Here is a 72,089-nt window from a genome sequence, read left to right on the forward strand (position 1 = left end):
TAAACAGTAAGTTACAGCTCTAAATGAAACATTCACAGTTTAAGTAAAGGAAAGATGCAAGGGCAGACACTGGCATGGTATTTACAAATGATTTCATTTTGCCTTTATCCTCCATCCTTTGCTACAATATCCTTTGTTATATGTCTATTTGTGCAATGAGAACATGGAGAAATTGGACAACTTACCCATGCAGCCAGGTAGACTGAGAAAGGCAGGTGTCATTAAGGCTTGTGTCTCTTTCATATCCACCCCTAGTTTGGGATGGCTCCGATAGCTCCAGAACTAGTGGAAAGTTTTCAGCTCCAGGGATGCCAGTTGTGTTCAGTCTCTGGCCTCATTTCTTAGGCAGAAAGAAAACCTGAAGAGGAGAAGAATAGAAACAGGAGCAAGGGTCTGGGCAATAATGTAGATTTTTCAGTACAAATTTAAATCAGTTGGACAAGAAATGTTTGATGGACACAAACGTGCGATAAATACAGAAGATTTGAGCTGACCTTGAAAAGGTTTCACAGGTGAAGGCAGCCTCTGGCTCTAATCCTTTCTTCTAACCCTCCCTGGTTTCCTGTCAAAACTGCCTTGTGCACCCTAATCTATTAGTGTTATGTATGTGGAAGTATGAATGAACTTCTATTTTCAAATGACAGTTTCGGTCATGACCCATTGAACTTTCTTCTCATTTCCAACACTGTCTCCGTTTGACTTTTGCAGATCAGTCCCGTGGTTTTTATGTCACTAAGCAGGGAAAGAGGTGGGTAATCTGTTTTTGATCACTGAATTGAAAGGAAATGCTACCAACATCCTACTCCTGTGGTACAGTGACATTTGACTGCAGTTTTGTGCAGAAGATGGGATTCAGCGTCATGTGGGAATCCTTTTTCTAAACATCAGCTCCTCACACATTTCCATGAGAGAGAGAAAGGAAGAGACACTTGCCATTCAGGAGGGAAAAAAGATGAAATCTAATGAATTCCTTCTCCTCTCGAGGTTTAGAGAACAGTTCAATATTCCTGATTAAGGACAAGAGAAAGAGAGCCATGTGTGATGCCATAGCTGTTCGCGCTGCCTTTCTAACACAGAAGTGTTCAACATGCTGGAGGATAATCAAGAGAATAACAACACTACCAGCAGGCAGGAGTTTTGGACTTGTCATCTTACTTGGCTCCATGCAGTTAGGTCTCAGTAAAGATGACTTGCTAAAAATCTAACTAACGTATCAAGGCTCATTGGGTTTCGCTAAGCTCCTACCTCTGTAATCACCATTTACTAAATTAGAACAGGGGGAAAATGAGCCACTTCATCTCTGTGTCATATAATGAACTTTTTTGTGTGTGTACCAGGAAGGGTGATTGCCGCTAGGTATAATTATTATAATAAAGATCAGTAAAACCTCAAGTTAAAAAGGAATTGGAATTATTGAGCCCACCAGTGCGATTCAAATGGAACTGGTCCCCCTATCTCACACAGATGAATTTAATCCACTGATCTCAACCACTGTAACAGCCCATGAAAGCCAAAGCAATGATCCTGTCCAATGTTTGCTCATCTGTCTAATGTAATTCAGATTATTGATTCTATCTGATGTGAAATCCACTGATTCCACTCAATGTAATAAAATCAATTAATCCCATCAACTCCAGTCCAATCCATGAGTACAATCTAGTACATCTGACAGTGATCAGCCAACAGACAGAGAACAAGGCAGGCATGAAGATGAATAACAAAAATCAATAGTTTTATAAATAGCATCTACAGTGCACTAGGTGTTTTGCAACCAACTGTAAAAAGCAAGGACGTGAATATTCAGCACATATACATTTTTCAGATACATCAAAATCAGGAAAGTTAGACTCACTTGTACCATATTTATGTTGGCTGGGGTGCCTATTCCCGAGTTTTTAGCTGGTTAGGATGCACTTGTGAAAAGGTCTGTGTAAAGTTGATACTATCAAAGATCTCTTGGCTTTTTAATGCGAATGAACGTTTTCCTCCTCAGCATAACAGGAAGTCTTCTGAAAGTGTTTTTATTTGAGAACAGAGCATTTCACAGCTGAAGGGAAAGCTGCTCTTTTTAACAGAGTTAAGGAGTTCTTAGGAACAGCTCTTTAGTTGGTTGGTTTTGGTTTTGTTCATGACTGTTTTCCTAATTGAGGAGACAAAGGCAATCACAGTTAAACAGGAGATCTACCACTTGTGTCTCCACTGCTTCTTGGACATACAAGACCCTTGAACACAATAAATACCATAAACAACCTGAAAAACTCATAGAGGAGAATTTTAAAGGTGGGAAGGTCAGGTAGGTGCACTTTTCTGATTGCAAAACTCACCTTGAATAAGTCCCCAGCTCCACATACTCCCTATAATGTATCTTCCTAAATAAAACAGACAGTCCACATAAGAAAAAGTAGGCACAGAAAATAACACAAAGGCCATGGTATAAAGCAGTCACAGTTCCATTTGAGAACTGTTCTCTTGTCCCCTTTGGAATGTCTTTCCTTTTCCATCTGCTTCACTCATGTTTGCTCCATCTTGCGTTGCTGGAGATAGTTGAAGTCAACATCTAAGATAACAAGAAAATGAATCTTAGCCTTGTGCAATGCAGGAGAATGGGCCGGATACGTGGTCCTTTGTTCATCTGGACACTTGCACTGAGATTGTCTGCAAGCAAGATCCGGAAGGGACACTCCTGATAGCTAGAAGATACAGTGAAGGTGCTGTGATTCACATTTTCTGTCACCTGTTTGCCAGGGCTCCATTGAGTAGTGCTGGGCTTGCTAGACCTGCTGTTGTTTTCTTTCAGATCCAGGACTCCTAAGAAATATCGTCCTTCAGTTCCTTCCTGCGTCCTTCAGTTTTCTGTTTGCCCATGTGGACAAGCAGCCTTTTTGCTCGTGTTTTTTTAATTATGTTTTATAATAAGGTCAAGGAATTATGCATTCTGGCCTTGATGGGAAGAGTGGCTCAGCCTCATTGTTGTAAATTGTTGTGAATTAGGGTGATACCAACGCTAATTGTCTTTTCCTTGCTTCGCTGACTCTTTAAATAATTGCCCTCCTCCTTGGTCAGTTTTTTCCTTGCACCTCTGAGAAATTTGCACCTTCAGTCTTATCAGTCTCCTTCCACCCAACCAATGCAAATGCATTGTGGCCACTAAATCCAATTAATCCTCCCAGCACTCCCCAGTGAATGAAATTAGTTACATTTTACACATGGGCAGTCAGGGGTGCAGGCAGCTTTCCCAGCGATGTCTGCATTATCGTTCCTCTCCTGAAAGCCTGACGTGCCTCAGGAATAGTTGGGTCTTCAGAGGTACCGAGTGCCTTCAGCTGCAGCAAAAGTCAGGGTGAGGAATGGAATTGGAGCCCTATGGGAAAAACAAGTGTTTTGGTTGTACCCAGGGCCAATCTAAGTTTGAGTCTGTTTCTGTCTAGTCTTCTGTGGGGGTTGATAGGATGCATCCACAACCCATCTTCAAACACACACACAAAAACACCAACTGGCAAGGACTAGCTCAAAAAAACACAAATATGAAAGATCCATTTATCTCTCACTCCATTTTTATAATAACATTACTCTATCATTTTCCACAGGACTGCACATCCTTTGCGAGATGAGTGGAAAATGAGGTGTTGAGCTTTCATTCAAACAATAGGCTTTGCCAGTTTCAGATCCTCAGTATTGGATGCAATAGCTATTTGCAAATGAGCTGAAGGCTTTTCTCTCCCCCTTAAAACACACAAGTTAGTCCCCATGAGCTGCAGACAACTTTCTCAGCTTTTATGCCTTGAGTATATATTCAAGTTTGATTTTGAAAAGTTCTCCCAAGCGATTAGAAGCCATTGTGGGCTAATCAAGCAAGAAATTTAAACATAAAGTTTGCTGAAATCTCTCCTTAAAGTACAGCAAAAGCATATTTCACTTTTATTGCCCTGAGGTATTTACGTCTATTTTAAATACAAAGAGCCAGATTCTCTGCTGGCACAAATCAGTGCGATGTTACCAGGTTTATGATGACTCACAACTTGAGTCTTTGGCCCTCTATTTTATGATCTGTCTTCTTTTATAACAATGTTCTCTCTATTGCACAAATCTTGCAGTGGATGAGGGCATGGTGGATGGTTTAATACATCCCATGAACTACCCAGTGAGGTTTTGAGATCCCCTGGGTATGTTATTATGTTATGATTACTTTTATGTTTGGAAAGCTAAATGAACTAAGCCCATGAACTCCAGAAAGAGGGAACTTTGGCTTTTGTAATATTTAACCTACTGGAACTCATTCTAGTTTTACTGAACTAAATATGACTTTCTAATAGATGAATGCTTACAGTGTACGTAACACCTTCCATTGTACAGCATGCAATAAAAAGGAAAAGATGCTTTTGGTACATTTGTGACAGCTTTACTTACAAGGAATGCTCTGTATCATCTAGTACAATTTCTAATTCAGCCATACACTGAACCATGCTGATAAAACGATGTCCTGGTTTCAGCTGGGATAGAGTTCATTTTCTTCCTAGTAGCTGGTCCAGTGCTTTGTTTTGGCTTTAGTTAAAGCATAACATTGATAACATACTGATGTTTTAGCTGTTGCTAAGTAGTGCTGACCCTAATCAAGGACTTCTCAGTATCCCATGCTCTGCCTCCAAGGAGGGAGCACAGCCAGGACAGCAGACCTGAACTAGCCAAAGGGGTATTCCATACCATAGAACTTCACAATCAGTATATAAACTGGGGGGAGTTAGCCCTTGTGCTAACGAAGTGGTTGTGTTCTAAGTGCAGTAATGCTCAGGGTTGTTAGGAGCACCATGGTATGCAGAGCATTGTCAGGCTTTAAAAAGGCTTTAAATTGATTTCGATTATTCACTTGTTGCATGATACCCCACTAACCTATAAAGATTTTAGGGGACTTCAGGGCATGCATAATTTATTGTAGCCAAAAACCAAAGAGAACAGTAAGAGGATAGATGACAGCTCTTTTATGGAATTACCATGGATTTGCTCAGTTGCTATTGAAACATCACATAAATTCTTGATCTTGGCTAGATGCTTGGCTTTAGGCACATGGGATACAGGAAAACAGGACTGCACATGTTAACAATCCACCAAACATTTTCTGGTATTTGAAAATTAAATCCGATAGTTCAAAAGGCCAAAAGCCATAAAACCTTCAATTTGCCAGAGGAAGACAAGCAGATGATATGGAGGGAATCAGCAGGCTCATGGGTTTCTGCCACAAAAAGAAGGAACAAGTTATTGCTTTTGTTTCAAAACGGGTAATTCTCATGTTTTAAGTTAAAGCTTCAATTAAATATTTTGCTGGCCTGACCTTTTCTTTCTATCACCCCAAATGGCCCACTGCTCACTGATCTGTTAGGAACAGCGTGCAATTTAAAGAGCAAACAAGACAAGCAAAATAGAGCAGGGAGGTCGAGGACCGTGGTCACGAGCATCACCACCTTTGGCACATATGTGAACTGCAGCGTGAGGACCACCTTCTGCTGGGGCACCAAGCAGAGTGTTGGCTGCCTTGATATCAATTTGTGTTGATGCAGGTTCCCCAAAGCAACAAGTGGTGGAGCTTGTGGACAAGTGACAGCAAGACAACTAGTGGGAGGATTACAACTGTGAACAGCAAGGGCTTTTCATTCCTTTCATCGCACCAGACAAGCTGTCCCTATTAAAAGCTAATGTTTGAAAATCATCTGTTTCTCTTAACCTCTATTTGTATTCAGGGAGCAGAGCAGTAAATGTGACTAGTGCAGTGGCTGTGAGGGATGAGCTCCTACTGGCTTGGTCAGTGTGAAGTCCATGTGCTAATCACTTACAAGCCACCCGCAACCCAATGCGTTCATTTGAATAGGACTCGTTGTCCTCTCTGTTCAACTGCTCTGCATCTCAGGCTATCTCCTTGATAATCCTTTTTAGATTAGTGTCAGAGCCCCAGATGAAATCCTTGTTCATTCTCTTGCCATGTTTACCAGGCTGACTTCCAACACTGTTTCATATGGATTAGGCAGAGCAACTTAGTGCTCATATGTTTTTCAGTGCATCTCAGTACCTCAAAATTACATTATAGATTCATTGTATAAATAGAAGACTGAACACAATTACAGTCCAAAAGCCCCAAAGCGGAGGACTAGAATCTGAAAGTAGATGTGACCAGATCTTGCTGTGTGCAAATATCTCATAATAAATTGGTCACACACTTGTTTATTTAATCTCTGTTTTCTACATTTCCCCCTTTTTTCTTGCATAGAAAGATAGCCTTTCTTCACACTTCAGCAGAAAGACAAAGGCAGGCAAGTGCACATTGCCATAATTGCCAGGTCAAATCAAGGATGTCCATGGTTCAACCCAACTAGGAAAAGCAAACTGCATAAAGGGTGTTTAAAGAGAAGAGTTTGTTGTTTTCCAAGGTCATGGCATTTTAATCGTAGCTGTTATCACCACTTCCCTCATAGAATCATAGACAAAGCTGGGTTGAAAGCGACCTACAAAGGTCATCTTGTCTAACCGCCAGCTCAAAGCAGGGCCAATTGTGCAGTCAGATCCATCCACGGGAGGATTAAACTGGCTGAAGGGCTGTATGACACTGGGAGAATCATCACTGAAGAGTCAATGAGCTTTTTATTGCTAGTAGATAAAAAAGTTTGTGAAGGAAATGAATAATATTGGGGTCTGTGTGCTTGAGGACACAGGAGGTCACGCTATTGATGGAGAACTGGGTTTTATGTAAATGCTGAACTGTGCCGACAGACTCATACTTTTAAACTACTAATTGATATTTGAAATTTCAATGATGAAGATCACTGGGTTTCCAGTTGTTGCTAGAAACACAGGCCTTTCCTGTTGATGAATATCGCTCCCTGAGTAGAGATTAGCAGAGACAGCTATCATTGGGCCTGTAGGTGAATGGATTACCCTTGATTTAATAAGAAGTAACAGGCCATTTTTTCTAAAGCTACAGGATGGAAAATGACATCTGGATTCTCGATGTAAACATTATTCATCATGTCGGATGCTTTGCTGTTCTTGCCAGTACACCATGCCCTGACGAGGCTGTTGTTTCTAGGGCAAATGAATGGTGGCTACAGCATGGATTTATTCAGACTGGTCTGTTGCATCTATGCTCTTGTGTTGCTCAATACAGCTAGTGTATCGGTCCAGCCATTTGGCCCAGTCAAGAACTGTGCATTCATTGCTTCTGGTCCTCTGGCTAGGGGTGATGGGACAGATCCTCAGCTGGTATCAGATGGCCTCAGTCCATTGATGGCAATGTAGCTGTGAGGATCTGCAGGCTGAGAGTTTTCATGTCATATACTGACTTCTTGTGAACAGTCTGGAGTGGCAGCCACTGCAAATCCCCTTCAAGACGTATTAGGATCAAAAGCAAAACAAGACGAGGAAAGAAGCTGCCAAGCTGGAGTTCAGTGTCACAGGTGTGATGAACAAGGACTGAATGACTTCTGCCAATGCATACAGAGGGTTTTCAGGTTTGTGTCACAAAATCCACCTCTGCTTTTTGGAAGGAAAAAAGGAGTTGGAAGGTACATCCATAAATCCCATCAGTGTTTGTTTACATTGAACACCCAGTGAACCTATTGTGCTGAATGTTTTGAGTTATTTCTATAGAGCCTGACAACTGGAAGGCCTCAAGATGGTAGATCACAACATATGGCACTTTCAGCACATATTTCTGACCTGCAATAATGGTAAATTAAATTGGGGTAAAGCCTCTCAATTCTATGGGAGATGAAAGTCTTTGAAGTCTGTCTAAACTTGGGTGGTCCAAGAAATCACAAAGGAGTGACAGAGCTGGTTCTGTCAAGAAGAATAAAATCATCTTTATTACAATGGAATTGTTGTTACAAATAACTTTGTTCTTACTTTCCTCACTAACGTGCAAACATAGTAAATGAAACACGGTCTTAATGCAATTGTTTCTCCTTGCAGCAAATTCAGGAAGGAAGACTAGAGATGAGGGGACAAAGGAAAGAAAAGCAGGCAAAGCTGCAAAACTAGAAGTGAATATATTTGGCAGGAATTTTGCAACAGTAATTTAGAAGATTTTGCAAAAGAAACAATTGTTTCTTACCTTTCTTCAGTTACAATTTTCCAACAGCACACAGAAAATTTATGAAAGTGGACCTATTATGAAATGAAATGCTGAAAAGGATCCTGAGAGCTGCATTCTGCAGGAATCATGGAACCCTAGAATGGTCAGGGCTGGGAGGGACCTTAAGATCATCTAGTTCCAACCCCTTTGAAAAGTCTCCTTGCACACTGGCTGCTGTGGCTAACCCAGAACCAGTTAAATCAGTCACTTCATTAAATACTGGTTTATGGTGAGTGAACTTCTATGCATGCTGGAGGTTTGTGTATTCAGACCTTAGCACTGGTGAGAACGGAGATGTTGATACGAGATCTCTATCCATGCCTCCCTCACTGTCTCAGCAGATAAGATGCGTTGAGTGACTGCTTTCCTGGATGTAATTTCCCATAAGCACTGCTTGATGAGGGTAGATCAGAAATTGCAGATGGTTCAGGAGCCTTTTGAGGTGGTGTTTGCAAAAGGTGTGCTCTGCATATTAACCACTGCAATTCCAGATAAAGGCCACACATGTTTCTGGTACACACAAACACCTCCTTCAACACCAAAATGCCACCAGACTGCAATCATTTATAACAGCACAAGCTTGCTCCTTCTCCCCTTCCAAGTGTTACTGTCAGTGTGTAGTAATGAATTCATTGATTCTACCATTTTTTTAATCAAAACAGTAGTTTCAGAGATAAATGTCTTTCATTTGCAGTTATTAAATCTGCCACATCTGTTGGAATAATTGTCCGGTGTGGATAGAAGAAGAAAATATCTATGTCCTTCCCTTTTTTGGGACTGTTAATTAGAGGCCAGGTGGTCTGATGTGAAAATGATCTGCTGAATCATTTCAGAGTCATGGACCATAATGAATTCCTTTTCTCCTACTTCTGGATGGGGAAATGCTGCATTTCCATGCAAGAAGCAAAGCCAGCCCCTTCCATCCTGGCTACTTTTGGCTTTCCTCTTTTTAATTAGCTGGGTACCAAGTTCTTCCTAGTTAAATAGAGCTGACTAATGGTGGTAAGCTATTGAATTGTACACGGTGGACAGAGTGTGCTCCACAATGATGTGGCAATGGTGAGATGCTCTGGGACTGATGCATCCTTGTCTTTTGCTACCCGCAGGAGCCTACTCCTCCCTGCATTTCCATGCTACAGCATGGAAAATCACAGGTCTCTTTCTCAGGAGAGCTGACCCGTCACTTTAATGAAGGAGTCGCCAGAGACAAGCACTTTTGCTATCCTGATTCTTTACTGCTGAGCCCTTTGGGGTTCACCTGGTAAGAAATGTCAGAGGTGTGGTGTGGTAGGAGGATCTGTTCTGCTGGCTGATTTAATATCCAGGGTCCTTTTAATGGCAGAGTCTGAAAGGTAAGATCTTAAAACACACCTAAAGTAAGATAAAGAGCTGCAATTAAGAGTATTCTCATGGGACTGGAGAAAGAAATCTGGATATTTCCTTCTGGGGAATTGGGAGCAGGAGAAAAGAGCTGCCTGGGGACCAGCAGTGCCATGTGCACAGTGACTGAGCAAACCATCTCTTCTGAGCGAGACCCAGTTCCGCATTGTTAACCTCTTGCTATTATTGAACAGTTGGAAGCTGAATGTTGCAAATGAAAATTACTTCTTTGGCTAGCCAGACCAATCCTTCATCTCTTCAAGGCTCTGATCCTTTCCTCTGGAGAGGCAGAGAGCTCTTTTTAATAAGGCTGGGGACACGACACAGCCTGGTCCCAGAGCTTAGCAAGTTGCTGTGGATACACTGAAGGCCCTGTTTCCCATAGCACGACCATCTCTACACAAGGTTCAGTTTGCAGCCACCTTTCCAGAGCATTCATTCTACTGAACTTCATACAAAGGATGGGAACAGCCAAAAGCTGAAAGAAGCTCTGATTGCCTTGTGCAGACCTCTGTAGAGGAAAGAATATATCCCAGAGAGTGAATCCCTTAACTGCTCATTGCAAGCCTTTCTCTACCTTTCAAAGCCATGAAGGTGTTTGCGTCTCCCTTCCTCACAAGTGCAGTTCACAAGCTGGAAGGCTTCTGTTCAGTTTGGACCTTGTTTAGAGCTGGACCACATCCATTACAGACCTGCATTGAGGCAGTGGTACAGCCTGTTCCTGCTGCAAATGGAAACGGCTGTGAAGACGGTTGCCAAGCCTATTACAGAAATGGAAAGTCTGTTGAAAACAGCAGTCTTTTACTAAAGAGTTGAGTGCCTGCACATGAGATGTGTCTTGAGACCAGCCCCATCAGTGAGGGACAGCAGGAGTATGAGATAGGAGTAGAAGACCATAACTAGCATCATCAGTTGCTTTATTTCTCAGTGGTTTCCCTTCATGTTTCTTCCTGTTACACCTCAGAAATCTATTACATTCACCAGCTCTAGGGAAGACCAGCCAATGGCCTGATCCTCTCCACTGATAAAGCACAGATAATGCTTCCAGGGAGCTGAATAGAAGAACAGGACACATAGAAGGACCTGGAAACAGCAGACTTGAGCTCTTTAGTCAGCTTATGCCCTTGTGTGTGTTTTCAGTCAAACCTCACCTCTGTGGTGCCATTTTTCCTTATACCTTTCATCTGTCCTATCTCATTTACTCATCAGTCCCAGACAGTCCTTTGCTGTGTGTCTGTCACTGTTTTGGCTGGATCTCAGCTGTGGACACCCTTTGGTATTCGGCCTGTCCCAAGACTGTTTCCTCTACTGCATGTGGCTTGTGTGAAATACATGGCGTGGGTTAAAAACTGCAGGCTTCTCTCCAAATCAGTGTCCATGTGAAGACAGGAAGGCGGATGTTGCCATTTGGCTTAGGGTCAGCGCATCTTTCCCAGGTCACTGCACCTCTCCAAGATAAAAGATTGCTTCTGAAAGATAATGAAGTCCCTCCTTCAGCTAAATTGAGGCCCCTGACAGCCTCATGCAGCAGCAACTACAGACCCTTGTCCCCTTCAAAATCATCTTCATTCCCCATTCCTCTTGCCTTAGCAATGAAGTCAGGATCCAGCAACATGGGATCCGAGCCCCCTGACGATGCTCAGAGCTGATACTAAGGTATGCAGGAGTTGTAACGCACATCTATACAAGAAATAAATAAATAAACACACACTGATGCTTGCGTGAGGAAAATTCCACATATTCATCCCCCTGTTTCCTTTATCACTTATTCTGTAACAGCTGTTTAATTAATTGCTTGAGTGATTTCCTAATACATCTTATTTACATACAAAATTACAGAAGAATGCTTTGCCTTTGAGTCGAGCGAGGATTTAATGTCTGCTTGCCATGCCTCATGGAAGCTGGTTACTCAACGTGAAAGAGAGGTTCTGGTTGGGTTTGGCTGTTTCTATCTTTGATTATTTTTTTTTATTCCTAAAAAAAAACCAAAAAAAAACAATTTCCTCCACAGGTTTTGTTGTTGTTTTGGCAGGCATTAGGGAAAGATGCTGGAATGATAACAGCAAGAAGGGGGGCGGAGAGGGTTCCTTTCAAAGGTAACTCAAATCCTTGAGGAAAATAGTAAGAGATCATGTACCTGAATAGGATGGCTTCTACTGAAAAATCAAACGTCATCATCAGTGGAAACAATACAACTTTATCTCCACTCTTCAGGTTTGTTTCCTGGCTGATGGAGCTTGTCCTGGAAGAAGGAGGCTGTGTAACCGGCAAGTGTCCCGCTTTGGTGGGCTTTTCACTAAAGGATGCCCCTCTTGCCTCCCGACACAGAAATCTTTTCACTGGATCACAAGAGCTTCAGACAACTGTGTCGCTGCTGCTGATAAGCTTGTATCAACTGATGTCTTTTCTTTCAGGAACCCAATTGCATTCAGTCAGCAGCTGTACCCATGGACACAGACCCATGAGCTGAAAATTCCCTCCCAGAGAAACACTGGATGAACACATCCCCTCTTAGCACTTTGGTTTGTGTTTTCTTTACAGCCCAAAGCTTAACATTCATCTCAGCTAACGTCATTGAGGGACTTGATGTGCCTACATTGAAGGACTAATTCAGCATGTTTTCATGGTTAGTGAATAAAAGAGCCAGACACCTGAGGGGGCAGAGCACCAAAGTTCCAGTTGCCCTCTGGATGTGCCACCTTCTCTCTGCTGACTAAGTGGAAGACGTAAGCGCTTACATTTCCAACTTAGATTCCAACAGATGGAGTCATTTGAAGAGCTGTGGAGGCCCTCATGCTGATGAGCACCACAACATCTCTAATGCATCTGGTTTTGGCGCTGCTCAATGCTCTGGATCATGTCTCAGGATGGGTAATGAGTTGAGTTATGGGCTGGCTGCACTGGAAGGTTTGTGAATCTAGATATCCCAAGTATAGTGCTTCAGGTAATACTTTGCATAGGATTGCTGCTGGCACCCAGCCCATGGTTCCAAGGCAACAGTTGGTCTTTTGGGTCAGGTTTCTTTTGAATCCCACCTTCCATTCCCAGCAACAATAGGAAAGGGCAGGACTCCTGGATTTGAGGCCTGGGACAGAGAGGGGATGGCTTGGTTAAGGGGCTGTGCTTGACAATCAGCCTTGGTAGTGTGATGTAAATACGTACCTAAAGCATCTTGCTTGAAACTGGTCCTTAACTACATAGGTACATCCATCAAGCATAGCCTTGCACTATTTCCTAGAGATCTGCAGTTTTGGACTAGAAGAAGAAATGCCTTCTATTTACTACCAGATCTCACAGTTGAAATCTGAATGCTGTCTACTCTAAGAGTCTTATGATAACTTTCTGGTTGCTAATGATCCAGTACTAGTATGTATAAAGCTCTTGTACATACCGTGGCTGTGAGATTCTTTTTCCCACCACTGTTAGGGCAGCTGCTATTGAATCCAGACCAAGAACTATTACACTTTTTACTAAGTGTAAAAGGGGAAAAATATTACTGTTCATTTGTGTTACTCTTTCTTTCTAACTATATTCACTTAATAAGGTATTTGCTTGCAACACAGTCTCTTATATATTCTGTGTTTTGTAAAGTATCTCCTGGGAAAAATAACCAAGGAAACACAATTTTTCAGCACCATCTCCTTTTATTAAGAATAATGAAAAGGAAACAAGAGTCATTCCAGCAGTCAAACATCCTGCTACTCCTTCTTATTGGTCTTTTTATGATAACTGGGTCTTTCAGCACATAATCTGAGCTGCCTGAATTTGTTTGTGTAATTACATTTGTCCTTTCAGTTGCTGCGCATGTATCAACATAGAGATGACATATAATGGACATGTAGTGCATCTAACATCTATATCCACACACACAGAGGATAGAGATCTGTTCAAATACTGGACAGGATAATCTCAGCAGTGAGGTATAGCCTCATCCCCAAATTTCAAAGCTTGAACAGAGAGTTTGATCATTTTACTTGCTCTGTATATCAGTTTTCCCCAGGATTCACAGTATAACAGGAGCTACTGCAGCCTGCTCTCTCTGTGGGCTGCAGCAGTGACTGCTTGGGCTATTGGAATTAATTGTACACATGCAGGAATACATCCCAAAGGCCCATTCCTGTACCTTTTTTCAATGGATTTTGTATCTCCATTATTCTAGTTATAGCACCTCCCAGGACTACTAGCATCAGGAGAAAACAGGACAGCCTATCTCTGCATTGTGTGTGATACAGTCCCAAGCTAGAGTAATGCTTTTCCCTCTATGTCTATCTCAACATGATGAAAGAATGTATTAATGCTCATGAAACATCAAATGCCCAGCGTCTGTCACTAGTAGAACCTGTTTCAAGCCGCTGGGTACCTATGTTACATTAAAGCTGTAATTTATACACTTGGCTGGTACTCAGGCTTGTTTTTAAAGCATCAGTCATTCCTGAGTAGTCATAGATGAATCAGACTTACTCTATAGGTTCTTCTGCCAGATATTGATCCTGAAGACATTAATTATCAATTACAAAAGGTTTATTTCTCGCAACATTCATGACTAAAAGATCTGCATATTTATTTTGCCTAGTGATTTATTGATGCATCATTATACATTTAATGGAAAATTGCATTATATAGATGGCAGTGGGGAGAAAAGCATCCAAAACCTCCACTTCAATTAGAAGAAAGCGTTCAAAGAGCAATAACATGATAGTTCTTTGGTATGCCTCAAATGTAATGACTGAAAACCCCTCCAGTTCACCCACGACCCCTGGACCTGTCCTGCAGTTAAAGCATAAATCACCACACTGGTTATAAACCATCCTGTGTTAGAGGTGCTCCCTACCACACACAGTTTGCATTAATGAAAAGTCTAGGAGTGACACCTCTGGGCAGTCATATGCTAAGGAATGGCTTGGAACATGCAATGTCTTCATCAGGGAGAGAGCTGGAGTCATCAAAGGGATCATATCATCAAGTGGCTTCCTCTTTTCCCTAAAAAGATTCATTCCTGATATTTCAATACGCTCTAAACCCCTTCACACTAAAGATATCTGAAAGTGAAAACTAATATGTGGGTTAAGGCGAAAAGATGATTCCTTATTCCTTCCTTTTCTGTGTATTTACCAAAGCTTGTATCATCTTTTTTGATTAAAGGTTGTCTCAATGGGTCTTAGTAACTTGAAGGCTTCTTGTAGCCAAAGGCCTGACCCTTGTCTTCTTGTTTAGTGTAATGCAGCGACAGGGGAAAGGTTAATATCCTTCATTGCCCATAACCACCACTTGCATAAAAAGCTAATGCATCATGTCTTCCTGCACAAAGCTCTCTCCACTGGACCGTATCATGTCCACTGTGCTCCTCTGCACTGACTATTAAACATGTTGCTAAGCATTGGTAGCAACAGGCCTTTGAGTGATAAAAGGAAAAAGAGGACAGAATTACTGAAATCCAAATAACTGTAATACAGAAGATGTAGCAATCCCTCAGTGTCCCTTCTTATTTGCATCATTAATTGTTGCCTGATTAAAAATCATTATGCAGCCGAAAACAAAACAGGAAACCAAAACCTGGTGTGGTAGGAGACATAGGAGTTTGTAAATTACGGTAAAGGCTTAAGCAGATTCCAATCTGCAAACCAGAATTCATTCCTCTCAATAAACAGAAACGAGGATGCCAAAACTTAGACCTTACACAGTACAAAAGGGTAAAATAAAGAGATCGATAGAGTCCTGTAAACTGAGCAAGCAAAAGGATGGAAATTCACTGCATGTTAAACAGACATGAAAGTCTGAGCCTTGAAGATGAGATATATTCTGTTGTGTCCCTGGAGAACCTACCGAAGCAATGAATTACCTGGAGAGGAAAGCATCTTGTCTAATGGAAACCTGGGTTACTGCTCTTGCTCCTGCTGCTGCCATAGACCAGCTGATGGCTTTTTCAGGCACACAGGCTGGCTTCAAACTTGGATCTTAAGATGGAAGTCCTCAGTTGCCTCACCACAATCCATTAAATGAGGAAGTACTGATCCCAGGTTGAAATTTGGGTTTATATGCTACACTTCAGCAGCATTTCCCTGCCTCTCTCCACCACATCTCAGTGCGACCAGAGGAAATCCTAGACCTTCCATGCTGTTTTTTGGGAAGGCTAAGCCCACTGCTTCCAGAATACTACTCAGCTCATGGAACCAAGACCTTCCTGCCGTGAACATTATCAAGCAGGACTCACCCACCCTGCTTGATTAGTTTTGCACTGAGCCATGCTGGCTTATACAAGAACAATCACAACAAAAACGTTTGTATAAACCTCTATGTAAATAGATTTGTGAAGCCATCAAAAGGTTAATAATCCCAGTACAAAAATTCTTAGACAAACTCTCCTGCAGTTGAGCTGTTAGCAAAGCTATTAAATTTAATTGCAGTATAATTACATAGCCATATACCTAGCTGATACCCAGCTATCAAGCACACACAGTGCAGGTTTAACCACAAGCGTACAATACATAGGGCTTTGCCTCAGGTGCTATAAGCATCCCGCAGCCAGATGTGCTTCTGCTGTCCCAGTCAGGCTTTATCTCAGTTACAAACATGCTTAGGAATAGATGTGGAGGTTCAGTCCAGGATGCGTTAGTGCAAAGAGGGTCAAGCTGCTTTGCAGAACAAGGATGAGGAGCAAGGTAAACTCTTATGCCTTTATAACAGCTGCGGGGGCACTATTTGCAGAGCATAAAGTTAATGCTCCTCTCAGTGTTTGCAGGATCAGGGCCAAAGCAAACAGCACATATCACCCTCCTGGACTGGTCAGATATGCCTATATTTTCCTAAGGGAAGCTGCTGCCTCCTGAATCACTCTCTGCTCAAAGGCAATGAGCCCAGAAACATGTCTCTGTGCATCCAGACCATGCCTCTTGAGGATGGGGTTTGCACGGCAAACACCCCTCCTGGCTTCATAGATGCAGGTTTTGTGAGGGAGATGCTTGGAAAAGGGATTAGTGGGAGAGTACCGGGCTGCCAAGTGCTGCTGGGATGTCCCTGTGAGTGTATGTGTAAATAGGTGCACCTTCTTGGGAAATCCACAACCCTGCAGAACCAGGTAGTGACTGTAAGGGCAGACCTGCAGACACCCCTGACATGGCACCACTGAGAACACTCAGTGTGTTGGTGGGTAAAAGACTGCTGCAGACCTGCATATCTAACCCACACTGAATCCAAATCAGGCCCTGAAATGGGGAGATGAAACTCCTTCTTTCCTTGTATACACTACATTCATCTGACTTTGTATTTCTTAGATCCAGATCAAAAGCAGGAATGAAATACCTCTGATGATGGGTATTTTCATGCTGTTTCCAGCCCATACAGAAATGCCAGCAGGAAGCATTGGAAAGCCTGTGGTGAAACATCTTTCCTGTACAACTCTCACCTTAACTTTGCAGATGCTGAAAACTTGAGGCATGAAACCACCAAGGCTTCTGGGTGCTCATTGCAGTGCAAGGGTCACACAGGGGAGATATCTAATGTCAGTTCCTTGCTTCCTGGCCTTTGACACTTGGCAACGGATCTCAGTTAGGTACCATTCTTAGGATGAGATGAAGAGGTTCCAACAGATCACCTAGATGACTTCATAATGCATCCGATCTCTTCACTTGTCTGAGATGCTTCTCTGGGGTCATGGCAAGTGAGGCTTGCTATATAATAGCTGGAAAGGTGAACATATATGATGTGTGGACCTTATTAAACATAACAAGAGCACTTACATGGGTGTTATATGCTATGATTTGCCAAGAGGCTATGGAGGCTCCTTTAACAAAAGGGAGAGGGCTTTCGTTAGGGGCTTAAGAGCAACTTTTGGATAGTGCCAGCACTGCAGAGCAGTGAAATCCCTGCTGGGGCTGTGGATCTCTTACAGTGGGCACAGTAGGTCAAACTCTCTGTCTCCCTCTGGGCTTTCATTTTACGGTCTTAAACAAACAATTCCATTTAAATATAGGAAATGGCTGGAAGCAGCTCCTTTGCTAGGAACTTACTGAGCTCATCAATTATTGAATAGGAATATTTATGGAAATGGTGCCAAACTCCACGTTCCTTGGGGAAGCTACCAGGAGAGCTTAGGCTTTTCCATTAAGTGGGAGCACAGGATTTGCCATATCTCCTGAGATCATCCATGCATTTTGCATTGGTTCCTGCCTTTGGTGGTGGCCAGTCTGTGATGATTCAGAGGAAAATGACCTCTACCCCCAAGCCATTTTTCACTAGACTAATCGTCAATGCATGGAAAGAAATTACTTCTGATCCCTGGGGGAATTCACTAACGCTTTGAAGCTCTGACGCCTTTCGCTTTGGCACAGGTTAAGGCTGACCGTACAGCAAACCCCATTGGCAGCTCAGAAAACCCTTTGGGTCTCTGTATTTTTGGCATTTAGATCATTTTGCCACCAGGACCCACTGCTAGCTAATGTAGTTAGTATTAAATCCATCCCCACCTGTTCAGTCCCCTCAGTTATTGCATTTGATCCTCAACGGATAGGATAAACCACTGTTAAGTATTACGAGCCAAGCTGGGAACTCAATTGCTCCTTGGCCAATCTGATACGTGTCAAACAAAATGAAAACCTAAATGAAGGGAAAAGAAAAACTCGGCCCACAGGTGTGCCCACTGTGGGCAAGGACAAAGTAATGTGCAGCTAGGAAATGAAGTAAGAGAGGGACAGGGTTTCTCCATGCTGTTTGATTGAATAAGCTCCTACTAAAATAATATTGTAGAGAGTGGTGCTTTCATTGCAAAAAGCATTCATGAGAGCACCAAAAAGTAATACCAGGGGTTTTAGGGGAAAACGAGGGGTTCCCTGCTGCAAGATAATGGTACTGGTAAAATGAGAGTTATGCTTAATAAATCATAGAATCATAGAATAGTTTGGGTTGTAAAGGACCTTAAGATCATCAAGTTCCAACCCCCCTGCCATGGGCAGGGACACCTCACACTAAACCATGGCACCCAAGGCTTCATCCAGCCTGGCCTTGAACACTGCCGGGGATGGAGCATTCACAACCTCCCTGGGCAACCCATTCCAGTGCCTCACCACCCTAACAGGAAAGAACTTCTTCCTTATATCCAATCTAAACTTCCCCTGTTTAAGTTTTAACCCGTTACCCCTTGTCCTATCACTACAGTCCCTAATGAAGAGTCCCTCCCCAGCATCCCTATAGGCCTCCTTCAGATACTGGAAGGCTGCTATGAGGTCTCCACGCAGCCTTCTCTTCTCCAGGCTGAACAGCCCCAACTTCCTCAGCCTGTCTTCATACGGGAGGTGCTCCAGTCCCCTGATCATCCTCGTGGCCTCCTCTGGACTTGTTCCAACAGTTCCATGTCCTTTTTATGTTGAGGACACCAGAACTGCACACAATGCTCCAGGTGAGGTCTCATGAGAGCAGAGTAAAGGGGCAGGATCACCTCATTTGACCTGCTGGTCACGCTCCTTTTGATGCAGCCCAGGATATGGTTGCTTTCTGGGCTGCAAGCGCACACTGCCTGCTCATGTTCATTTTCTCATCGACCAACACTCCCAAGTCCTGGGGTGAAGAAGGTTCTGTATTTTTGGCATTTAGATTGTTTTGCCACCACGAGAAGTTTCCTGCTTCCTTTGAGGGCATGTAACATGGAACTGGGGAGGGACTCTTCATTAGGGACTGTAGTGACAGGACAAGGAGTAACGGGTTAAAACTTAAACAGGGGAAGTTTAGATTGGATATAAGGAGGAAATTCTTTCCTGTTAGGGTGGTGAGGCACTGGAATGGGTTGCCCAGGGAGGTTGTGAATGCTCCATCCCTGGCAGTGCTCAAGACCAGGTTGGACGAAGCCTTGGGTGCCATGGTTTAGTGTGAGGTGTCCCTGCCCATGGCAGGGGATTGGAACTGGATGATCTTCAGGTCCTTTCCAACCCAAACTATTCTATGATTCTATGTAACCAAAAGTAGTAACTGCACAGTGAAACTTGATGTGTCCACATGCTTGCTGCTTTTCTTCTGCATGAGGCAGAGACCAGCTACTGGAAGCTCAGGTTTTCTCCGTTTTGGCCCCAGGGTTCATCTAACTTGCTGTTTCTCCTTTTCTCTTACAGGCTGACTTTGTGATCAGAAAAAGCTTCCTTTTTCCTTGCCCCACCTTTCCTTTAAACTTAATAAAACTGATAGCTAAAGCAGCTTTTCTACCCAGTGCCTGTGTGTTCAGTTTAAAAGACCCCTTCTGCAGCCTAAACCCCAATCCAAGCTGCTCAGATGAGGCATGTGAGAGTATTTAGCTTATTTGTGACTCAGTGATTGAAAATCCTTAAAACTGATCATTTGCAGCTGGTTATCCATGATATAACTAGCTGGCTACCCCAAAGTCTAGGTCTGCAAATGAATCTGATGTTTTTTTTTCCTACCCGTGCTCTGGAGGACTTTATGTTAGCTACAGATTTGCTAGGTTTTAAGCATCCTGCAAAGCCATGCCTTCAATTTGGTTGGCAATATGAGTTCTGCTCTCTGAGAGCTCTTAATGCAGCCCTGCTTTCCACAAAGGGGATCAGGAGAGTCAGGCACAGAGAACGGTGGTGTGATGTGGATATCTTATGGAGATGGTGAGTCTGCAGGGACCTGGCTTCACAAAAGCAATTAGGGTCCTACGTGTCATCAACTTCATTACTCAACATAAGCCTGTGCCTGCTGTAAATATGTGGGAGAATGTTCCATATTTATGTGTTTATGAATGGAGTTTGTGTGTGGTTGTCTTATGTTCATATGTCAGACTGTACAGAATGAAGAGGTAGGTGACTGCATGTTTTTGCATGATTGCAAAGACTGGAAACACATCTGTAGCCACATATATGCACAGCTACATGCAGCCCTAATAGGGTGACTATAAATCCTTCAAACATTTGCCTTTTGCAGGGCTGAAATGAAGATCTATTGTGCTGAATGCCTGGAGCTGGAAGTGTGTTTTTGTGCTGCATATTAATCACCAGGGAGGTGTAAAGACCTGAATGCCAATAGGCACATGTGTTGTTTGGTGTGTATTTGTATAGAAATACCACTTGTTTCTTTATGGAAACTGTACCTTAGTCTTGCAAAATAGGAAACAGGACAACTGTGGAGACAGCATGTGTAGAATGAGCCATAAAGACGGATCCTATTCAAAGCCTCCAAAAAGAGTGTTAAGTCCCCCATAGCAGGGGATGGAGGAGCTGGCACAACAGAGGTGATAGACCCGTACCACTTGAGTCTCTGTTTCTTTCCAGCACTCCTATTTTCAGGTGTTACAGCACTCAGGTATGAATCTGCCCCTGGGATCCTGGTGCTTTTTCAGTGCACGTTAAGTATGGGTTATTGCGACTCTTTCAAGTATGCAGGGGAATTTAAGACACAGGTCTTTTGGGAAGCCAGAAACATACGGTGATCATATTACTGGTGATCTTCTCGAGTGAACCTGTACCTTCTGGGCAATGTAATGTTGTTGTACAATTTTCTCTGTGTGGTACATACTGAAAAGTCAAAAATCTGTTTATCATGCAGGTGTACACTTGATGTACTGGGAATACGGATCATTCCGCGTTCGTATCTGGGTATTTCTGTGCCTTCAGCTGATCGAATAAACAAGAGCCTGTGGTACAATTCAAAGAAGAGCAATATTCCCTCTCTCAATCCAGTGCTAAGAAAACGCTGGAGAATGCAGAGCCCACAGCTCGCCCGTGTCTACAGCTGATGAGAGCAGATATCACTAAGATGACATCCCTGTCACAAACAATTCCTCTGGTCCTGCATAAATCATTGGTCGGAGGAGGGACTTTGACTAATTACTCTCAGGGTGCTGGCATGCTTTCAGCTCAGCCAGATACATGAGCCAAGCAGGATTTATCAGGTATGAACACTTTGTACTACATTACAACACCCAGTCACTTGTGATTGGATTTGGGAGTAAACTAAGGCCCAGATAATAGTCTGTGTGGATGGCAAACACACTGAACAATAAAGGGTGAGAATCACCTTCATGTTCCCAACACTGCCCTTCATCTGTCCCCTCCCTCTCCCAAGCACCTTCTCCCTCTCTATTTCTCTCCACCTCTCCTTGATGGATTAGGAGGACAATGAATAATGTGCAGCAATGAGCAGAGCAAACAAGACTTCACAATGGAGTGGTGCTGCTTTGCATTACCAAGAGACTTACTCAAACACAGTCCGGATTTACTCATCAGGTACAGGGCTCTGGAATTCCCATTGCAGAAATGCTGTTTGGAAGCATTGCTATCACCTGGACATATAATGGGGAAAATGGCTGGGAATCTGAGAAATATTCTTACAACATTCATTCATCAAGAACCGTTAAGGGCAGGATTTCCCTGTTTGATTCATGCTTTGTATTGTGCAAGCCCTGACTGAACTGCGAAGCGCCAGTGAATTGGCCTCAGATCCACAAAGTGCCACCTGAGCCACCTCTGACACCTGAATCTTGGCTATCTGAAAGATCAAGTGTTGCCCATTCTTTGTCTTTGTTTCATGTCAATCCACTTCAGGTCTGATCCTGGACCTGTTCCAGGTTCAGGAAGCTCCCAAGAGCTGTCACTTGGGTCACATCCTTAACCTGATCCTCAGACAGAGGATGCAGCACCTCCTCTGCACAAGGTCTCCCTGGGATGCAGTTGATATAATGCAAGAGGAATGTGCATCCCCTTTGTCAAACTTTAAGAAAATAGCTTAGCTGCCTTGGCAAAAGGGGGAAAACTGACTGGAAGAGTCCACATAAATATGAAGACTTGAGTGAGCCTTAAGTCTGTGGATGGGCTATTCCTTCCCTGCTGCTATGTAAGACAGATTGAAGCATCTTCAGGACAGCCAAGCTTGCCCACAGCCTCTAAAGCAAAGGTGTATTTTGGCTGATGCACAGGCTGGTGGCATTTTTATTCTTGTTTTCCTTTAACTGGCATGTCTTTTATCATTCCCAGCTCAATATTATCTGTGACTCAGTGAATGAGGAAACTGAGAGGACAAAATATATGCACCTAGATGTATGTGAGAGATGGGATTGCCAGGCAAAGGGTCTAGCAAGGAGTATTTTGCCTGCTACAGTAGACAGAGGTATAAATAGGGTGCATTTTTAGGCACCCATAAAATGCTCCCCCAGATCTTGGGATAGACACAGTCAGAGATGTCTAGAGAAGCATAATGAAGCCATTTGCTGAGCAGTATTAAAGAGAGTGTGAAAATACATTTCAGAGAGTGCTCAGTCAGTGGATCTCTGCTGAGACAATAGTCTACACGGGGGTCTTTGGTAGTTGTCTGGGGAAATCAAAGTGCTCACTGGCACCATGCACTGCTGCTTGGGCAGTACATCAGTATGTACAGCTGCCTGCTTTACCTCCAGTGGTGGGCGAAATGATCTCGCTGTGAGCTGTGGCTGCCTTTCAGCTCCGGGCACAGGTATAAATACAGATCTAAGCAGGATGTTAGTGAAATGCTTGCAGCCCTCCCTGCCAACTACGTGTGCACTGTGCCCATCTCTCCCCCCCGTGCCTGTCCTGTCAGGCAAGGAAGGTGCAGAGGGCCATTCCCAGAGAACAGGCTAAAGCTTGCACTTCTCTGCAGTCAATGGTTTTGTTTTACTGCTGAAGAGCTGGGCATCCCTTTTCAAAGCGTGGACCCTTTTCTCCATTTGCCTTCCCTTCTTTTCCCTTCCCTTATCTCTTCCCTTCATTCCACCCCCCCCTTTTTTCTTTTCCCCTTCCTATTTTCCCCTTCCCCCCTCCCACTTCCCTTTTTCCCCTTCCTTTCCTCTTCCCCTTTCCCTTTACTCTCCCTCTCCTTCCCCCAGGCATTCTGTAGGTACAGGCAGTTCAATCACAGGAGTTCAGTTGCGAGACAAGGACATGCAATAAAGAGACAATAAACAAACAGTGGTGTATGAGTGGAGCTGAAGAAAGAATAGACATGAACTCAACCCCATTATTTGCTTTCCTTTGTGCTTTTTCCATCTGGATACAGAGGAATATGTGCCAACAAAGCTGATGGGAAAGCAGACAAGGGGGTTTTCTATGAGCCACTTTTCCAGTACTCCTCAGAAAGTTTCAGGTTTGTGGTGGAGACACATTGGTGCTTTTGGAGGTAGCTGAGCCAAGGAAAGAGCATTTGGTTGGGTGCTGAGGATGCTGATGTGTGGGAAGCTACAGCCAGCACACAAGTATCCAGAAAGACATTGGTTTCCACATAGACTTGAATGTCTTTTAGCAGAAGGTGTTGTGCAGCTGCACTGGTTAATCCATGTTAATTAAATTGTTATCACCTTACTCACATTTCCTTTTGGAAAGGTTTGGGTTTGGATCTTTACATTTTGGGGTTTTTTTTTGAATAGTAAAATGCAGCTTCTGCAGAACAAGACATACCCATGTGAAAATGTTGACCTTCGTTTTTGTGATAGGGGAAGGGGAACTGCAACAGTTTGATTTGCTGTTTTGAAACCAGCGTATTTCATTTGGCTCAAACTGACTAATGTTTCTTTAATCTTCTATCTATTACACTTCTGGATCTGGTTCAACGTTAAGCTGTATATTTCCTCTGAAGGTGTCCCATGGAATTGTGGCTGAGACATCTCTACCCCCCAGCACTGACCTTGCTGGCTAAAGCAGCTTCCCAATGCAGGGTGGTCTCCCCTTGGAGGGAGGTGGGTGATGCACCTTCCTGGTGCCTCATGCCTGCAGGTGTATCCTATGCTCTTTGCAGCTTGCCAAAGCGTTGCCCCATCTCTGGTCTATGTGCTGTTCAAGACCACATTCACATTTGATTCATGGAAAAGGACTAAAGCTTAAATAAAGCTGCAAAAGCCACAAACTTAGCTTTAAAACTTAGCTTTTAACTCATGTTAAGGTTTGGCCAGTACACGTGGCTGGGTAGCTTCTCCTTATTGCAAGCTCTGTAGCAAACTGAAATGCAAACCAGGAGCACTCTATGGTTGCTAGTGGTTTCAACACCTAGGCCTACACTTGAAGAAGCATCTGACTTTCTCTTTTTAATCAATCTTAAGATTACATTGGTGGTTGAGGCTTTTCCAAAGGATAGAACCAGGCCAGCACTGGCTGCATTTGCCCTGATGTGTTTTCATCCTGTCCCCCAGAATTACCCTGGCTGCAGCCACGAAAGTGTCTCCTGGCATTTTCAAAGATGGTGAATGTCAGACCTGCATGTAAATCCAGACCTTGGTCCTCTGCAGAATGAGCTTCAAATGGCAAAATAATGTGCCATAACTACTACATTGTGCAAAGACATTGATAAGACTGTGTCAAGGACAGTGTTAATTACTGTTAGTCTCTCTGGTATCACTGCTTGCTTCTTTATACATCACAGTAACAAGATATGATGGGGATTGTACCTAAATCAGGTTCTCCCTTCCAAGTGTCCTACTGGCTGGTCTGGCCACTAGGAATCACAAGGAGTGCATGTTTTTGGTGGGGAACAGACCACCTAAGCAACAAAGTGATCCCGGGTGGGCTATAAACTTACTGTGAAAAAATGAATTGGAAGTGTGTGGCTTTGGCAAACATATTTTTTGTGGCTTAAGCCTTCAATCAACCCATCATTCACTCAACAGCTGGCAGAAGAGGAAAGAAAATCCACTCTTTTGTGATAGAGCAAAGATTTCATAACGAAGAGGATGCCAAAATCTGCTCTTTGCTATGCAGAAACAGGTAGAGTACAAATAATCCTCACGTCAGTTTGGTCACCTAGATCCCATACCCATTTAAATGAGAAGAAAGCATGAGGCTGCTGAACTCTCTGTTAGTTTTATATCCCCATTCAGATCTCCCTGCTTTGCCATTCTGTTCTCCATGCCTTTCCTCAGCAGAATGGTTAGTTGCCTCTGGAACTAATTCACTTTATGTGCTGCAATGATTGCACCTGGCATCCTCTCCCGTATCTTCACTTGGGCTTTCCTTTAATTCTTCCTTCTCTGCTTTCTTAGAAGATGTTCTCCATGGTATTAAAGGTGGATTTACTTCTGAGAAGGGAAAAACACAAAGTCATAAAAATCCTTTACAGTTCTAATTAGACTTGAGTAATGTATGTAGACAAAGACAGCCTTACCTGTACCAGTAAATGGAGGATCTGGGAGTCTGACTGCCTTTTGCCTTATTACTCAGTGGAGAACTGGTGTATCTCGTGATGATCAGGGACAAAGTAAGTAATGAGCACAGTGCTGTGGGCATAGTGAGGATGAATGGAGGATTTGGGGGTCAGCCAGTCCTCATGGCTTATTGCGCCTCAGGGCTTTTTCCTTTGACTTCAGATGAGCCACTTAAATTTCTCTGCCTCTGCTTCTTTGCATGTGACAGGCAAGGAAAATGCATATATGCTCTGTGTGGTAAATGATATGAAGTGTTTGAAATGGTGGCAAGGTTTGTTAGAAACCTTGTCGCTGGAGGACAGATGCGAGGATAAAGGATATAACAGGAATACAAGGAGGAAGAGCAGAGACAGCTCAGGTGGTCTCAGATGAAAAGATCCTTTTCTTTCCCAAAGAATTCCCATGAAAGCTCATGCAAGAACCTCTAAATTAGGAAAAGAAGCATTTGCTTTAGCTTTCAGGTCAAGGATTAAAACACAGGAAGATTAAGAATTGTATTCTGTGCCTCAGTTTCCCCTTTCTCTAATGGCAGCTACAAGCAATACTGCTTCTTCACTGTGTCCCTTTTGGTTTCCAAGGCCTGTCTTCCTTTCCTATATAGACCAAGACTAATGGCTTGATTGAATCCTGAAGCTTTGAAAAGTAAATGCACTGCCATTTAGGAAGTTGTTTTCTTCACCAATAAACAGCTTTATCTGGTAATGGAAGAAAGTAGACAAGAACATATCTGAAAGAAAGGGTGTTAATAGGTTAAAATGAATCCTCCCACCTTTCCCAAAGTGAATGCACATTTATCTGAATAGCTTGATTGCAGTTGGTTATGTAAATGAATTGTTAATATCTACACATGCTTTATTCTATTACAATGAAGTCACAAATCAAATTAGGACAAAGATTTCTCTTTAATTTCTGTGCTTTTCTTCTCCTTTTTTTTTCAATTACTGCACTTTATGTAATTTTTCATCTCTCTCTGACAGCTTATTAACAGGCTTGAAGCTCACAAATTAGCATTTCTTAAAGCCCACAATGAGAAGGAATGCAAACAATTCATCAATACATATATTTCCTTCCTACTTCAATGATCTACTGACAGATATTTAAACCTTAACCTCTGCCTCTTTCCAGTCAACCTTTGGGCAAATCCATCTCTTTTCTTTATAAAGTAAAGTGCTACCAAAGTCACAAATGGAGGGGGCAAAGTCATTACCTCAGCTGGGTTCTGTCAGCTTAAAACAGATGCAGACATTTAAATAGATGGTGGAGAGGACTGGGGAGCACAGCTTCTGAGGACACCATGGGTGTTCCTACTCCCGACCTGCCTGTCTGTATACACCAAAAGGTAAAGCAAATGATAAGAAATAAAAGCCTTTTGTTTGCAGCAGATATTACCCACGCTTTCCAAAGACCAGAGCAATCCAAGGGAGTTTAAATGGGGAGATGTTGTGTGACTTCAATGTACCCTATGGAATGGGTAACGATAATTTAGATGTAGAAGGCACGCTGAGAAATACAATTTCCATTGCAGCAAATCAGGGGGGAGAGGGAAGGAAGAAACCAGTGTGATGCTGTTTGTTCCCTAACTGCAGAAAGGCTTTCACAGGGGATGGCATCAATTGCTTGTGCAGTGATCTTGTATGCTTTTAAAATGAGAACCTGCTCTCTTTATGGAATGGGGTGTTGCAGCTGGACAAAGCATCTCTGCAGATTAGATCAGACTTCATTCTAACTCCAAGTCTTTCAATTTCTTGCTGATAAATTCTTCTTCCAACACAGCTCACTTTTTCCCTATTCTCTCGCTATCCCTATGGGCATTTTCATTTGGATTTCCATGGAATGCATTTTGGAAATCCAGCTGATTCTTTAGGCAGATTAAATCAAGCATGCAAGAGAACTTGAGAAATAACTGGAATAAGAAAACTAAAGGTTGATTATTTGTGACCATGTTGCAAAGTTTGGCTGTTATTTTACCTGCTTTGAAGTATCTCAAAAGCAAGATGCTCTGTCCTTTGTAAGGATGGTTTATAATCACTACTACTATAATCACATTTTTCTTCTCTACAACGAGAACCGCTGTGGAGAAGAGGCAAATGGGGGCATTTTGATCCAATTCAGACAGCTTAAATGCCCTCCAAGACCCAGTGTGTTGTGACGTCTATGGGCTGGCTTGTAGCCCCCAAAGTAAGCAGCCAAAGCAGTCCTTGCCATCTGAGGTATGGGACAGGGACTGAATAACCCAGTAGAGCAGGAAGGGTTTTTGGAAGGATCCCAGCTGTTGTGCTTCATTGTTAAAGCTGCTTGAGAGCTGAAAAGATTCTCCTGCAATAGAGGCTCTCGCTCATTTATCTACTCTAATTATTCTCACATTTTTTCCTTGGAAGCCCATGATAGCAGTTCCTGAGAGGCAAAGAACTAGACCAAATAGGTGAGAATCCAGCTATTCTGTTCTTGTTCATCAGTTATTTCCCTCAGTAATAGGCTGCCCTTCCTAGCTACCACACCAGAATTAGTCCTCTGTAACTCTACACGTCCTTTTCCTGACGGAGCTTAAATGATGTTTGCTCATTTCCATGGTAAATCAGCATTTTTTTGGTGCAGAGAGTATTTTACTGAGAACTGCTTGAATTACCATCTATTTGTAATTGTCTGTCAAATGTCACTCTAAGTGAGACCCACCCAGCTGTGTCTCTCCTATCAACTTGACAAGTTTCTTTGCAGGGCATAAAAGAGATCCTGTGTCTTTCAGTGTGTCTTCATGGGAGGACTGGATCTTATCAATAATGCAAAGTTAATAACAGACTAATACGTGACTGTGCCTGCAGAAAAACTCCTACTGACAAGTCCCTGCACGTGTGCATGGCCGGAAGACCAGTGGCCATGCATGAGCAGCAGAGCACTCACCTTGTCATGTTTTTTTGTTGTCTTGTTTGTATGCTGCTCGAACAAGAGCTTTGGGGATGTTTAATGGTTGGTTCCTCTCTGAAAACAACACAGGGGGAAAGGGACATCTCCCTCTTTCAGCAGTGAAGTTTTTACTTCACTTACTGCCTTTCTCCCTTGAACTTTGCACTCATGTCTACTTGGTGGGTGAAAGAAAGCAAATCTGTGCTCATGGCTACCTTTGCACAGCATTCACCTTGTATGCATGGATAAGAGTTTTTAGGATTACAGATTACAGGATCAGTTGTGTTTCTTGTGTCCAGTTTAGAGAGACAACAGAGAATGTGGGTTGTGGTGGGAGGAATCTTTGGAGAGCAGTCCCTGTTTGGCTCACCTTATTGTTTTGTACTGCTGCAAGATCCTGGAACAATTGGTACAATTAGACATGCAGAACTATTTGAGCAGCCATACACAGTCACAATGGAGCAATTAAGACAATTACTGTATGTTTTATGTAACAGGACAAATGGATCTCACTATTAAAGTCTTTGAAAGTCTCCTATAAAAGCTGTAATAATGCATTAATATATTAATCCTCTTAATCCTGTCAAACTACCCAAGTATTTCTGTGAAGGGGCTGACAGGAGATCTCAATACTAAAAGAAATAGCAGCAACCACTTGCTAGAGTTGCTTTTTTAACCATTTCCTTATGTGAGGTGTTGCAAATGACTTTGGTTTAGTGGATGAAGGGAAGGAGTAGAAAAGATTTGAAAAGCCTCTCTTCGCCTCTGACTTAGAACAGGTTACCTGGCTCATGGACACTACCATTCCTATAGGATTCAGTAAAAAATACAAGGTTCTCCTGACCCCCAAAAGTAGAAAGGAGAGGACTGTGGCCAGGAGTAAACTAGTGGGATTTGGTGGTGCAGGATCCACCTGGCCAAGGAGCAATCCCAGCTGGTGATTCCCCCTGCAGCCTGGACCTCTTATCACAGATGCAACTTGCATCAGATACTTTGGACACCTGAACTGAGACTGACCTTGGAGAGTCAAAGAAGCCAAAGAAGAAGCAAATATGCAATTAAACATAAATTGAAAGGCTGTCTTATAAAATAAAGGTGCAGGTAGCACAGTTGCAGCATCATGGAGAAAGGGGGAAGAAACAAAAGAAAACCGTTTCTATTTGCCCATGCTTAGATTGCATCCAAAAAGACTTCTGATTCTCCATTATCCAGCTGGCAAGCCATTTGCAATACCAACTTGCCTGCGTCTCCTGCTCTTAGGCAAAGCCCATATTGTCAGATTGCCATCAGGTGAGAGGATGCTGATTTGGATATACGAGTTTTGTGTGTGGCTGGTGTTTTGCTTTCTAAATCCTGCCTGATAAACTATTCCAGCTGCATCTCTCTCCCCACATGGACATCTTTAGTTCCCATCATAACTTCAAATCAGTGTTAACCCTCCACCCACCACACTGCTGACAGCCTCAATGCTTTAGTAACTCCTTAACAAGTTGTTAACCTATTGTAAGATAACAGACTCTTTTCTGCCTGGCACAGCAATGCTGAAATCTCAGCGTGAGGCCTTTTTCACAGAGCCAGCCCTCCATTTCATAGCAACCCAAAATTGCCAATCTCATTTCTACAATAATATCCATCTCAGTGCTACAAGTAGCTCATTAATAGGTCTTAATTGAGATGAGACTCAATGGCTTAGCAGCCACTTCAGAAGATAATGGGTGTGAGGTGAGTGACCCCTGTTCAGTCTTGGAGAGTATTACAGTACCTGGATTTTCAGAACAGCCTAGGGAAATTAGGCACAGAAAAGCTATTGCATTTCACTGAGGGTGGGTTACCTAGTCTGGCTTAGGAAAATAAAACTCTCAACTTTAATCTTCCTATGGTTTAGATCTTCATCTGAAAGCCCAAGCTAATTCTTCTTCTCCTAATTTAGAGGTTTATAGATCCCTTAAGGTCTGTGAATTATGTAGATGTTAGTTTAGTCGGGGCTAGTTAAGTAAGTACCGTCTGAAAGCCCAGGACATGTATAAGCAAAGACTCTGCTTTCTATAGTATTTCAAAAGTATAGGGCAAAACAAAAAGGTTTTGAACCCTCTCTATGGCAGATCCTATAGTTAACGAGTGCCCCTCTATTTTAAGAGATATCCTTGTGGTAAATGCTGCCCTATCCTCACCTGCACTGATTTATGTTGATTTGCAACAGATGAGTATCTGTCTCTCTATGCCTAGAGGTTTCAGAGACTTTCACAAAGTCTTTCACTGAGAGAATGAGAAGAGAGGGGTTATGCTCTTCTGTCTGTTAATGGTTTTTGAAGGGAAGTTTTCTCAACAAAGCACAGAAGTTTATGCTCAAGGATGGTGTGAAATGGTTTCTAGAGGAATACAAAGAAAGCTGAGGGTGCAGTGCTGTGGGGGAGCACAGAATCTGCCCATGGAAGAGGAACTTGGAAAACCTGCTGAAACCAGGCCATCACCAAAGGCAAGTGCTGCTTATGTTCTTGTAATAAATTGGGAGCTGGCTGTTTGAAGGATGAAGGCATTGGGGTTTTTAGGCTCTCTTTGAGTTAGTCATGCACAGGAGACTGCCTTACAAGGCCAGTGTTGGAAAGGGCTGGGGCAGAGAAGGGGACTTGGCAGCCTGATGTCCCCAGCAGGATGCTCTTCTCCAGCAAGAGAATAGCAACTGACAGCCACCCATCTACCCATGAATGGGTAATTAAGGTAAAAACTCATCTAGCAATACCGTTGCATTTTGGTCTCTGAATAGCAGCCTGTGTTTTAATGCAGATGATGATTCAGCCAGGACACCTTAGGGGTTGTCAAACTGGGGCTGGTGAGTCAGTGTTAACAAATCTCTCCCTGTCAGGAGTAGGTTGTAACACCCAGACCAACCTTTGGCATGCACCAAAACTAGGTTTATGCATCTTAATTGAAGTAACCCACTGTGGGAGGGCTGGTGACCTCAACTCCTCATTCTGGGAGCAGAATATGTTTACTAAAATGAAGGTTATCGATTGCAGTGATTCTTTTCAATCAGCCTATTAATGCTCGTTTTATGTAACAGGACAAATAGATCACAGTGTAAAGTCTTTGAAAATCCCCTGTGAAAGCTGTAATAATGCCTTAATGTATTAATCCCCTTAATCCTGTCAGACTCCCAAAGAATTTCTGTAAAGGCTGACAGGAAATCTCAGTACTAACAGCAAACCCAGCAGCAGACACTTTTCAATAGGTGGGTTTTAACTATTTGTCAGTCTTCTGGCTTTAAAATACTCCTCAGCTGAGGGTGAAGAGAACTGCAGTTTGTGAAGCACAGGGAAGGGTTTTAAGCCATTTTGTGGGTTGGGTTGTCCTTTAATTTACTTCATGTTAAAGCAGAACTATTGCTGGATGCTAACATGAGGGTGAGGATCAGCATTTTACACCCTCTTTTTCTGTATCTCTCTGCTTTTTGCCGTGCTTCATGTGCTTGCACTTTGCTCTTGTCATTTTTCTTTGGTCTTTGCCAAGCATTTGTATACTCCAGTGCCTTCCTGCGTGGGATAGTGATATACACCTCTGTCTCCTGCTCTCTAATTGCATTGCATGCTCCTGCAGGTTTGACATGCTTTGCAAGCAGGCTTGGGGACGCTGGTTCTTGGGGTTACGGGATAGAGATGCTCTGCCAGAATGCCCAGGAATCTCAAGTGCCTGAATGTAGAGAGTTACTTTGAAAAGACAAAAATCAGGTAGTGCCACGCTAGGAGCATAATGGCAGTGCTGATGTGGAAGATGGCACCTCCAATTTCAGGCGTGTTCTTAGCAGTCTATAATTTAGATGGAGTTGGAGTGTTTAGTCTGTAGGACTTTGTTGTTTTTCTGCCTTCACCTTTTCTTTAACTCGTAAAGAAAATGACATTCTATGTAAAATGTAATAACCAAGAATGAATCCTTTAAAGTGCAACATTATCTTTTCAGCACACATTTCCCCTGCACCTCTCCTAATTATTTGATTAAATATGTGCCTTAGTGGGTTTAGTGTTTGCTGGAGTGATCAGGATGAATTCATTTTTCTTGTAGGGAACAGGAGATAGTGCATGTGGGGATCCTGTGCAATTACATCCCTTTGTGATAGGGGAGGGAAAAACAAAATAATGACAGCTATGCAGTATCACTACAGGCCATGTATTGACTCCAAGTCAGCTTTTGATTCCATTTACAGCAGTGCAAATGGATAGTCGTTTCAGTAAATCAGCAGACTTGCTCTGAACATAAAATCAGAACCTACGTTCTCTTGTCTGCTATCTCTAGCATGGCTGGTGGCTCTGCACCTTCTGCCCGGTTAGTTTAGAATCAGATCTTTCCATTCAGGGCAAAACCAATGGAAAATGAAGTTCTCCCTTGGTATTCGCACACCCTTCTCCCTGACTGCAGCTTTCCTGATGGAGCAGTGGTGAGGGAAGAGAATCGTAGGATCATAGAATAGTTAGGGTTGTAAAGGACCTGAAGATCATCCATTTCCAACCCTGCTGCCATGGGCAGGGACACCTCACACTAAACCATGGCACCCAAGGCTCTGTCTAACCTGGCCTTGAACACTGCCAGGGTTGGAGCATTCACCACGTCTTTGGGCACCCTGTGTAAGTGCCTCACCACCCTCACAGTAAAGAACTTCTTCTTTATATCTAACCTAAACTTCTGCTGTGTAAATTTAAGCCTATTCCGCCTTATCCTGTCATTACAGTCCCTAATGAAGAGCCTCTATCCAGAGGTCTGGAGTTGCAGACAGCAGAAATGGGCATACTTTGCATTCACAGCTTAGAACACCCTGATCCTCAGTCCATGTATTCCTGTTCTCTCCTTTCATGTGCCTGTATCTTCTTTGGTCTGGACTCTGCACTTGGATACACAACTCTCGGTGCTCTTCAGCTGGGAACTCCCATGATGAGCAATGGAAGACAATGAAATTACAATGTGCTGGGGGAAACGTAGTCCACCCACTGCACATACCCCACATGGGAGAATGCAAGCACAATGAAGGCAGAGTAAAAATGCCCATGAAGTACGGTAGCATCATTTGTTAATCTCTGGTTTGGTGTACATGATGTGCAGAAGTGTACAGCTTAGTGGTTTTAATGTAAAGATCAATGTTTTCCCTGGGTAGGCAGCATAATAATTCTCTGGCAAGCTTAAACTCTGAGTCACCACCAAAACACTAAGCTGGGATCCTGGAAGGTAGCTCATGGGACAGCATCTCCAGCGGGATTGCTCTCTGGTTGCTCCAGGCATAGCCTGAGTGTGCTGTGTGGCTCCCCACTCTCCCCAGCAGATAGACCAGCTTAGCCTGACTCATGCATTTTCCACTTTATCCTGTGCATTGATAGTTTAGTCGAGCTACTTTTGCAAGAATAGCATTCAACATTTTCCTGCTTAATGCCTTGGCAACAGCATTTGCTACTTTTTTCTTCTTATTTTTTACTAGTGCAAGATGCTGTGCCAAGAAAAATCTCAAGCTCATCCAGAAAGGATTAACTAGGTATCATAGCAATATCCATCAGTTTACCCACAGAAGAATGGAAATAGTTTCCTTTTGTGCAGCACATTTTAGAGAGTATTTCACCTTAACTCTTCTGTTGAGACTGTTTGTAGACCAGAGATAAGTCTTTGCAAGGAAATCGATAAGAATTCATGCATGCACAACTCGCATCAGCCTCCACAGGACATTAGGTACTGCATTAACATAACTGAAAATTGGAAAGTTCCTTTTTCAATACAGTAAAGATAACTACTGTTAAATGCTTTTTCAGATGTGTGTGGGAGTCCCACACAAGGAGGTAGACCATAAAATGCAGTTTTGTAGGTACATTGTTTTGTACAAGCTTTGCATTGCAAGTGTTGCCAAAAGAGCATCAGAAATTCATGACACATTAGACTAGCTTCATTAGAGACAGCCAGAGCTTTAGGCTTCATCTAGAGAATTGTAAATGATCAATTTGTCATTTCTTTACCTGTTGATCAAATAAGGATGAGAAAGAAGGGAATTTGTAGGTCTGGGACTGAAAGGGAAGCGATGTCTCTTTGGTATCATAAAATGTCCCTCTAATTAGTTTGGGAGTGTCAACAGAACACAGAACTTCACAAACAGGAATTCAAGGGAGAGCAAATATCATATAAAACATAGGCACTGTAGGCCTAGGGATTACAGATTCCCCCGACTGTTTTAAATGATATGTCTGCTCTGTTACTGACGCCTCTGTTCACTGTCCTACCTAAGACTGAAATAAATTATACTTGTGGTTAAAAGGTTAAAAGATAAAATATGGGGTATTTTACTGTTTTGTGATGGGTTTAAAATCTGGGCTAGGTTTGCAATGATCTGTGACAGGTCAGTTCTGTAGCTCAGGTTTATTATGCTGAAAACCTACACTGCAAGGCATATTCCAACATAAAAGAAAAGCACCGCCACAGCTAGAATTGAAACCAAAGGGAAAAAAGCTTTCTGTCAGTAAATGTTCATGCTTTTCTATTCTGGGATGTAAAAATAAATAAACCAATCCATCAAGGTTCCCTTTAAGGTACAGAGGCAAGTGTAGCTACTGGTCCCACTTTTGTGCTCCTTGCCTCAGAGGACTGCTGAGATTTGAGCAGTGGACGTGGCAGTCCTCTGGCCGGATGCAGACCATGTTTGCCACAGCCCTTTCTGTCATACCTGCCTGTCATGCAGGTGTTTACTTCATGTTAGCCGTTAGGAGAGCTTGAGTTGATGCTCAGAGCTTGCATTCAGCTCATAGTGCTGGGAAAAAATAAGTGTATATTCTCTGGCAACGCACAGGGCTGCATGCAGACACCTTGTGATGCTTCGGTGTGTGTATGGGCAGATAACAACACTGTCCTTCTCCATCCTGTAAGCTAAATATGTGCCATACCGTGTCATGCTAGTGAAGGGTTTCCTACCTGCTAACCTCCTCCCATCCCTTGTAGTGTTACACTTGCATGTGTCTGTTAATTACTGGTGAACTTGTGGGAAGCTTGTCAGTATTTCTGTTTGGAGAAGTAGTTGATGGCTGTTGAATGTAAGCCAGTCTTAGGGGCTTGTGCTTGTTTTCATTCACCAGAGCATGTGTTTAGTTTCTTTGAAGAGGGTTTTAACCTTCTGCTTGGTAGGTATTGGCTGAGGTTTATCTATTTTATCAAATAGTGAAAACCCAGAACACTCTGGAATCTGTTGTTGACCCAACTGGCAGAACTCATTGCTCTCTGAGATCTTCTTAGTGATGGAAAATCTAAAGCAGAAAAGTTGTTCTATTGCTTGGCGTGGTCTGACTCATTTGTCATCATTCTCACCAGGGAAACCGGCAACCAAACTCTCTGTTGGGACTGAGCACCTATGAGCAGCCTCTCTAAACTGGGGTTGTTGAACAAGTGAGGGGAAACCTCTTAGTAATATTGCCTTGTTCAGCTGGTTGCCAGGCTATGACTTGTCAGAATTGGCTCATGATAGGGCCTATCTCACACTTCATGTCTGCAGTTGGAGTGATATTGCAAGTGTCTGACTGGAGATATCTGTAACTCTGAAATTTAGGTTCTTAATGGAGATATAGCAAATCCTCTATGAAAAAAAACCACCATAATCCATATCCTTTATTCCTTTAGAAAATCCTGTCTATGGATTTCCGCTGTGACACAGATTCTCAAGCCCCACAGTTACTCAACTGCAAATGACAGAAACTCTACTCATGAAATCATATGATCCTTCAATGGAAAAAAACCCTTATGTTATAAAGATGATCAGTTCTGTGGTATATTTACACTATTTTATAGAAACATGCTTGTGGGGGTATATATATCCTTCAGTAATTACATGCTCTGTAGTGCTCTGAGAAGAAAAAAAACCATGCCAAGAATAATTCCAATAAATATTAAGGCCTTGACACAGCTAGTATTGCAGTGATGTGGTTTTCTAAGAGCAGAAAAATTTCCCAGCTCTTTGGTATGTCGAAAAGGAATAATGAATGCAAATGCTGTTGATGATAGTCATTAAAATTCTGCAAATGAAAAATGACTCACCCCTTCGTTAATTCTAGCCCATTGCATAGAGAACCTGTGAATGCCTTTGTCAGTGACACTGTTAGCTTTGGAAAACGAGAAGAAGGCTCTTGAGTAGCTTCCCTGTTCCTGAGAAACTTTGTCCTTGTATGGTAGCAAGTTTTTCTGACTGCCAAAATGATGAAAGCCATTTAAGCACCTTGGATGTGAGAAATGGCTCCCAAAATAACAGCCGCAGATGACAGTGGGATTGGGATGTGTATGAAAGGGTCAGTGATGGTGCTGATCGTTATGATTAAGAAAGGAATATCACCTATGTTCGTGAGGGAATTTTGGGGCTCCATTGTGCTCGCTTCTAAATAAAATGTCTCTGAAAAGCTTGTGATATAAATAGGAAAGACTGACAAAAGATGAGAATGATTTTGGGGACAGAGAATTGAAAAACTGAAGGATTATTGTTAATCTTGAAGCTCACTGAAGCCCTGTTCACAGACCGGGACCTCATCTGTGATGGGTGGAGCAGGACAATGAATATTTGTCATATGTGGAAACCATAGGGTCATCCTGTGGAAAACCAAAAGGTCCATGGGAGGCAAGGGAAAAATGGGACATTTGGGAAACTGGATTTGCATTGTCCTTGGAACAATGTGTTTTTACTGCTCGTAGGATCTTTCTTGGTAGCTACAGTGGTATAAAGAGGCTAGAAATGGGAGGCCAAGTTGGCTGAAAACAGCGGGAGGAATAATTTGTCTTTGACAGAGCTAAAGTCCTTCATTTTCATTTAATTGGATAACGTGAGCTACAACCTTGCGATTTGCTAATTTGTTGCACTGGAATATGATTAGAAGATGTTTTGAGACCGGGTGATGAGGAATTTTAATAAGATGTTTCTGAGGTGGGGCTGTGGGGTTTTGTTAGAGTATTTGAAGCTCATTGTGACTCTAATGATGTTACAAATGTGCAAGTGAGATAAATATAAATGAATTGCTATTGAACCAGTGCAAGGAGAAACTCTTAAAGTGTTGTGGGACATACGTAAATGAATATGTAAATTAAACGGTTTGGGTTAGAAAAGGACATGTCTGAGGAGTGGTTCTTTGGAAGTTCTTTGGGTCAAGGATGCTGATCATTTGGAGCTTTTACATATGTTAATCATCTAGTTCTTCCAGGCCAAAGAGGCTATGAATGTAAAAGTGCTAACAGCCTATTACTAAGTTGTTTGCATGAGTCCTCATAATAGAAACGTTAACTGTATAGCTTTATTTCTACTTAAATAAACCTACAGCTTTCTGTAGTAACAGGAGTGTGATTGATTGGAATCGGATCTTTCTAAAGTAACCAGTGTAATTAAGAGGCCTTTCTTATCTCTGTTTAGTCTGATGGTCAACAAAAGGTTTGAAAAGGAAACAAGTTGGTTTAGAGGTGATGGATAGGAAGTAGCTAAGAGATGGTAACAGGACAGCATGAAGGGGTCAGAGTGGTGGGAAAGGAAAATGATGTTTGCAACAGCATTTGGAATTAACAGGAGTTGCCCAGACTGTAGCTTTCCAAGCCAAAAGTAAAGCATCCATCAGGATACAAGATGATGACAGGGCTCTATTGATTTAGCTAAGATTGCCCAACTGTCCCGATGTTTCCTTTTATACCAGCTGTGATGGGTCTCAAAGGAAAAATACCTCTCCCAGACTAGTTTTTGGTTTCTAACTCCTTGCTCACAATAAAGACCATGAGTAGCAACGCTCCATGACCATGGGTAACACAGATTTGCTTTTTGCATTTCTGCTTGCCAAGGGTGAATGTATCTTATCAGTGTTTATTTTTGCACCTTCCTGAAGATGATGGCTCTCAGACCTGTTGGTCTTGAGTGATGGGAAGAGAAACTCAAGTTTTTCCCAGTTGGAAATCACTGAGGCACAAAGTGATGCTGCTGATATTTCCATACAAATTCTTTTCTTCCTTTTTTTAGGGCTTTTTGAGGAGCACTGCTCCCACGAGCTTGGCTTTTGGATGTGATAACACCTAATGTAATTTCTGATGTATTTAACTGAAATCTAATTTCCATTTTTTTCTGTCCTGTAAAGAACAACTGGCTCTGGGGATCCCTGATAAAGCTGTGGAGGGACCCCCTGCTTCCATATGCAAGGAACTAATCAATTTGCTGCCAGGAGTTTACACTAATATCTGTGGTGATTGCAGCTCACGTATAATGAAGACAAATCCTGTTCTGGCTAAAGATCAATAATTCAAGAGGGGAAAGGGGGATGGAGACTGCAGGAGCACCTGCCAATGAAATGCTTTTTGGAAATAACAAGCTTTAAAACCAAGTGTAGGACAATTACTGAGAATTAGCGAACATCCTGTGGGTATGAAGAAGACCCTGTGAATACAAAATACCCTCTCACACCCTTCCCAAAACTTCTATTCCTTTTAGGAGCTCCTAGGAGAGATATTTAGAGCCTATTAGAATGGCAGGAAGTCAGCTGTTAATGAGGATGCTAATTCTGGGATGACATCATATGGACCAGTAGTGCTACCTGCATACGTTAAACATGAGGGAGCTGAGCTGGCAGCCTTGGTCTGATTTCCTCAGCTTGCAGTACCACAAAACTCTGGCATCTTTTGGGGGCTAGGAAGCACGTAGGGAGGATGGAGCATCTGGGATGCAGATGTAGAGGTTTTGCAGTTCATTTGTAATGTCAACCTTATCTCAATGAGATGGGGAAAAAAGTGTTTGCTCACTGTTAGTACAGGCAGTTGGATGAGGACTGAGAGGCAAGCAGGCCCATGAGACAGCTTGGCTGCTGGTTTGGATGTGTTGGTGGGCCTGCCATGCCAGGTAGTTGATGCATCAAACGAGACATGGGCACCTGGGGGTGACTGATGTCCTTTGCCTCCTGTGAAGCAAGGATGCTGGCTCCCACGGGCTCATCTCTGCCCAGGCATCGTACCCCTTCATTACACTTGCCGTGGGTCTTAATATTTTACCACACATATCTCATATTTGAAAATATTTATTGGACAAGGTCTCAGGCTGTTGTCACAACATCTTGAATCAAGCTTGACAAGGCATGGATAACTCTGTTTGGGCTGCTATTTCTTCTCTTTAGAGTGTGGAAGGGTTAAAAAGCTGCCTGAGACTCTCCTTTTGCTGAGACAAGAGGACTAAGGATGTATTGATTTCAGCCCACTCCCCCCTTCTTTAGTTTTGAGTGCTGTGAGCTCTGTTTTTTCTCTTGCCCTGCAAAAGTGATTATTCAACATAAATACAGACAGTTTACAGTGTTTACAAGTTAGCTGATGTAGCAAGTCTCCTTGTCATGTGCTCCTAGAATATAGGGTAGGGTCAACGTTGCCAACCTTGAGCATTCAGGAATCACAAGGGAAATGCTTCTTGAAATCACAAGACTGGTTCCAACATCAGGAGGGGTTTTTATTACTGAAGAAAGGAAAAGGTCCAGAAGTTTGTTGCCATATCAGAGCCTAGAAGGGGACACATGGTTATAATTTACATTGTGTCCTCAGTGAAAAGGAAGAAACCCTCATGTTGTCTTCCCGTGTTCTTTGTTCAGTGTGTTCCTATGTTCTTTGAATCTTAGTACATGGCTCTGGAAGCTGGCTTTTTAAGGTTAAAACCTGTCAAAATGTGAGACAACCGCACTGAGATGTCATTGCATCGACTCAGCTACATCTTGATTTTCTTTGGGTACCAAAACCAAAGGGGTAGGAAAGTTCTGCTTCCTCCTCAGAAATGTTTTAGCATGAACTAAAATATTCTGTGCAGTTAACTGAAAATACAAAGAAATATAGAGCATTCCTATTGTCTATACCCACTACTACTTCACCCTTAAAACTGAAGGTAGGAGTACAATGATGTGTGTCTTGGTGTAAGAGGGGGATGACAGGCCTGTAAGGTAGGCTCTCCAGAAACACAACCATCACCCCTGGCAGAATCAGTGCAGGAGAGAGGCAGGGAGAGAGGCTTGAAAGCTGGACATGCCAGCAAGCATCCTGCTCTTTCCCTGCTTATACAAGAGAGGAATTCACTAATGCTCCATCTCTAGGGAGTTAGTGAAAACAAAGGCTTGTCAAGGCATGATACAGCTTTGCTGGATATATTCTTTCCTGTAGCTTCACTGTTGGAGGCATTCAGGAGCCTCAACTGTGGGTCTTTTGGGCACATTGATCCCTGAGACTCTGACTGGTCCAGAAGGGATTTCATGCCTTGCTCTCTGTCAAGCAGGAAATGTAATTTCTTTTGGGTGGGTATCAGGGATGGATGGATTGTTTGGAAGAAATAGGAAAGAACTTGTGGAACTTGCTCACATCTCTGCAGACTCCTTGTAGATAATTTCTGGTGTGTTTTCCCCCTGTGTGTAAGCTGAGATAATTTTCATTAGCGATTAAACCAGGCTAACAAGTTTCATATCTTGATCTCCTCAATCTCTGCTCTTCTGCAGTGACTGCCCTCAGGGTTCATTCTCTGATGATATTTCCCAAAACCTCTTGGATAAGTGTTCAGGGTCTGACATGGCTACAGATCTCCTCTGCAGCACTGCCACCGCCAGCTGAGAAAGCACCTTCCTTAGGAAGCTGCAGGGCAAAGAAGACAAAGTCAACTCTCTCCATCATAGCACAGTCCAGCAGCAGAAAGGGCTGGTGAGGAAGGCAGTGAGTAGGAAATAACCTTCTGCTCTTCCTCCTAGCTGAGGTCAGACTGGGCATCGCGGCGAGCATCTCCTTGTCCCTGCAGTAATAGTTGGTAGCTGAAAAGAACATCGTGCTCCCAGGATTGATAATCCAGGAGCTTTAGTCAGTGCTAAATTCACTTTAATAATAATCCTCCATGAATCAGAGGGGGAATATTTCACAAACTTAAAACACCACAGAACCTGCAGGATTCTCAAATGGAAGCTCATGAAAGTGAGTGCTGCCCATTTATTTTGAGGGGGGACTATGAAAGAGAGAGTAGCAATTTAATAACATTGCAAAGCTGTAGCAGAGGGAAACATTAGAATGCTCATGAGCAAGGTCCTGTTCATTTTCCTTCTCTTCACTTTCATACTGCAATCTTTTCTACCAGTTGAAGGCAGAACAAGAGGCCAGCATCCCATCTGCCCCTGCTGAAAGTTAAGCTGATGTATGCAAAATGGGAGCTAGCTGGAAACCCAGTGGACTTGCATGGGATACAGGGACACAGGAAAGGCACATATGCTGCAGCTCCAACTATGTCATTTTAAAGCTATATGTAAAACACCATCTGTGGTGTAGAGACCTCTGCTATGAGGGAGATACACATTCAACCCAGAAAATCGTCAACTGAAGTGCTATAAAGTTCTCTATAAGTGTCTTCATCACTCATTGCTTGAGAAAAGCACCTAATATCGTGGAACACTGTAGCAAGAACTAATGTAGATGTAGTAAGCCAAAACCAACACTGGTGTCAATGGCTGCAGCTTGACTGCCTTTAGTAGTAGAAGGGGATCCAAGCTCCATGGATCTCACAGATGAAAAAGGTGAATTTAGTAGTTTCTCATTGCAACACCATTCACAAATGCAGTGAAGGGGCTGGCATCTGTTTCTATATGGTTTAATTTGGGCCATAATCTTTTTCTTAAAGACAAGTTTTACGGCAACGGGAAGTCAAAAGGGCAGAGACGTATCCTTCCCTAGCAGGGCTGTGTAATTCTGCAAGGTCATTTGGAATTAGTTCCTTAAGCTTCACCTTCACATCTTTCTCCAGGCAACAGCCGCCTGAAGGCACAAACTGTCTCCCACTCACAGGGACCAAAGACAATTACAACCTATTACTGTGGAAGTTTGGCTTGCGAGGAGGAAGGTAAATGGCTGTGCTTTCCTGAAATGCGGGATACCACTTATTGCCGCGGAGCGACCTGATGCAGTGTCAGTGAGCTTGAAAGGTGTTTAAGTACAAAATAGATACCACGCACACTGCTGCAGCTCCGCGGTCAGACCTGGTGGGCAAAGATGAAGTCAGTGCTGTTTTGTGCTCCTCAGACTCAAAAACCTTGCTAGAATTATTTCTTGATGGAGCAAGAAGGAAATGGGGGGTGGGAATCCATTCCCTGTAGCAGCGGCTGAAAACTGCCAGCTTTTATCATTAAATGCCTTGTGTGCATGATGCTGGGCATCATGTGTCTCTCCCTATGTGTCTCTCCCCTTTCCCAAGGCCCAGCATCTGGGAGCTGGCAGCGAGGTGCTGTGCTATTGCCAGCAGGAGGGCCCATGCCAAGTAAGTGGCTCATTAGCTGTTGCAGTAGTGGGGAGCTTGCTGTTTAGTTGCCTTGCTTTTGCCTGTAGATTGGGCTTGCTGTTGAGCTCGGTGCTCATAAAAGCAGTGGGATGTTCTGAGGCGTTTGCCTCTCAGCAACAGGCAGCGGCTCATCCGTCATCGCACTGGAGAGCTCTTTGGTGGTGGTGCAACCATAGCCAGGGAGGAAGAAAAGGCCAGGGAAAGTGTGCAGCTGGCAGGCTTGCACCCAGGTTAAGAGTGCAGTGGTAGAGCAGAGAGGAAAAGAAGGGGGAAGATGCTCTTTTTCCTCCCAGCTGTGTTTATTGAGTTTCATCACTGCAATTGGTAGAAATGAGGAAGACAGAGATACCAGCAGGAAATACGAATATTGAGTGTAGGTGGTTTTATAAAGGGACATATGAAATGTGTGCTGTGCAGTATGTTCTACTGCTGCAGGGATCTATAAAGACTCAACCTATAGCCATTAACAACATTCAGGGCTCTGGGAGGAGTGGGTGTGTATTAGAGCATCTAAAAATCACACAGGTATCTTTGATGTAGGAAGCTCCAGGTACAAAACTGGAAGAGCTTAGGAGGAGGTAAGATTCCCCTAAGTGCAGGACTGGGAACAGAGGATATGGGGTGAGGACAGCGCAGACAGAGCTCCTCATAGTGGAAGGGTCTGCTCAGAGCTGACTGCTCAGAGCATGTTAAGGTACTAGTTGCTCCTGCCTCAGTTCTGAGCTCATTCCTGTGTGCAGCTCTGTACCTGGGAGCTTCTTCCTCCAGCCAGGGCTGAAGCCTGTACTCAGATAAAGCAAGAGGTAAATGGAGGTGCTGCACATTAAAGACCAGCTTTCCTGGAGAAGTGCACAACTCCTTTGCCTCGTTTCCTTTCTGAAGTGCACAGATTTTGACCTTTGCTGGGCAAGTTGCTGCCACTTCATTGTTACTAAAATGCACAGAGAAAAGACCCCGAGCTTGCAGCCGTTCCCGTTGTCTCCACTGTGGGTTTCCTGTCTTCTCTCTCCTCATTTGTACCACAGCCTCCAAAGCACAGGGACTGTACTCTTTCTCATCTCTCAGTAGCACATAATGAACCATCAGAGCCAAGCCTGTAATAAAATTGTAATAACCTTCCCTAACTGTAACTAGACTCCATTAGTTCCTGCAGAAGCCACAGTGCTGTGAGGACCAAGGGCTAGCAGGGTGAACAATACTCCACAGTGCTAGCTTGCCAAGCCCAGGGAATAAACCTCAGCATGCACAAATTCACACTCTCATTTATTACAGAGCGTTAAGATAGCAGCTAGAGATGCTGCCCCTGGTCAGGGTACACAAAATGTTTACAGTTCCTCCCACCAAATTAATTTACAATGAATGTAGGATGGAAAGGGAAGAATTGTTCCTTCATTTAGCACAGGAGGAATTGAAGTCCCGGGTACTGTAAAAGAAGCTGGAGACAGAACCAGGAGTTAAACTCACTTCTTTCAAGCTTCCAGCACAGTAACTCTTTCTCTTTCCCAAGCATGTGATATGAGGGCAGTTATGAAACAAAATAGGCCATTCTTACTCTTTTCCATTGCATTTTTGTGCTGCTTGCCACCACTGTCATCAGGAAAGAAAGGCCATTTTGTGCAGTGAATATACCCCAAAGGTGGCTTAGGCTGAAATCAAAATGTTTTGGTCTTTCTGTACTGGAATGTGGAATAGCTCAAACTTCTCCTTGTTTCTTGTTAGTGGGACCAAGTGCTGCCATTGGGACTGGAAATGTAGCATGGTTACAACACGGAAACCCTCCTGACATCTATTCCACTTCAATTCAATGCAAACCACAACAGGAAAGTCTTGGTCCATCCATCTCCTGATGGGCATTCTGGCACAGGGTCTGAACCCATTCCTTGACATTGGCTTATTTTATGTTACCAAGCTTATTTTTTGTTCCCTTGTGCATTTTGCAAACCATTTATAGCTTGCATCCTTATTCTTACAGGCTTTAATCTGAAGCTAAAAGTTAGCATGAATTAATGCTGTAAATGCCAGTCTTTTACCCAGTACTAGAGGAATACTCAGAAGTCTAATTTCTCCTCAGTGTAGGGTAGGGGTCAGTTAAGTTTTGCCCAGCTTTTATTTTGATCCCTTGCATAAAGGCACTTCTCCAGGGTTTAAGAACAGTGTTTTAGTGACCATCACAGTAATATTCCACACTTTACACACACTTCAGTTTGAGCAATGGGAAGTACAACTTGTGCAGGCAGTTTAAGAGGGAGATATACATCAATCCTGGTTTGTGCTTGCTCTGTGCTTGTTGGCACCTCACTGGTCACCACTCTATATAAATGCCATGCACGGAAACGTAGCAGATTAAAGATACCTTTAATGCTTTTATAGCATGCACCTAGAAAAGTCATGAAAGATAGATAGGTAGAGTCCCTTGGCACCATCTCTAATTCATGTGTTTGTGACTTTAATCCTTTGCTTGATGGTGTTTTAATTGACAGAATGTAAATTCCTTTTTGTGGTAATCCTTCTGGCACGTGGAGATGTGGACAGATGCGCTCAGCTCGCAGTATGAGAGTGGGAATAGACAGGAGGGGCTGCTACTGCGGTTGTATTTACACAACTATTTCCTGCTCATACATTTTTGTGTATTTCACCTCTGAAACTTCACCAAAAACTCTTTTCCACCAGCTTTTAGCTGAGGAAGATGATTCCCTTCATTCCTTTCTCATCGGGGTGAGAATACCTGCCCTTAGAACTTTATACCACAGGAGGATGCTTGGTGAAGAAGGGACAGGCAATGCCCTTTACAGAGGAAGGCATTAACAGCCAGACTGCCTCCAACTCTCCCTCCAGCTCTGTCTACAGTTATATCCCCTGGTAATTTAGATTCAGATTAACTTGGTGACCCACCAGTGCTTTCAGTGTTTGCAGAGCCAGTGGGGATCTAACATGGAAGGAGCTCTCAAGAGATACGTGGAGCTTAGTGTACCAGGCTTGCTGTGCTCCCATGCCAGCCGAACCAGCAACTGGAGACATGCCTAAAAGTGGATAAGCTTTAATAAACCATTAAAATAAAACCAAGCTGGTTTTTCAAGGCTGGAGGAAGAGCAGTGCTTGGATTCTTTTTACATTTACTGTCATTCACAGTAGTTTGGTCTACCCAGCTTGTGTGAGCAGATTTCCTTCTAAAGCCAGTTTTTCCTTTCTGGATATGCCCATAATAAGAGAAATTCTGACCGTTTTAGTTGCTTCTGGTACCAAAAGATCCCCCACTGAGTACAATTAGAGTTTTGGTGCAGAGAGAAATTAATAGCATCTGGGACAGTATTTTATCTCATGATAGAGGAATTAATGGGTGTTTATTTAAATATCTAAGCATTTACCATCTTAGGGGTATGAATAATATGTCCAAGACTTTCCAAGACAGATAAACTGTGATATTTCCAACCTCCCTTGTTCTGCCTAGTCTCTATTGGTAACCCCAGTCAGACACTGCCCTTGTTCCCCATGTTGGGGAAGCCAGAACAAAGCCAGGCAAACTCCAAAAAACCTGGTTATTTCCAAGCACTGCTGTTCCTGCTACATATTATTAAATCCCTCTAAATTCCCTTGTATTTTCTCTTTCCCAGATAGTTGCAATGTCTGTGGCACTGCACCAAAAGATGGGAACAGTGGGCAGTGAGGGGATGAGGATGCTGCAGTGCTCCATTCTGGCTGCAGCCTCTGCTCCCACCTCCCAGCACTCGCATTCTCAGTGATAGAGAAGGACAACTACAACTTGCATGTCCTTTCTCTGTATTTCTGCTTGATTTACTTGCCCTAGATGTAAAACTTTTGACTACTTCTTGAGTTACTGCTGGAAAAAACAAGTTCCATATGCATTACCCTTCATCTGCATTAGACACAGAATAAAAGGGAAACTTTTCCACCCGAAGCTGCGTCATCTGAATTAACTTGCAGAGTGCCTGAGTGAAAATACAGGGTTTGTGCAGGTCCCTTCTCTTTCTCTCTCTCTGAAACACTACTTTAACTCTCTGAGATGCTGCTGGGTACCAATGAAGACAGGACACCAGTGCCATTACACCTCTTTTCAGGGATCTGTGGGAGCCAATCAACTGAAAATCCCCTTTCAGTAGGTTCTGAAAGAAAGACCTGAACTTCCAAGCATGAAACTGAAAAATGAAAGTCAAACAAGCTCCAGTGAGGATTTATTTCCTCTAATACAATCACTCAGGGATCAGAGGGTTTGTCTGCTATTTCTTTAGCTGCCTTTAGCAAAGCTCTGCACCTTTCTTCATCTTTAAACACTTCATTGCTGTGTGCATCCCAGTATCCTGCACGCTTCTGGGCTGAAGCACTTCTGGAGCCTGCACCAAATCCTCAGGTGTCCCCCTCCAACTTCCTTGGGGTAGTATTTTCTCCTGGTAGCTGGTAAGTGATGGTTTGAGCTGTTCCTACCTGTGCTTGCTGGAGTAGCAATGAGAGAGGATATAATGGCATGTTGACCTCAGAGGGACGAGGGGATGGGCTGATGGACCAGAGTGCCATGGGACACCTCTGATGAATGGGCTCTGACTCAAGAGTCTACCTTTTGCTTGTGCAAACAGAATAGGGATCTTTGCACAACACAGTGTTCTTTCTGCCTCATTAATATCATCTGCTGCCCTGCTTACAGTGACAGAGATTGTCACTCTCAGCACAAACGCAGGTGTTTTTGACAGAAAGGCAAAATTTGTATTTAGATACACTCAGCACTTCTCAGGGAGTCTGATATTTACCACTCTTATGAGCTTCAAAACCTGTCCATAATCAGACCAATGAACCAGCAGTCTCATGGCATAAAATCTTAACCATAACTTAGTTCTCGTCTGGGTCTGGTTTAGGTAAATTTCCTTACAGAGCCATTTGAGTCACCCGTTGCTATTTCCCCCCCAGTCATCAGACAGCAGGAACCTGAGCAGACAAGTGAGATTAATCACACCAGCCAGTGACAGATTAGATGCAATACAAGTTAAAGAGGTGGCAATTTCACACCCCTGAAACTCAAGCCAAAGTTGCCATGACTTCTGCAATTCCAGCCTTCCATGCAGCACTTTGCAAGAGTGTTACCTAAAAGTGTAATAGCTTCAGGGTGTTTTTAGTTCAGTACCCTCATGCTGCCTTCCCTCCATACCTTTCCCTTGGCATCTACAAAACCCATCTGCTACTCTGACTCCAAGCCACTCCCAGCCATAGATTGACAAAGGAATTGAAGGGCTGTCCAATGTCAGGAAGCATGCTGACTTTGCAAGGTTTTGAATGCAGGAAAGAAGATGCTTTTTCTCCCCACAAAGCAGTCTTTGAAACAAGCATTTCCTCCCTGAATTAGGAGATTTCCTTATGGGAGTTTGCATAGCTTCACTTTTGGCATGGCCATGCAAGGTGCAAAGTCCAAACTAAACTTACATTGTTCACTAGCTCAGCAGTACACTGAATTCTGACTAGAGCTCTGTAAGAAAGCTTTTGGTTTGTATCTTCAATCCTCCAACCAATAAAGCAATATATTTCATAGAATCAGAGAATGGTTTGGGTTGGAAAGGACCTTGAGATCATCCAGTTCCAACCTCCTGCCATAAGCAGAGGCACCACACACTAAACCATGTCACCTAAGACCCCGTCCAACCTGGCCTTGAACACTGCCAGAGATGGAGCAGTCACATTTAGGTCAAACAGAAACATTATCCAATCCTCTGCCTGTACCGTTCCCAGTTATTCAAGGATGCTTTCTGCATGCTTACTACGCAATATTTGTAAATTTTCTCCTCTTGAGACTACACTTTTTGACTATTTTATAGCTTCTGAAAACATTCAGCAGCCTTATTCACATTCACCACCCCCTGTTTGCATTCAGCAAAGCCCAGGGCAGGCAGACATCATAAATAAAAGTCTGATGGACAGGGTTTGAGAGCAGCAGTTCAATCTCTCATTTGACCTCACATACACTGTTCAGTTCTCCACTTTACTGTTGATAGTACTAGCAGCAAAGGGAAACTCTGGAGGGAAACATCATGGACTATGCACTATGTCCTAGCTGCAAAGCTCCCTGCCTAACACCCTGAAAGCTAACTGTAATATATGAAGAGTGATTCAGTTTATTGATGTGTATTGGCCCAAGTACTGGTGAATATAAACCCTCAGTGATCACGGGCTTTACAGCATGGCTTTGTTTGGATCGTTTCAGGAGGCTTCAATGGGTTTTGCATTTTCATTTCGTAATGATGAATTACCCGAAATCATTCCTCTCGGAATAGATTCCTCCAGCTTTGGCTCCTGTGAGGATGTTTCATTTGATGTCGAAAATTGCAATAGAACATTTCCTTGAGCCATTGATATGTCAGAATGGAGTTTATTATCACTCACAGTCCCAGCGTATTGGAGCTGTGTGACAGGCTTTGTAAATAATATGACATGGGGAAGAACTCATTTGATGCTGTGATAGGTGGTGAACGTTTCTAGGCAGGCATACAGGGTGAACTGAAGTAGCAGAAAGTGTGACCTTTCCTAGTAAGAGGTTTTCTCACTCTGTAATGTATATTGGTAATTAATGAGAAGTTTTAGTGAAGGAAACAGGGTTTCAGTGCCCGATAATGGCACAAGGTGTTGTCTTGTTTGTGTGTTATAGCTGCTTGTTGTTCATGTGCCTTTGGATGAATTAGAAGATGGCTTCTGCATGCAGTCTCTTGAAGTCTGTTTCAGGTCCTGCTACAAGGATATGTTCAAGAGTGTATTAAAATTGCTGTTTGACACATTTCAAAGCAGAAGGTTAATCAATAATTATCCCAATGCACAACCAAAGGCAATATCATCCCTTCCATCACTTTGGTGAATTAGGCGGTTGACCTGCTCTGCGTGCCAGTTTTCCTAAGTAAATATTAAGAAAATATCAGGATACTTGCAGTTAGTAAACTCACCATCAGTTTAAATGTGTTTGTTTCAACCATTATCCCCTTAAAGCTGGTGGTTGCTCCAAACTCCGCTGTTGCAACGATATGCACAAGGGCTACTCTGTGCTTTATTGAATGGAAAATGAGAGGTGTTGCCTGACAGTGCTTTCCTTATGGTTTCTGTAAACACTGAAAACCAAGTCTTTATTGCCCTAAAAGTCATACACAGCTCTCATTAAAATCAGGTTTAATCCATTCATCTTTAAGCTTTCAGGTGTAGGTAGCAGAAGGAAATTAATTTGAAAATACCCCTGGTTTGCCCAGGTGTCATTATCTTGGTGTCTAATCATAGTTCTTCATTTACATATGAGGAAATTGACACATGAAGAGGTAGATTTTCTCATTATCAAATGAATATCTAAGTTAGGCTGTAGCTAGTGATTGCCAGGTTTAACCTTGATGTGTCGTGTGTCAAGTCGCTCCTCTGTGTAAATGGGTGGAGGAGCAGGGATGCTCTGCTGCTCAACAAAGGGGCTATGGGGCTACTGACTTCTCCATATCCACACCACTGGATCAGTGGGAAAGATACTTTCAGCTTGGGGTTGTCTCTAAGCTCCTTATTCAGGCCTTGTGCACTCACTATTTGCGGTACGTAGTGCTCAGGCCATTCCTCTCGGGCACGGAGTTGTTCCAATTATTTTTAAAGACATTTTGTGCACCGCTCAGTTCTGTTTCCTTTCCTCTGCTCGGAGCTCTCTTGACACTTCCTGGTGGTTTCAGCATTAGTTTATATGCAGACAGAGTACAGATTTCGTCCTCCTTCCCCAGGTTTTTGGCTGATATTTTTTGGTCAGAGTATTTGTCATAGCCCAAGTGGTGTTTCCAACTGGATGCTGCCTAATCGGTTACTATTCAGCACAGCTAAGAATGAGATTTTATTTTCAGGTTCTGTCAGTCCGTGTCTTTCCATTTTAAGATAAATCCATCTCCGATGTCTCCTGTTTCTGAGCGACAAAAGCCCAGGTTTCATTTCCAGCTCCAAACTATTTCATTCATGTATTAACTTAGGCCTTAAGATCTCTTGCTTTTAGTTATCAGCTGCTTCCAGAAGTTGTTTTCATGTCACTGAGCACACACTGGCTCCGTTGCAGCCCTCCCCTTGCCAGAGGACTGCTGATTGTTGACTGTATTACTTTATTACCCACAAATAACCTTTATTTAGATCCAGAATGATGATCTTAATACATTGGGACCAAGGAAACTGAGGCATTTAGTGGTATGGACATGCATTGATTGCATGGACAAACTTGATGATGGGAGGGATGGGATGGGAGGAAGCATTCTTTTACTTCCAGCTTAAAATCTCTCCTGTAGAAGTTGCCTCTTCTGTATTGTTTTCCATGCAAATGTTTCTCAGGAGGGTAAGCAAAGGGCTGGAGAATTTCATTATAAACAAATCTTTTTTAGGCAGTTTTTCCTCTCCAAACCTCAGTTTTGGAAATACTTCTGATTTAATAACGCAGCACCATGCAGGTTTTGGCCTGGTCTTTTCCCTCCTGATGCTGCAGGCAAGGCTTAGACAAAGTGGTGAAGAAGAACAACAAAACAAGAGGGGCGTGTTGGACCGCATCAACCGCAGTGATGGAAAACTGCGAGAGGAGTTTGCTTTCTTGGATGTCTCAAATGAAGGCTGCAGAAAAAGGTCAGGCAGATGGAGCCAGAAAGAAGCAAAAGAGATCTCATGGAGGCAGGCAACAGCGGATGGTTCACTGAAAGCTTTGTAAATATGTGCAGGTTTGGCCTTAGCTTCAGATTTACTGAAGAGCCCAGATCGTTTGAGCTGCGCCTGATTGTGCTGTGGGCAGCTGTATACAGGTTTCCGCGGTATGGTGAAGCTTGTTCTGCGAGTTGTAATAGCTTTTCTAGCATGACTGAAAATCTTTTCTCCTTGTTGCCATGCTCTTTGTATGTTTTATTTTGATTGTATTTCATAGAGGGGGAGCTGTCCTTATCTCGGACCATTCTGACGTTGTCATGGGGAACCGGCTTCAAAAAGGCAATTTCTTTCCCTCTCTATCCCTCTTTCCTGCAGATGCAAGTGTATCTAACACAGCCTGTGCCCTCCTCTCTGCACCTGCAGCTCTGCCAGGAGAGCAAATCAATTAGAGGCAGTCAGAGCTGCCTGTATCCGTTGTAAGGGAAACAAATCCCATACAATACATACAGAAAGTTAGCTGTTTATCAGCCTGTCTCTGTGTTTTGCTGAGAAATTGTTTGGCTTAATGCAGCTGTTGCAAATATTTAAGGTTTCAGACCCTTTATGAGTGTTTCTCAGGTGTCAGACTTTTAAATGATAGATGCCACTTTTCCCTCAGCAAGTGATTTACTGCAGCCTTGTGAGTTACAGGCACACACAATAAAGAACTGATGTGGGTGTTGTAAGGCACAGTTTTCATCCTGGATTCTGCACTGGTATTTTGGGACAAGTCACCCCATCTCTCCGTGCCTCAGTTTCCCTATGTGTAAAAAGAGGAGAACCTATCTGCTTTATAAATCCCTCTCACAGCAGCAGCTAGGAGGCACCCGATAAGAATGAACAGCGGTTGTGAGCATTACTGTTGCCACTCAGGCACTGGGTTTCCCCTGTTCATTCCCTGTCACATTCACTCTTGGTGCCTGTGTTGTCACTGGTTTCACATCCCACACTTGGAGCCTTTTGTCTTGTGCTTTGCAGCCTGGTAGAAATTTCCCTTCGGGCAGTCCTGCCATGGGCTTATGAACTCATTTAAAGCTGAACTCTAGTTCTTTTATACTTCTTCCCCACCCTGTCTAATCTCCTTTTATTCTTGCTTTATGTGCTCATCCATGTGCTTCGTGAGCAGCTTGTTTTCCTATTCGGCACTGTGCTTTGACTCTTGTGAAAGGCACTATATTAGATCTCTAATAAAGTGTGTGTAAGTTATTCATGTCACACTCTGCACCAGGGAGCATAGTCCATTATGCAAATGGTCAGTGCAAGCTTCCTATAAACCACATATACTCAAAGGGCACGGTCTTTATATTGCCATCAGCCAGCGCAGACATGTGAAAGGAATAGGAAGGATATGGAAAGGAAGTTCTTTCTATCAAGTTCATGCAATTTGTTCCTTTCAACAAGAAAACATCCTCAGGAAGCAAAGCAATGGTTTTCTACCTCCAGGTTAATACTGTCCCTGCTGGCCTAAACTCAGTGAAACTCCTTTTCACCAAGTCCACTGGATTTAGGAGGTTTTAGCACAAAATGTGTCAGCCCCAGTGTTGTGATGGACTTCAGTTGGGGATTCAATACCTGCAAGGGCAAACTGTGCCCTTGATTTCAGTGCTGCAGTCATCCAGGCTGTGTGGTGTAGAACAAGGTCAGAGGAGCCCACTGGTGTTATCCTCCTCTGACAGCCAGGTAGCCCTAACCTGCTACTGCAGCTGCAATGGAGTGGTCCATATATTGCATAGATCCACCTTTAGCTATCCTTCAGTGCAGGTTCTGCTGCACAGCTCTTAATATCCACAGTAGCCTCCAAACCATCTCCTCCAGTCAGGAAAGAGAGCTACATCGTGGAATTGATGGAATCGCTCAAACCAGCTCACGTTTAGTGTGATGCACACCCACAACAAATCCTTCCGAAACGGCCCATGATTAGACACATAAAGTGATTGTCCACTGACGAGTTCCAAATAATGGACACGTTGAGAAAATGACAATCTGCTGGCAGATAGTTTGCAAACAGAAAGAGAGATTGAATTCGTCAGCTAAATGATTCATTCTGGCTTCCTCCGGGTTGTTCATGGCTAAAACAACCCATGCATGGCTCCAGCAGGCAGTTTTGTGAGCTTTGCCGTTTCTTCCTGTGATTGTCATGCATATAATATCTTATTACATTGGATATTAATGGCAGTGTTGTGCTCAGGTATTGAAAATCCATATGGCCTGTATAATATTTACAGTATGACACAGTAATAAGTCACAGCGACAGCCTGCTGCCGTGCACTCCTAGCGCTCCGCTCCCAGCGGAAGCAGAGATGTACCACGATGTTTGTTGGGATAGAGATGAGCCTGGCTTTTAATTAGTTGGATCTGTGGCTTGAAGTGGGGGGAGCTGTGGAGGGTGGGTGTTGCTTTGCATATGTTACCGTGGCATGAAGACTGATAGCAGAGGAATAGTTCAAGTGCAGCTTGAAGGCTGTTGGGTTTCTTTTGCTTCGCTGCTTGCTGACAAAGCAGATGGGGAACACCATGAAAACATCTTGCTCTTTGCGGAAGGACCTCCCTGTTTCGTGGGGGTCTGCATGTGGTAGGGAAGGAGTGCTTCTTTCTGCACTGCAGTGGATGTGGGAGCATCACTGAGAAGCTGAAATGGTTTCAGGAAAGGAGGAGCACTGGGCTATGACCCTGGAAGCTCTCAGGAACTATGGAGACCAAGCAGGAGCAAGGGCACAGAGAGGAGTGTAGCAGGCAGGCTGCAGATGGTTGTCAGTGGTATCTTGGTAATACACCTGCCAAGCAAGGGGCAGAGTGTGAAGTTTATGCTGTCAAGGATGGGGATGAGGATGCTCAGTGAGAGTTTGAGCAATGGTCTAGATCTGAGAAGGGAGTAAAAAAAAACCCAAACCCTGAGATTTACATGCAGCTTGGTGTTGTTGTGTGTGGCCTGGGAGGGAAAGCAAAAGGGGGAGGTCAGGGATGACTGACGGGGGCCAGACCTCAGCGATGGGAAGGAAATTGCTATTGTGAATAGGAGGCAGAGATTGGAGGCTACAGAGACATTCTCTTGGGGGGGGAGGAAGGTCAGGAATACAGAGCAACAAGACAAGCACGGCTAAAGCTTCAGCTCCTGGGGAGGCAAAATGAGCAGTGTGACTGAGCCCTGGTGACCCCACACGTGCTATGTGAGGTCCCTGCGGCTCCAGTTTTAAAAGCCCTGGGAAGCAGTCCCCACACCTCTGTGCCTCAAAGCTGTGTTTATCCTTTCCTCCCTGCAATCTGCATCTCGGCAAGTCAGCCCTGCCCCATGGAGCCTGCAAAGATGCTGAGTTCCACCGTGCTGGCCAGGGGCTGCAGCGATTCCTCAGTTCCCCACTCTCCCTTTCAGATGCAGGTGGAATTTTGTGCCATGGGGGATAGAAACCTGCTAGCATCTGTCACTGAGGCTTTGCTCTCATTTCTAGGCAGATTTCTTCTAACTATGGGAACTTATCAACCTGAAAAACTTCCCAGAGACCATTTCTTGGGGGATGGAGTGGAAATGGGATCTCCTCCTTCAGGATGTGATGGCCTTTTCCTGGGGACAGTTTAATCTCTCAGAGGCAGATGAATATGAGGCTCAGTAATTTGGTACAAGCAGGAGGTGAGGGGAGATGGAGAGAATTTCAATAAAGCAGCTGAAAGCAAAGAATCTGGAGCTGCTGTAGAGTCCTGTCAGAGCCCCTGCTTGATGAACCTGGGGTGGAGATCACCCAGGGTAGGTGGCAAAGCATTGCCTCAAGGGTCAAAGCTGCTTTATAATAGAGCAGCTGGTTCAGTTCCCCCATTTTTCTTGCTTCTCAGTTACTCTGACCCCTCATAGCTCTCAGGCACTGTACTCTTGCTTTCCCCTCCTATGTGTTCTCACTCTTGTACAGGCTTTTCCTTTCCTTGGCAAGAGGTTGCCTGGAGCCTGAGCTATTGTGAAGGGTTTCTGCTGGTTGTCAGCAAAGGAGGGGATTTCATCTGGGCTGCATAAGACAAAGACACTGGATAAGGGGAAGCAGACCCCTGACTTCTGCTTTTATTACAGTCATCTCTGGGCAACAAACAGTGCACCAGGCACTGAGAAACAACTGAAAGGGCGTATGTATGAGAGGACACACACTGCTCACTGTTTCCTATGCTGTTACCCTGCAGAGCTGGTCCTCTCCTGCTCGCTGTAGCACTTGAGGCAGGGAGATGTTCCACTGAGAACCCCAAGGTCACCAGGTGTATGTGTTACGGAAGCATCATTTTGCTATGTCTAACCCAAAATCCCTCTGCAGAGCCACTCTCTGTAGCCCCCCCAGCGAAGTTGGGCCCTGAAAGTTGTTTTTATTCTAGTAGAGATGTCACGTCTGACAGTTGCTGTCACCCTGTGATTAGACCAACAATCAGCCCTAGCTTCTTTTGATAGAATATGAGCCCTGACTGATTAACAAAGTGGCCTTTGGCCTCAGGTTAATAACAGATTTCACAGCACTGCTATGGAGTGATTATTATTTAACAAGGACTTAGTGGAAGTTTGATATTCTCCTACAGGCTTCTGTCCATCCGAATGCAGAATTGGAAAGTAACAATTACGGACATGAACACCAGCCCAACTGGAGGTCTTCTGGTCCCAAGGCATCAGTATTCTTGGTGCATCTGTCACATCTCTGTATTAGATGGACTAATGTATTGGGTTTGCTTCTTTTTATGACACCTCAGTGTATTCATCAGCCAAAGTATGAAGTTGCCTCAGTCCATCAGTTATTTGAGTTATCAAGTTATCTTGTGTATTGCTTTCCTCCATCTGTCAGTCGTCTCACTAATGTCAGCCAGTGAAGTCCCTTGGTAGGTCTGTCTTGCAGGTGTATCTCATTCACTTTTGATTGTCATGACTTCTGATTGTCATGGAGATATCAATCTCCAAAGCATAATCTTCTCTCTTTTCTTAGTTATCCAGGTTAATCAGTTTTCCTGGTGGGTCTTTTGCCTTGGTGGCAAAAGTGGTGTAGAATTGTCATGTGAAAGGTGCTGTGCTATGAACTGAGATCAGCTGCACATCACTGCCTGCAGCCCATGTACCCCAGTTCGGGAACTGCAGATCTGAGCTGTTTCTGCCTCACTGAAACACCTCAGCGCCTTGGGTTTTAGTACAGCAATCTCACATTAATCCAGCTTGCTACAGAAGTGCTATTACTGTTGTGTCTCAGCGGGTCACCTGTGAATAGTCACTCTAAGGGCCAGACGGGTAAACTGATAGATGTGCGACTGTTCAAAACCATATGGCTTGAATGACTTTGATGTCCAAGTGACATATTCAGGGTGATGTATTGGATTAGGAGCTTAACTATAACTGAAAGTTAATGGACTTAGTTTCCTAAGTCTTACATATTGCAGCACTTTGCAGAGCAATGCCTAAGTGTTGCACTTCAGGAGTTTACCAGGAGGCAGCAGGAAGCTTGCAGTGAAACAGGGAACTGAACTTGGGTCTCCTAGTTCCCAGTCCAGCTCCCTTTCCTGAGCCATCCTTTCTTCCCTGATAAAAAGAGGGAAACGATGCCTATTTCACCAGTTGTGGATATCTCAGAATCCAAACCCAAAGGGTAGAAAATGGTCCTGCTGAAACCCAAAGAGGAGAAAATGGTCCTGCTGATGCCAGTAGAGAAGGTATGGCAATTTCTTCTCCTACATGTTGAAAGGACCTCACTGAATGTGCTCCTTTACCTACAGACCTCTTCAGCTCAGCAAATGTTTTTGCCAATTAGAGGGTTTCCTGCTGCTGTGGTTGATCCACACGAATGGAAATAGAGGGGAGGGTGGAGGAAGGAATCATTAAATCAGCAGAACAAAGGCATGAGGGCAAGTTAAAAGACCTGATCTGAATAAAGGAAGCTCCTCAAAATATCAGCTTCTTTGTCCTGCCTGTCCTTCATCCATCCAATTCTCCTGAATGCTGTAGAGAGGCTTTGTCATTCTCAATGACATGGCAGGAGGAGCCAGTCCTTCAGCACGCTGCCTAAAATAGCAACAGACAAGAGACAAAGTGCTCAGAGGTTCAGCTCAGTCTATGAATGCTCAGAATTTCAGGGCCAGATCTGGATTATTCAGTCCTTACAATAAGATTCCTCATCACAGATACTTGATGCTTTGTAGATGGAGCTATGAAGATGGCCTCATTCATGGCTGCCCCTCTCTCAGTCATTATCTATATAAGTTAAGGTAATGTGTGTTAGACAGGTGAAGTACCAATACCATGGTAGTATTGCAACTCAAAATTGGGCTCAAATTCCTGGGATTTAGCAACCTATATACCCCTAATGGAATTGAGATCCATTTTTCCCTCATCTCCAAAATTCCTCATCCTTTAGGCAGTCACTCCAGTATCCGTACTTCTTTCCAGGTTCTTGTGCAAGGTTTATCACCACAGCATTTGAGCAGCTTCCAGTGTATAAGTGACTTAGTAGCATGTGAGTGCTGAGGTTATTGCAGCTCTACATTTATATGATCAGAATTTCCCTTACTACTGCCTTTTTCTTCCATCCTTTCCTATTTATCTAGTAATTCACCTCTTGGGTCTGAGAGATATGACCTGTGAGAGGATTCCAGGCTGAAATGCCAGTTCAGGAGCTATGATTGAGTTAGTCTCCCATAACTATTAATATTGCACCTCCAAAACTTGTGTATAGGACATTGCAACATGCCCTTACTTGCATTGTCAGCAGCTTGCAATACTGCTACAGGACTTTCCGTCCTCACAAAACAGTTGCACCAAGAGACCTTTATATTCCTTGTTAGTATTTACAGTGGTCTCCTTCTACAAGAGAAAGCAACCTTAAGCAATGCAATCACATCGCTCCCATAGACCTTCTCCACTCTATCGTCCAGTACATGCTTTTGTGTATATAAAGCATGGATCGTGGGTGTGTGGATAGAATAAAATGAGCCTGCTGAAGTCTCTGTGTTTCAGACAAATAGAGCAGACCATGGAAAACAATGTCTTTGTGCTATGCTCCTGCAAACATATGTTGTGTTTGTGACCCCAGCCTATTGTTCACAACAGTGAGATGGAATTACTTTTTCAGTCCAGTGGAAGATAGAGAGTTTCAAATCCCACAGAAGCTTTCAGCTGTGTCTTCTGCTGGGGTTTGGGTGCCTTTGCCAATTCAGGAGCAGAGCTTAGTAGGTAGCTGGCTTGTAATTATCACTCCTTGCTGAAGAACACAAGGGTTAAAGGGACCTTGCTGTGGACGGAGGCTGTGTGTGCATAAGCCTTTTCAAAGTCCCTGAGCATTCATCATCGTTCCTGTCTCCCAGCTAATGAGCAGCTAAAGTGATTTTCTATTGCTTGTAATTCAGCAAAATTGTTCTAACTGTTCGAGGAGCCAAAATTGACAGGCTAATGCGGCCGCTGCCTGAGTGTCTCAATGGCTCATCGAAGGGTGAGCTGATTGCTGCCTCGGTGATCAGCCGAGGTGCTTCAGACCACATCATTTCTGTAATACATCAACAATCTGAAAGCTGAAAACAAAGGCCAGAGGAGAGCAATCATAGGTCAGTGATGAATACTAAAGAGTACAAGGAAGAAAGAAGTATTGTCTTATTCCCTGGTCTTATTTCTCTCTCTGTGTCTCTTTGCTTTCAGTCTCCAGGCAGGGTACTGATAGTTCTGGACCTTTCCTTAATTAAGCAGACTAAGTTAAGGTGGAATTGAGGATGATGTGGGCTGGTTGGGTTTGTTGTTGCCCTAGTAGGTTTGTTGTTGGACCTTGGAAGACTAGAAGGTGGAAAGAGCAGCCACTGAGTACAGGATACATCAGCCTGAGACACATCCTCCGTATATTAGAGCTGGTGTTTGCTGCTCACTCCCCTTCTCATGATCCATGTTTCAGGATTTGGTTTTAGGATTTTGAGGTTTTAGACTGTGGTTTGGGTTGAATTTCTGTTGTTACTTTTCCTCCAATGACAGGAATTAGAGAGTTATTTGAAAACAAACCAGAGCACAGTTGGAAAGGCACAGCAGTGAGAATGCCTGGTTTCCCATACTGTGTATATTGGTCTCTATGATGTCCAAAGTGCTGTGAGCTGAAGACTTGCAGTTTAGAGCTGCAGAGCAGCTCTGCTGTATGTGAATTCTCTGTTGAACTCCTATTGTAGATACTCTTCAAGTCATGGCATAAGGTCTCTGCCTTCTAATCAGCCACCTAACTCCACAGAATCTACAGGAGTTCAGTGTGGTTTAAAGTGCTTTATTTTCTGGCTTAAAAATGGCCAACATGTTCCAACCTTATTGTTTTTAGGAGGTGAACACACAGAGTGACTACATGACCCTCATTTCTTTGGGGAGAAAGACTAAAAAAGCCCCATAATCAAGCTCTCAGTTGTAGGAGCTGAGATTTCAGAGAACTCCCTGAATGGCTGGACTCAAGAGAGAAAAAAAGCACTGGGAAAAACAAGGGTATAGAGAAGTCTAACTGAAGCTTTTAGCATTCTGGACCTAACTCCTTCCTTTTCGTGCTCAGGACATCAGTAAGCATGCAAACCCGATTTTTGCCCAGGTGCTCCACTGCAAACTCAGTGAACCAGGAGATGCCTTTTCATCTGCCTCCTTGCAGACATCGGTGTCCCTCCTGGAAGTTAGTGTGTCTGCCAGTGTGGCTTTCAGGATCACCGGAACTCAAAAGCTTTCTCGCATCATCAAGCGCAGACCCCAGGGAAGTCATTTTCACGTGGTGCTTATGCACTCGGGCCTCTATATCTGAGCTAGACAGCTTGAAACCTTGAAATACTATGGCAATTCTTCTCTGTCCAGTCCAGTCTCATCATCGTTAAGCTCAACTACAGATGAAATTTGAAGGGATTTATCCAGCTACTCTCATCAAAGGCAGCCACTAAAGAGAGCTCTGAATATTTACCCCATGCTGGGTTTATTTATTCCCCAAAACATTTCTTTGGAGTACAAATTAGGTTTTGAACCTAATTCTCAGTGTGGGCTTTGTTTGGTGTGTAAAACCTGAGCTTGTGTGGGCTGACCAGGGGACTGTCTTAGCAACTGCTGCTTTGTCCTCAATAGAAGGTATAATTACCCTAATTTATTCTGAAAGAATGATGGCTCTGCCTTCAAACCTTAGAGATAATCAAGAGACAAACCTAATGCTTTTTCAAATCAGAAGTTTTGGATTCAATTTTTTACCATTATGACCCAGGAGCATGCATCAAACTGTGACTTACAGTGGGTAAAAATAGCCAGGGACATATAGGATCAGGTTCCCTGTCACAGGACCATGAATAACTCGTGCTATGCTGACATTTGGGATCTTTAGATACCATATGGTTGATCTGCACAAACATCATATAAAACGCTGTAGCATAGGTGGGATCTGAACCTGTATTTTCTGAAGCCCAGGAGAAGGTGTTGCCTGTTGAATTGCATAAATAGCATCACTAATTGCTTTTCTGAGACTTGTTTACATTGGTCGTGATTTTAGTGATGGTTGGGGGCACTCAGAGGAGGTTTCTTGAAGGACTTGCTTATGTGCTAATCTTTCTTGGCTTTTAATGTGGAGGATCACATATCTAGAAGCTAGAGGAGAAGATGGGTAGCTGTTGAATTACTGATTTAAGGTACCTGCCTTGCTTTATTAATTACTGAAAGAACCAAAAGATTTTACTTAGCCTAAAGCTAAGAAAAAAGCTAAGAAGCAAAGCTGCCAACATCTTCCTTATTTATTCACAGAATAAAGCCCTCTCATGTTAATTGTCCACATCTCCATCTTCTTCAGAAGGCTTGCCTTTCATATTGCTTGATTTTATATCGTTGGATGCTTAGGATGTTTCTAACCAGAGAAAAAAGCAGAAAAAGACAGAAAGCACAATCTGAAAAGGAGACTTAAATAGAAAAGATGCTTAGATTTAAAGAATTGTCCCCATATTCAATAGCGACGCATTAAATCACTGAAGTTTCAATAACTCGTACAGTATCTCCATGGAGATGTGCACCATATGGAGTTAATTAGTAGAACAACAGAACAATCAATTAGTTCCTTAATAAGTTTTACTAAGAAATGATAACAAACACAAACAATTTATTCAAACAAATGCCTGGACCACAATGATAGTTTAATGGCCTCTGTGAAACTGGCTCCATGCTGAGCCCCTTACTGGTACTTTGATTGATTCTGAAGATATTGAGGGTAAATGTTAGCTTTGGTCCAGCCAAAATGTTTTATCAGGATGATCAATTATTTACAGTATTAGAAGACAGAGAGGAGATTGCTGAGAGGTTTTAATTTAGAAAATGATAATAAAAAAGAGGGGAAAGAAAACCTTAAATAAGAAGATTCCATCAAGACAGTATTTAAACTGGTAGCAATATGTGGTGAGTAAGACAATAGGGATTTGCCCTGCATGCCACATTTAATCCTAGAAATAAATTGGTTTTCTGTATCATATCAAGATTGGTATTTTTGGTATATACATTGGGTAAGAGAATCAGGCATGCACAGGTCATCCATTAACTTGGACATATTCAAAGCGAAGTGATGCTGGGAAGTGGAATCTTGGCAATTAAGTGGTGTAAGTCAGAATGAGCAAAGGGAGTTGGCTGTGGGGTTTTATGTTGATCTGTATCACAGGTATTTGTGTGAGGCTTTTTCTGCATGAAAGGAGGCATCTCTACATGGCACACCTGACTTCTACTGATATCAAGAAGGACTCAAGAGCTCTGGAGAATGCATTACCCATGCCACCAAGGAAAGTTGATATCAAAATTAGCTCCTTTGCTGCACTCAGGGGCTGTGATTAATTGCTTGTTAGCAAGATGTTCAAAGTACCACGATTTATGAGAGTTTGATCAGGCAGATTATGGAATATAACATTTCAATAAATTCATGGTGACTATAGATATATGTTACAATGATAAATAGGTCAAGCTACTATAGACATTTTAGATCCAATAAAGTTATTTTTAGAATGTGTTTATGTGATGGACTAACCTATTATTTACCCAGCTGCATTTTTATGAACTAATCCTTTCCTTTAAAAAACAAGCCCAGACTTCAGGATGGTGTTTTATTGCTACCATCTTCCCCATAATTCTTCTTTCTCCAATAAATAGATCTCTCTTTTGTGGAAACAAACAAAAAAAAATCCTCTCTTTGCAACTTTGGAGGCTGCTCAGGCCTTGCAGCCAGAGGCTGTGTGGGAATGATGCTCAGGATGCAGATTGTGAGCGGTCATACCCAGAGGGGACACATCTGGCAATGCTCTTTGGGGAAACTCATCCACTGAACAGTCTCTCCCAGCTGGGACATCTACAGCAGGGAAACAGGTAATGAAAACTGCTGGCAGAGAGAAATGCAAACTCTTGTGTAAGTCATCAAAGCCACTGTCAATCTGTAGTCTTCATTTCTTTGACCAGTGGGGTGTGTGTGTATATTTGTGTCTGTTTCTGAGGCTTCCTGTTAAATCAGAGCAAAATGGAGACTGCTTCTCTTCATGCCCTTGCTTTAGTAGCATCTTTTACCTGTCAAGCTGGCTGTGGGTTTCCAAGGCAGCCTTTGTTTCAGGAAACAGGTTCAGGACTGCAGTGAGTAGGTGGCACAACCAGCTCTGCTTCTGGTGCAGTGGCTGTCACCTCAGTCCCTGAAGAGGGAAGTTTGAGAAAAAACCTAATACAATCTTTGCAAGTTCCAGTATCTGTGGATTCTCTACAGCACCTTCACTTTGCTTTGCTCTTTTTCTTTGGAGACCATATTAAATGGCTGTCTCAATCTTGTGGATATGGTTTATTATTTCACTAAGGAAAAGGACCAAAATGTCCTTTTCATGTCTGTGTAAACTAAGTCTTCCTCTTGGCTTGTTCCTGCAGGTCACTGTGAGGTGTTTCAGTAACACAGCCCCCATCATCAGCACCCCAGCAGCCTCCACTTGGTGGCTGAGTAGCTGAGGATAAATCTCTGCTTGCAGCCAGGCTGCTGGTTAGAATGTAAATGTCTAAACTTTGGAGAAGTGACCTCTGTTAAGTGGTTTAATGCAGTGTGTTGCCAGGAGCTCATGAATTCTGTATTACAGCAAGTAGTTCCATGAGATTGCAACTATCTTCCTAATAATACAACCTCAACATATTTATCACAATAACTCAGACATAGAGAAAGTATAAATATCTTTGATATGGGGAAATGAACTGGCTGCCTATAGGCATCCTCTTTGCTTTATTGATTTAACCCTTTACGGGTGTCTGTCAGCGACTGCTGCAAAGAAACAGATTCAAAAGGATTAAATGATGATGCTGGGTGTCTGCACAACACGATTCAGCCTGATTCAGTGCTTTACAGATGTTACCAGCAGACCCACAGGTTGGAGATGTGAAGGTTTGCTTTACAGCCTGCTGAAATGAAGCAATCTGTGCATTTGGGGTAGAGAAAAACTAGGTTTCTTTTACTGTGTAGTATATTTAGGTATATTTGGGAGATGGAATGAAGAAGAGTGTGTCCAGCTGAGGCACCCCAGATAACCTCAGGGAGGCAGGATGCTGGTCCTGTTCCTTGGTTGAGGCCATCAGGCACAGCACAATGCTTGGGGTTGCCTCATGCTTTCTGACCCTGTGTGCAGGATCCTGCTGGCCAGATGATCTCAGATGGGTTGTAACTGGTATAAGGTGCCAAAAGCAGAGAATGACAACAGTGGTATTCTGAGAGTGCAGTAATGTGTATTGGGTGACTGCTTTTCCTATATAATACATGAGCCTGGATCAATCTGGTACCAAGGAGTTGTTACCAATGACCTTGGTTTAAACTCCACCCCACTGCTCCCCATGACATCAAGCTCTTTTTCTGTTATGCTGGAGGATAAGAGATCCAATTGACACTTGCTAAACATAACCCCCATTCCCTGTATCTCAGATCTCTCCAGTGATCAGATGATGGCTGTATGCTAGCACTAACCCTGTCTGACTTACGTTATAGTTTTCTGATGTGATCAGAGACTAGAGTGGTGCAAGATAGATTGTAAAGCACATGGATATGGTCAGGTAGAGCTGATTTCCTAAGGGATTTAGGGTAGGGAAAATTAGAAGTTCTTATGCACTAGCTAAAATCTTTTGTGTGTGATCAGGTCTGTGTGATAAAGTGACTCATGTTCTGGAGTGATAAAAGCCTAATTTCATGGGCCATCCACACTGCTTTTCTTGAGATAGATAATGTTCTTACAACACACATTTCCTATCTTCTTTCCCGATAAAGATCTCCTTTCACTTCTTTTTAAAATGAAGTAAAACTTGGGAGTTGCTGAAGAAGTAGCACTTTTTATGGTCACTTTACCCCCCCAAAAAAGTCTTTCAATATTTCAAGCAGCAGCAAACTTCGGAAAGCAAGAAAAAAGGGTTTTGAGGTTCTTTTCATTTGATATATAGACTGAATACAGACAGGAGAAGGTCAGGGATGCAGCAGCTGAGACAAAAGGGGAGGAGGAAATATAAGGGCTGCTTTTTATAGTTTTTATGATACTACTTAGACCCAATAAAATGCTTCCATTTCAGATACAAACCACTTTAGATGGGTCCAGAAACAAATATGCCAAGACTATTGAAATGTGGGCTGAGTCGCATTTCTCACTGTAGTTTCACTCTATGATGGGTGCACAGACCCTTCCTCCTGTTTGGGGGAATCACTCTTTCAGTTAGCAGACGTACTTGATGCAGGGATTTAACTCTTATGTATTTACTTGTAGCAGGAGGATGTTTTCAGCTGTGAAATCCCCATGAAATTGAGATTTCACTGCACGTTGAACTTCACACCCTCTGGATAACCAGGGTCCCGTTTCAATGGTGCGATGTGCAGCTGCAGGTAGCTGGATCTTCAGCTGGAGTGTGTGCTCAGCATGCTTAGGGCAACAATCCTGCTAGATACTAAGCACTACCCTACTTCTGGAGGATGTGAGCAGCGCTCGTTGTACCTTTATCTCTGCTCACTGAGTGTGGAGGGATGCTTCAAAGCAAGAAAGAAAAACTCTGTGTACATGCTAACCTCTAAAAGGAGCAAAATCTGCTGACAGAGAAACGGGCCCCATAATCAGACCTACGTGTATCATTTTAGTATGACTTTTATTAACCTTTGTCATCTCCATCCAAACGGATTCAAGGTGTTTACGGACTTTACAGTGGTCACTGCAGTGTTGCCCTAGGGAGATGAGAAGGGGCAATGCCAGCAAGAACCTACTGAGCCAAAAGGAAGATTAAATATCTCTTTTGCCAGTTTTTGCACAGCCTGCCCACTGATGTACATTTGCTCAGCCACCCTTTTCAAGGCAAACGTTGGCTCAGGACATTGCAGCTACGTTACAAAGGGAAAGCGCTCCCTGATAGAGATGTAACTGTCTCTAATTAAAGTGCCTGGTAGGGGATCCCAAATCCACCTGACCTCACCACCACCTTGTCCCTGCAAGTGGGAACCTCCGAGGCTCAGAACTGGTCTCTCCCTTACCTATGTTTTAATTTGTCTTCCCAAGGCTCTCAGACTGATGAAACCTCAATTATCTGATACTCAAAGCTAAGCAAACCGAGACAGCTGTCTGAGGCCACAACTGCTTTTGCCCATTTAGATCAGACACTTTCCCTCTAATCTTTTCCAATTTCTCTAACATGCACTTCATTTTTTAATGCCCCACTCTCTCCCCCCCCCGAGCTGCAATCTTTTACACCACTGACAACAAAAATCCTTTTACTCTCTCTGGTCCATGCTGTTTTCCCAGCCCAGGGACATGTACAAAAATAAGCAGCCCCACTGAAGCCTGCTCTCTCTTTGCATAAATACAGTGGTTATGGAAAGGTGTTCATTCTATTTTCCACAACCTGTCATGTTGACTTTCTAATGAACCGGTTACTCGGCTCTGGGAAGCAGATGGAAACCTCTTCTGACAGCCCCTGTCAAAGAAATAGGCAGGAAGAAGGAGAAAAGAATTGCTGGGTATGAACTCCTAGTGCTTACATGGACAGTGGCAGGGACTGAGGAAAGATGTAGGTTTTGAACAGGATTTAAAGGCTTCATCAATCATAACAGTGATGGAAATGCAGCCATCAAATAAAAATAAAAGGATACATAACTGATTTTACACCATGAATTGATTTCCTCCCTGGTGAAAGCAATGCAAAGGTGGTGTTTTGGAAACAGAATCAAGAAGCAGGTAATCAGTCTATTTACATACTCCAAGCCAAAGGGAATATAAAAACCCAGAGGAAACAGCAGAAATGAGCATTAGTAAAACTGATCTAATCTCTGTGTTATTAGTTGCTCAAGCCAGGCTGTATGATAGATATACATATATATTGCTTCTCTCCTCTTTCAGCCATGGCTTCATATAACATCTGTCATCTCGCTCGTCCCCAGTGACAGAGCCAGCCCTACTGAGCATGTCCTGCAGATTCAGCTCCTCAGGATCCTCTTTGCAGAGCAGTACAGGTATCATTTGCTCCATGAATAGGGCAGGGTGTTAACAGTGAATTGCCCTTGCAGGGTGGGTAGCTATTCAGCCCTGGCGCAGACTGAATGTGTGTTGGTATTCTGCAGAAGCTCACTGTACATCAGTATAAGAGACTAGGTGGGCTATGAGGTTATAAAGACTAAATTCAAGAGTTCAATTTAGTTCCCTATGGAATTGAGATGTCTGTGATGCAATGTCCAGGCACCTATCAGACATCACTAAAACTTCAAGCAGAATGGTCAAGCTCTCAAAACATCCAAATTCCTGTGGATTTCCTGAAAACAGATGGATGAAGGAGAGGAGGAGCCCTAGCAATAGGCCCAGGCTGCAGCACTAGCTCAGCCCTTATTAGGCATCAGAAATCCTAAAAGACCATTGAGTCCAGAGACATAAATCCTTCAATGGCTCAGCTACATTGGTTCTGCTGCTCAGGGAGCTGCTTCCTTAATCTGACATTGTTTCTAGAATTGAACACCCTTAGGAGAGCTTCCAGGCAGGTTCGTTCGTGTTAAACACACTTTCTTTTCCCCCCAGATCGTATAGTCAGAGCTTAAATCCCTTGAAAATAAAAGATGATGATATTTGATATGGTAATCCTAATGTTAAGTGGCAGAGGCAGCCCCAGCCTTCCTGATGACAATCAACAGCCTCAAACCGAGATGCCGACCAGCATTAAGCTGTACAACAGCCAGATGATTGTCTTGTGTAATTTTGTTGAGGACCACAAACAACAGGAGGAATCCATAAAGGGGTGGATGTGTACATCTCCTACTGCCATAGGAGCTGCTTTATTGTGGTTGGTTCCAGGACCTCTCTTCAGTTATCATAAATTCAAGGTCAAAGATCAGCACATACTCAGGTGCTATCAGGCCAGCATGATGAAGGCAATCCAACACCTATAGCCAGCATCCTGCCAAGGTTTATATAGCTAGCATCATCCCTCTCTGTCTTTGACTTTCCAAGTGAATAATCAATAACTGTTTATGGCTGAAGGCAGCCTTGAAATTCATGGCTAGACCCAGAGGATAACACTTTACCCTTTTCCCACCACGCCTGTTAGTTACACATGCAAATCAATTGCCAGCATGAGATGACGGGATTTATTGTTATAGAAGTGTGAGGGAAGAAGGTTCAACTACGGTTGACAGAAGGCCACATAGGAGGATTTTATCAACTGGAAAACAGGCTCATGGATGGAGGAGTCCTATGCCTAAGTCTGGCTCCCACACAGGTGCCTTCTGAGCCTAAAATAGCTTTCTGTGTGCTGTGCTTGCAGGCTACTTCACTACAGCGGGTTGCTGTGCTCCTGCTGGTACTGCAGTTCCTTGCATGTAGCACTAAGGCTTGTGTTTGGCAGTGAGGGGAGGAGAGAGGCATACAAAACCCTAGGAAAACCTTTGCTACATGCTTACTGACCTATTCCATGCATTATTTCCCTGTGGATTGTGAGAGCCCCCTGGAGAGTCCTCCATGTAGGCTCCAGTGGGGGGAATCCTGAGAAAGCACTGGCAGACTGGGAGTATATTGCACCAACACTAGTGATTGCTACAATGAGCAATGACATGGGTGAACTCGAGATTTATCCCATGTTTCCATCAGCCAACTCAAGTTAACTAGCTCCAGCATGCCAAAGAAAAGAGACTTTTGGCACAAGCAGAGTTGAGACTAGGGGCCACATCTAGGTGGCACAAGTTGACTTGTATGTTGAAAGGGATGTGTGGTTAGCTTGGGGTGCATGTCTATCCCAGCAGGATGTGGGGTGCTTGTTTCTGTGGGTGGCAGTTGACTCAATAGCTGGCACAGATGTTTGGAGTTACTGTGCATATCTCAGTGAAAGGGGCTGAGACAGAGAGAGCTGCTCTAGGATGGAGGTAGACTGAGCAGTGATGGGTAAAGCTGGATGGAGCTTTGAGCAAGCTGCTCTAGTGGAAGATATCCCTGCCCGTGGCAGGGATTTGGAACTGGATGAGCTTTAAGGTCCCTTCCAACCCAAATCATTCTATGATTCTATGGGATATGGTAAAACTCTGTCTACTTTGACGCTCACCTTCTTAGGCATCAAACAATGAGACAGCGAAGGAAAACTGTGCTTGGAATAAATATACCACTGATCCTAGGAGGGCTTCAAAGAAGCCTGAGAGCTGGGTGTCTGAATGCTGTAAATAAATCAGACTCGAACACCTAGCTGCCCCTAAGATACCTTTTGAAAGTACAAGCCAAAAGCCAGCACCCCCTTGAAGAAACTGGGAGGAGGATTAGAGGGGGCAGCTGGAGGAAGAGAGCCGCGGGAAGAAGGACTCTTTCCTTTGTAAGGAAAAAGCATCTGCCAGCACTTTAATGCAGGCTGATGGGTTCTCCTGGGCTGTGAGGGAGCTGTTGCTGGTGTGCAGAGCTGGTGTGTACAGGCGAAAAGTGCTTTCAAATATTTTTTAAAGAACCCTGAAGAGAAATGTGATTTTTTCAGTGAAACTCCTGAGAGTTTTTAAGCATGGATTTGTTTGGGTAAATTGTGAGTGAGTGCCCTCCCGTGAGCACAGGGGAATGGCTGTTTAATTGGCTTACACCTGGTGTTGATTATGATGCTGCTTTTGCTTTTTAGCTTTCCTAATTCCCTTCATTGTATCTCATTTTGAGCAGCTTCCCTGCTGCACCCTACGGTTTGGGTTTGGCACACCCGGTGTAAAGCATAAAGAGTGCTGGGAAAAATGATGCAAAGCTCTCGCCACCTTCATGTTGTTCAGTGTTAAAAAGCCAAGGCACAAGTTGGGAAGTCTTAGATTTGGTTGTGAGAGGGGCAGAGTTCGCTCTATCTCAAGATGTGTTTTTGAAGCAGGACTTCCCCTTCACTCACTATTAGGTTCTCAGTCATCTTTAAGTGAAAACAAACCATGTCCCTCATTGCTGCCTTTATTGGCAGGTAAATGCCTGGCACAGCTTGCTGTGCCCATGCATAAAGACTGAACTTTGCTGCATTATAGCCCTGTCCCAGCTACCGATTAACTGCCTTGCAGGCAACTAATTGGGCCTTGATGCGCCGCAGTCAAAAGGGGCAAGTCCCAAGCCATGGTCTGGACCAGTTGTACTGGTGTAAATGCAGAGGGTGCTTTTACTTTCTCAGCTCTCTGGGTGCTCACCTGAGAACCAAAACCCATCTCGTGTCTAAAATAAGAAGATCCAGTTCTGGAATCACATTTATTTGGCTCCCAACTGCCACTGTATCAGCAGAGGCAGAAAGAATAGACTTACACTTGCCGTTGGCTGGGTGTGGATGGGAAAGGGGGTAAGAAATACTAGCAGCTTCTTCAGACATTGTAATTTCATTTTTGCCAGGACTGTAGAGTTAAAATAATTTGGCTTTAAATTTGAATAGAAACTGAAAAGCGGGAGAATTTGGGAAGGGGTGGTACCCATGCAAGGCATTAGCTGTTAAATTATAGGCTTGCTATGAAAAGCAGTCGTGTGTCTGTAGAAGTGTACTGAGAGAGCTTAGAGCCGGGAGGGGGTGTGGGCAGGGAAAGACGTTTGATTTAATACGCAGCTTTTGCTCAGTCCATTGGAGACCACTTTTGGTGCAAGAAAATAAGAACATTTCAAGGGCTGGATTCTGCATAATATTTCAGGATTAAGCAAACAAGGCAACAAAAGCCTCCAACCCAAGCCCAGTGCTCTGAGTACCCTTCTCATGGGCTGCTTTGTTATTTTCGAATCTGAAGCCTTCCTTTTCACACAGCTCCAATCTTGATTAAAAAGATGAAACATCTGGAAGCGCGTGTGTGTGTTTAGATAGAGATCCTCTGCACCGAGCCTATGTCTCCTCTGTGCTCATTAACAGGCTGCAGACTCTAAATGAGGGCTGTGGCTGGAGCTGAGATGTAGGGAAGAACCCACCTGGCGAGCAAGGCTTTACTATTTATTTTGCTTAAAGCCCTCAAAGTTTACTCAGCTGTTGAAACAACAAATCCCATTTCTTCAGCTGGAATGGTATAAAGAGAGAGGAATTAAAGGAAAGAAATAAAAGCAAGTGGAGGAAAGCAGGGAAGGAAAGAGAAGAAAATGAAAGGATTGCCTCAATCTGCTTTGCTGTTTGTTAGACAACACACAGAAGAATATCTCTTAAGAGAGTCAAACAGAGCCTTGTGCCCTGGGGGCATCTCTTTAGCATCTCATCATGGGTCATTTATTGCAAGACATAGAATCATAGAATGGTTTGGATTGGAGAAGACCTTAAAATCATTCAGTTCCAACTCCCTGCCATAGGCAGAGATGCCTCACTCTAGACCATATAGCTCAAGACTGTCCAACATCATGTAGTGCTCACAATCGGTCCCCTATCTGTATACATGGTGGATTTAGCCACCCTAATTCCAAGCTCACAGTTGGGATGCAACTGCTCTAAGTGAAATTTGCCATGGTAGGAGATAGAAATACTGTGGACACAGCAATTTGATAGACCTGTCACCTGCCAGCTCATCAAACAAACCTACCAATCAAACTGCTCACAGAGCAGCTCTGCTATCCTCTCCTCTGTTTCTTCTCACTCACCTGATCCTCCTGACCCAGTGCAGGTGGAAACTCTGATGCTTATTACTCCAGCCATTAACTTTTCTCTGTGTTGTGACTGTTCTCTTTTGCCTTATTCATTTTGTTTAGGTCTGAGAATAAGTTTTGTTCCAGCCTCGTAATACCCTACAGCCATGAGCCAGGCAGCTGAGATTTTAGAGAGATAAAAAGACAAAGCAGAAGGAAATACGTGAAAAATCGCAATGACAAGGTTTCTGCTGGTAGCTTGTGATACAGAGAAATGAAGTCCCAGGCCAGCAGGCTTTGGCAGCTGAGAAAATGCTCATTGTCTATCTGGCAGACAGGCAGGCAGAGCGGATGGGTTGGTGGGGGAATCGGGTACAGAAAACACTTGCAGGAGGCTGTACAATACAAGAAAATCTAAACTTCCAAGCAAGCACTCAAGTCAGTCTCCTGTGTTTTATAGCTGTGGGGCTTATACGCAGCTTTCTCTTCCTCTTTAACCTGGTGAGCCCTACAAACACAAATAGGGAAGGTTGCTTCCATCTAGTCTGGAAAATACACCGGTCCCAAAGGGTCTGACTTTGTCAGCTTGGTGGCAGAAAATGTTGATATCCCCATTCCTG

The 72,089-nt window shown here is 43.4% G+C and overlaps 2 long non-coding RNA genes across 4 annotated transcripts; both read left to right on the forward strand.

Moving 5' to 3' along the window:
• Nucleotides 1–19,890: 19,890 nt before the first annotated feature.
• On the forward strand, nt 19,891–24,607 carry LOC134174928 (uncharacterized). Of its 3 annotated transcripts, none has more exons than XR_009968843.1 (4): nt 19,891–20,094; nt 20,405–20,522; nt 21,026–21,371; nt 23,319–24,607. It is a non-coding gene; the product is annotated as an uncharacterized LOC134174928 (long non-coding RNA). The 3 variants fall into 3 exon arrangements; XR_009968844.1 differs by lacking the exon at nt 23,319–24,607 and adding an exon at nt 20,767–20,818 and having other exon boundaries at nt 21,026–22,862; XR_009968842.1 differs by lacking the exon at nt 23,319–24,607 and having other exon boundaries at nt 21,026–22,862.
• A 33,259-nt stretch (nt 24,608–57,866) lies between these two features.
• Nucleotides 57,867–62,441, forward strand: LOC134174925 (uncharacterized). Its single transcript, XR_009968838.1, has 2 exons — nt 57,867–57,935; nt 62,100–62,441. It is a non-coding gene; the product is annotated as an uncharacterized LOC134174925 (long non-coding RNA).
• Nucleotides 62,442–72,089: the final 9,648 nt, after the last annotated feature.

This window comes from Pezoporus occidentalis, unplaced genomic scaffold (genome assembly GCF_034315485.1).
Source record: "Pezoporus occidentalis ecotype Australia unplaced genomic scaffold, CSIRO_AGI_Poc_V1 ctg64, whole genome shotgun sequence".
Lineage (NCBI taxonomy): Eukaryota > Metazoa > Chordata > Aves > Psittaciformes > Psittacidae > Pezoporus > Pezoporus occidentalis.